Source organism: Prosopis cineraria, unplaced genomic scaffold, assembly GCF_029017545.1.
Source record: "Prosopis cineraria cultivar Desert tree isolate PC_DT_omini unplaced genomic scaffold, ASM2901754v1 PC11, whole genome shotgun sequence".
NCBI classification, from domain to species: domain Eukaryota; kingdom Viridiplantae; phylum Streptophyta; class Magnoliopsida; order Fabales; family Fabaceae; genus Prosopis; species Prosopis cineraria.
Window position 1 is genome coordinate 30,292,268 of NW_026555342.1, and position 72,089 is coordinate 30,364,356.

At 30.0% G+C, this 72,089-nt stretch overlaps 1 long non-coding RNA gene across 2 annotated transcripts; it reads left to right on the forward strand.

The window, feature by feature from the left end:
• Positions 1 to 35,968: 35,968 nt before the first annotated feature.
• LOC129287210 (uncharacterized) lies at positions 35,969 to 56,099 on the forward strand. Of its 2 annotated transcripts, none has more exons than XR_008587622.1 (3): positions 35,969 to 36,193; positions 36,303 to 36,406; positions 55,920 to 56,099. It is a non-coding gene; the product is annotated as an uncharacterized LOC129287210 (long non-coding RNA). The 2 variants fall into 2 exon arrangements; XR_008587623.1 differs by lacking the exon at positions 55,920 to 56,099 and adding an exon at positions 42,475 to 43,135.
• Positions 56,100 to 72,089: the final 15,990 nt, after the last annotated feature.

Here is a 72,089-nt window from a genome sequence, read left to right on the forward strand (position 1 = left end):
CACACATTCAACAAACTACCTCCTTCACTAATTTACACAACAACAAAAATTCAATTTCCTTTATTCTTCAACGAAACCCAGCTGGAATGCTTAAGAGAAATTTCAGTCACCATCTCCAATAGTTATGACAGCCGTCACTCGGACGAGATCAAAATTCGTTGACAGCAAAAGAGAAAATCACACTTACCATACACAAGCGTGCCACTTAGAGCAGCTAAGGGGGAAGGAGAGACAAACACCAAGCACACTTCACCAACACTGAGCAGAAATCGACGGCAACCAGAAATAGGGGAAACGAGAAGCTGTGCCGTTTCACGGCAGATCCTCAACGGAGGAGAAACAAGCAAGCTACAGCGAGTGCAGAGGGGGAAGGGTGACAAACGAAGAGCCTCAACCAACAGCTCCACTAAAATAGCGAACAAAGGAAGAGAAAAAGGAACAGACTCACCTCAGCGGCGGACGTACGACAGAAGAGAAGAGAGGATGACAAGCCGCCGGCGGTGAGGGGAGAAATGAAGAACGACGGCGAGGAGGAGACGAGCAGAGAATGAACGAAAGATCTCTCTGACTCTCTGGTTCTGGAGCTCGAATAGCAGAGGAGAAAGAAGAAATATTTTAACATTAGGAAACTGGGAAAACTACAACAAAGGGCACTGGGAAAATTATAAGAGAGAGCACAAGAAAATTACAGAAAAGGGCACAAATTTTCTTATAATTTAAAAAAAATAAAATCAAAAATTTGTTTGATAGAATTCGAACTCTTGTTCTTCAAAAATATTTACTAGTATAAATTTTACTAAACTATCACTTTTTATTTGCTATAAAACTTATTTAAATAAAATATTCATTAGAAGAAAAATTTGATTTAATTTAAAATTTAGAGTCATTATACAATCCTTATTTCCAACAACAGAATAGAAGGAGACAAATATATTTGAGATTAGGTTATAGAGAAGAAACAGAATAGAAGGAGACAAATATATTTGAGAAAGGTTGAAGTATAAAGGCAATGAATTTAAGTGTTTGATACCATGTTGTCTCATTTTCCACAAACTTAGCAGAGGGATGTTGAGAAAGGATGTGTTATTAAAGCGCACGCGCGCACGCACGCGTACACATATATATTAATAGGGATAAAGTTAATAAAATTGTTAAATTTTTAAATTGAGTTAATAAATTTTATGTTTTTTTAATTATGGTGAAACATGTTATAAGTAACTTATAAATAAGACTAAAATAACATATAAAATTATTTAACTATAAATACATGAGTTAGGAATCAATATTATCAATATTTAATGATGATGATGGAAGTGGAAGATGTGGTAGTTGGGAATACTCTATGCTAACAGCTTTGATTGAAAGTTCAGGTACCTATATGCATTGGTCATTTCTTCCTGTGATGGAACTTTTATTAATGAGTTAAATTAAATATAAATTTATCTCCAAAGGAAAATTAATTTTATTACAAAAGGATACATGTGAGCCAAATCTCGTTTTCCTCTTTAATATAAAAGGAACAACTTCTTTTTTAATTGGAATCAATTCTTTGCTGTTTTCTTGAAAAAAGATAAAGAAATGTAACGTTTGCATTTTAGATTGCAGTTCAACCATTTGGGTCGGTCCGAATATTAAAAACATCGGTTAAATGTTCGCAGAAAAAGTTATCAATGCTTAAGGAGTGATGAACTTCAATTTGAATTAAATTATTGCCACAGACAATAAACGTACGAACGTTATTTCTTTTGATATATACATATGATTATCAAAAATATATACATGACAATAAATTATTTTATATAACAAATTTAAGTAATTATAAGTGATATTATTACCACAACTACTTTTAAATTATGTACACATTATTATGAAATTAAAAAATAAAAACGCTAACATATAATTAAATAATACTTATTTTAATGGAAACATTTCATATCAATTTCTCTACCAAGTCAAATTGTGAAACTGCACATCTAGAATAGCAAAAACAAAAATCTTAGAAGCATTTATATTAGCATATATATGTAGAGTTGGTAATTTAGTCAAAACCAAGCCAGTTCAAATAAACATGAAAAAATTTTGAGTCAAATTTAATAAAATATTAATTTTTTTATGTTTGGATACTATTGAGACTGTCTTGTGTAGGCTCAAAAACACTCAAGCCAAGCCCAATTAAGTTTGAATTTGGCTTAAATACTTGAATAAAATTTTAATATTTTTAAACAATATAAAAATATATTAAATATGAATTAATCCTTTATATTTTAGTTCATTCTATACTACTAGAGCACATATTAATTTAATTATATTATTATAGATATTTTTTCAAAAATTTTAAAATAATTCATATTTTATATTTTATTATTTTTAATCTATAAAATTTCTTACAATAAGATTTAAAATATATTTTGATATTTATTTTTAAACTTTAAGACCCATAAATTATCTATTTTAAAAAATTGAGTCTTCTACAATTTTTAAATATTAAAAATAAATTTTATATTTTTATAAAATAAAAAAATTGATTTTAAATTAAAAATTAAAAATTGATTTTGAAAAAAACTAAAAAAATTAAACATTTTAAATATTTAGACTGACCTGAATAAGCTTGAAGAAATTCGAGTCAGAGTTAATTATTTGAGTTTTTAAAATAAGTTTGGGTTTAGCTCCTCCTGCCTAAATTATACATCAGCTCTACATAAATGCATCCGTATATATGAGACAAATTATTATAAAATATTAATATATTTACATGTCTTTGTGCTGGAGAAATAATTGTGCGCGCAAACAGATGGTTAAACACTGACACACCTAAAAGCAGCATTAAAAAAAAAAAAAAGATAATCCATACCAGTTGGAATAAAAAAATCAATTACGTACAGAATCATTTATAGATTTGACTCCACTACTGCACCGTTTCGCATGAGTAAAGACTTGAAAGGGAAAGACTTAGGTCTCAGTTAGTTACCGTAAAGGAATAAAATGAAATGAATTTAAAAAATTAAAATTAAAAAAAATTAAATCATTCTTTTCTTTCATGATAAACATAATAAAACCTATGAATATATATCATAAATAAGAATCACTATATCTTTTAAAAATCTCATAAATCATAATTCCCAATCTATAAACTAATTATCCATCTTCCTTGTGAATGTAGTTTACCTATTCTTTTTTATCATTTTATTTTTTCCATCCATTTCATTCTAATAATCAAGGTACTTTAATTGGCAAGCGAGACTTGGGGAAACAAACAAGTAGAAAGACTTGACTTGGAATTTGGATTTGGTGACTTCACCTAGTATAAGTATTGAGTATTTATATTATTTAAATCGTTGAAATTCAGATCAATGATTCTAAATTTATACTTCATTTGAAATGAATTAATAAGATGATAGTTTATAATATGATATGAACTGAGAAATAGTGCCAGGATATATAGCATTATTCTAGTAGTTATATATATTTGTTTATTTTGATACTTGTTGCATTATATTGTTGATCCGACTTGTACCTGGACTAGTTATTAATTTTCAATTCATTATTTCATTATGTAAGAGCCATTTATTAACAGGAGGAGATTGTATTGAAGTCTTGATTGTTAGTGTTGTCATTTGTTGCTAGCAATGCCATATTGTTGATTGCTATTTTTACTCGTATTGTGTTGTTGTATTCATTAGTTATGTTGTTGTGTTGTATTATTAATTTATTCTACTCTGGAAAATGGATTTTAGGTGTAACTTTTTAAAATAATTTTTCTTTGAATTTATTGCTAGCTTTAATTTTATTTTAATTACACACAAGCGGCTTTGAATATGTTTGATGATCGTTTGAACTCGGAAAAATAACTAGATTTTAGATGTAATCTTCGCAATAATTTTTATTTGGATTTATTACTAGCTCTAATTTTATTTTAATTACATGTTGGCTTTAAATAGGCTATCAAGTTGAAGGAAGAATTTGCTATCACATAATGGATGCAACCATTGATTTGATTCTCATAAGAGCGGCCATATCAATTTTCAAAGCCATCAAATTCATCTCTCCGCGTGATGATAACCAACCTGTTGCTAATGAAGATAGGTAACTTGCTTCTTCTAATGGATAACCCCACTCTTTATTTTCTCATTTCATTTGCAGCTGTGTAACCCAATATTTGTTATATTGACCATTTGTTTCTATTCGCAGTTCTAAAGATTCTGTTGTTTCAACTTCAACAATCTCTTCTCCTACTAACAATGAGTATAACTTTGTGTTTTTGAAGGACTTGTTGGCATTGCTCATCATATTAAGAATATAGAGAAACTTCTAAACGAGACCCCCATTGTTGGAATATGGGGTATGGGTGGTGCGGGTAAGACTGTTCTTGCCGGAGAACAATTTGAAACTTTCTACTTTGTTGATATTGTTGGAGAACAACTAAAATATAAGCATATCAACATGCTTTAGAAGAAAAAAGTTCTTATGATACTTGATGATGTGGACAAGTAGTTCAAAATTGATAACTTGATCAAAGAAAGTAATCAATTAGGGGAATGTAGTAGAATTATGATCACATCAAGAGACAAGCATGTGCTTAAGTCTGCTGGTGCTAAAATATATCAAGTTCCAAAATTGGATTTCGAGGATGCTCTTAAACTTTTTTCTTTAAAAGCTTTCGAGCAAAATGAGCCATCAAAAAGTTATTTAGAATTATCAAAATGTGTAGTGGATTTCAATCAAAGAAATCCCTTAGCTCTAAAAAGCTTAGGTTATTATTATTTGGTTGTGGTAGAGAAGAGTGGGAAGCTACTTTTGAAATAATAAGTCAAAATCTTGACCTTCTAATTTTCAATCCGTTGAAATTGAATTTTGATGGACTAAATCGCAACCAAAAGGAACTATTTATTGACCTCGCATTTTTGTTGAATGAGGGAAGGAGGATTTCTTCAATTGTATCAGATGCTTATATGGCTCTTCTACACAACTTTTTGTGGTGTTCTTGAAGATAGATCCCTCATTTCAATTGATAGATGTGGTTATATTGAGATGCATAATCTCATCATAATTATGGATCTTGAAATTTTTGGAGAACAATTTCTAGATAGAATACCTGCTCGACTACAGAAGAATGAGGATATTTGTTATTTTTTCGACCATCACAAGGTAATAATTTATTCTTTTATCTTTCTTTACACTCTTTGAATTTTTTTTAATTTCCTTGACATGTTTCAACATTTGCCTTAAGCTAAGTACATATTCATTTAATTTAAATCTTTGGTAAGTCTTAATATTCATATCTTGAATCTTGAAGTTACTCAATTTTGTATGTCTTAAAATTTTTAATTAGATTATATAAACAAAACAAATTAAATAAGGAGTCATCTAGATTTTTCCAAAAGCAATATATTTAATTAGTAGTTCTAATAGTTATTTGATCACATTTTACATATTAATCATTCCCTGCAAATGTTGCTCACTAGGATCCTAAGGCAATTCAACGCTTTATCATCAAACATGAACAAGATAAAAGTGATTAGATTTCCATGTCTTCTATTTTGTTTTATGTTTTTGATTTTTTTTAAAATTAGATTTACTTGTTTAAGAAAATGTTCTTAGACTTAGGGTGTGTTTGGTTCAAGGAGAAGAGAGGAGAAAGTTTTAATATTACCTTGTTTGGTTTTGTTGGAGGGGAGGGGTTTTTAATAATCCTTTGTTTGGTTTGAGAGGGGAGGGTAGGGAAGGTAATGACTAATTTATTATTATATCCCTATACATTAGTTTAAAAAAATTTTAATTATTCCTTGTAGAAAATAAGTTAATACCTAAATTTAAATTGCATGATTTCTTAAAAATTTACTCTCATCCTATCATATTGTCAATATGTGAATAAAAAAATTAAAAAATAGTTATAATGATAACAATTTTTTATAAAAAATAAACAACTCCATTAAATATATAATAAAATTTGATGAATTGTAATTTTTTTAACAAAAAATCCAATGAAGCCAATTGAGGTTTGGGAGTGAAGCACAATATGATATGAAGGAAAAAAATTTTTAGTTATAGGTATACTTAGAATATTAAAAATTAGATAAGGACAAAATAGTCACAAAAATTAACTTCCCTCCAAACAAAACCCCAATTTAGAGGGGAACATTATGAGGAGAGGGGGGACGCGTTATTTTGGCTCCCTTCCCCTCCAAAATTTTTTAACCAAATGAGGAGAGGGGAGCAATCCCCTCCCCTCCACTTCAAAACTCCCTAACCAAACACACATTTAAATAACTAATGCTGCATTGTGCGATTTAGGAATTTAATTATTATCAAAAAAATATGAATTAATGAAAGAATGTTTAAATAAATGGTACAATAGCATTATTGATTTGGATATAATTTAAAAGGCAAGTATGTTTGATTTTTTTTTGTGTGGTTTTATTCATTTTTTATGCAATAATTGTGTGTTTTTCCCTATTGATTTTTTTTTTAGGGGAATGAGGGTATTTGATGCATGTCATTGGACATAAGCAAGATAGAAGAGAGGACATTGAGGGCTATTAAATTACAAAATATGTATAATTTAATATACCTTAGTATTTACAAGTCTAATGGGAAGAAGCCTTTAGGGATGAATATTGGCAAAAATCTGGATTATCTTTTGAAGAAACTAAGGTTTCTAAATTGGCAAGAATGTCCTCTATCATATGTGCCATTAAAATTCTGTGTTGACAATCTTGTACAACTTCAAATGCCTGGCAGTCATCTCGAACAACTTTGGGATGAAGATCAAGTATGTATTATTGATTTTTTTCCTACAAATTAATAGCACTATTTTTTTGGTTTTAAGAATCTCATCAAACTTTTAGTTATCTCACGCATCCAATATTGAACAAATGATTCAAATTGCATCAATGTTTGTTTTATCATCTTCAAATAATTTCAAGATTACTTGACTTTTTCTAACTTATTTCCCTTACAAAATCTCATTTTTCTTTGTGAAAAGAGAATTAAGTTCATGATTAAATGATTTAGTTATTTGAAATGCCTAGCTAATAGTCACATGCAGTAATTTTGGAATAGAGATCATGTATGTGTCATTTTTCTTGCACTTATAGATAAGCTTTTTGTGTGATTCTAAGAACCTCTTTAATTTTAGGTATATATACCAAGCCTCATAAAGTGACCAAAGAATTATATAATGCACATGTTTGCTTTACTGCCTTTACATTGATGGTTAAACAATATAATTAGTTGTCTAAGTCCATATACAGTTATCTTATATTTTAAACTGTCATGTGAGAAATTCATGATCAAATTATTTAGTTATCTAATTTATTTAACATTTTTTCAGCATTTTCTAAATTTAAAAATGATCGATGTAAAGCACTCGAGATGTCTCAAGACACTCCCAAATCTATCTTAGGCCCCAAATATTGAACTTTTAGATGTTGAAGGCTATGTAAATTTGGATCAAGTCCATTCTTCAACTATCTTGGTCAAGCGTGTTCATTTACGATTAGGATGGAGTAGGTCAAAGCAGATAAACATGGGAGGTACAATCAATGGGAAAGGTGTAGGGTTAGTGTGTGTCCTCAATTATTTGGATCTTTGACATTTAGAATTCCACAAAGTGACAATGAAGGTTTTTGTATGTGACGACGATAGTATTATCACTGGCGTTAGATTTCAGATTAAGAGTGCGATTGGAGAATAATAGTGAGGGGTCTGAGTTAAAAATGAAGACACAAAGGTTAGTGTCTTTACTTCCATTTGTTGAAAGGTTCATTGGTCAGATGGTCTAATTGAGTCTGAGAATTCCAACCAACATCATATTTCTGTTGGCCATTACAATAGTTGTTATGGCTATAAAGTGGAGGTGAAGAAGAGGAGACATGGAAGAGAAAGGAGAGAGTTGTAGCCATTGAGATGACAAGGGATTAATCATGTTCCTAAGCATGAGGGCTCCACATTAATGGAAGTTGAAGAAGATGATGAGTGCATGCACAAAGTAACACTGACTCTGTGCTACTAACAAGATTTCACAATCACATTCCTCGTTGGTCACTGCTGACAAAATTGACATTAAAGGAAAATGAAGTTTCTGAGAATAACGCAGGAGGTAGCAGCACTCAAGTTTCAATTTTGAGATCGCTTTCATTGTCTCAATCTTGTCAAAGGACTCAACCCCTCTTGGATCTAAAAATCTCTCTTGACAATGATAGCCCTCTAATGTTTTGGATCTCTTATTTGATAACTCAAATTGATGATTCGTCTTTTAAATATTTCAACTTGTTTTCACAATACCAGGATGATTTTATTTTATTTCACCTCAAGATTAAAAATATTTTAAAATTTATTACTAATATCGTAAATTATTAAGCCATTTTAATATTTAATCTTAAAAGTTCAAAAAATTTTAATTTTTATAATTTTATTTTTTAAAATATAGGGATCAATATTTAAGAGGTTGAAATTTCAGGACTAAATTGCAAGAGGCAAAGTTCAAAACTGATTTACAACTGAGTCAAAACTTAGAGACTGAGTTATAATGAGTTAAAGTTCAGGGACTGAGTTACAATTTGGTCAAAACTATAGGACTAAATGATTAATTTTTCTAATAAATTGATAAATCAATAATCATTATTAATACAATTTAGTTTTCTTATATTTAAAAATTAAAAACTTGAGGTGGCTATTCCCTAGGGAAATGCCACCTGTAGGTTTTATTTTAAAAATAAAAATAAAAAGCCCCATGTGAGGGTTTCTTTTTGGTTTTTTGTTTTTGAGAAATCCCTAATCAGGTTTTCAATCCTACGCAAGAAGTCAAGCACGCTCTCGTTGTCTCCATTTCACCTTCAGCTCTTCTTCCTTCATCTAAGGGCTGAGGTTTTTAAATAATATAATTAAACTCATCTAACCACATCTTAATGATAATAATAATATATTATTATTATAAAAATAATAATAATTAAAATAATAAATTATTATAATGTTGAATTAACTCAGGTGGCTAATCACACTCATCTACTTCAACGATAGCTTTGACCCACCGACTGTCAAAGCAATGATGCACAATTTAGGATTCTATAGTGTTCAATGATGGGCTAGTATGAAGACCGAAGATTCATGGGCTTTCAAAGCAATTTCAAGTTTCAAGTTCTCGATGTGGCTTTCTCGACTCTTCAATTACTCGGAAATCCGATAATTAACCCTTTCGTAGAAATCGATTTTATGATTCTATCCATCGTCTTGAATTTTTTTGGGTTAATCCTTCATCTTGAATGTTGAATTTCTACTTTCTCATCGAATCATTCGGGTTAATCAAATTCGTTCTTAAACTTTTAATTTTAATCAAATTCTTTCCTTCTTATGTATTTTGCAACTTTGACTCCTTTTTGGGATTCGTTTGATTACATGGAAATAATTAAAATTAAAAGTTTAAGAAGAAAAACTGGAACTTTCAACCCAAAGTGAGATGATTATTGGGATGTGTAGTTCTTATTAAAGAATTAAGAAGCAAACACTAGACAGATTGGGAACACTGCCCCATGCTTTCTTGTACACCTTTTTTATTTTAGGGGTATTATGGTCTTTTAAAATATAAATATATTTATTAAATACCCATTTCATTATTAATTAAATTAACTTTATCTCCACAATAATATAAATGTGTGTGTGTGTGTGGAGGGACCACTCTAAGTAATCAATTGATACAAGTCGTATACAATTTAATCTCATGTCATCCTGCCTCATGCTGGTATCTTGTATTAGTTAAAGGTCAACCTGATCTTGGGGAGTGGCATTGCAATTTGCAATATTATCATTGAAAATATCTTAGATCTCATGGCAACTGAAGCTGGGTTCTCACTCGCCTTTGTATCACGCAAGGGTAACTATGCTGCTGAACTACTATTATGGAAATGGATCTGGTTGGATGGGTGAAAACACCAACACCTCCTTTGTCTCTTTTACTAGCTAACAGATGCTATGGATTCTAAGTTGGCTTTGTTTGCCTTATGAATTCTAAGGATAATATTGCATGTTGTACTGGTTTTTCTTTGGCTGTTTGCCGTTTTTAATAGAAGTTCCTTTGGTAAAAAAAAAAAAATTCACATGCCACCTACACAAAAATTAAAAAAAAAAATCAATACAGATGTATTTTAGGGAATTAAGTTAAAATTCAATAAATGTTGGAAAAATATGCAACAATTACTAAAAATTCCCTTAAAATATTTCTTAGCCCTAGAATCATAAATATATTCTAATTATTTCAAAACAGATAAAAACAATTGCTAAAAAAATCTAGTTCAAGGTGGTAAATGTCTATAAAAATCATGCAATATCAAGATGATAATATGTTAGGCCCTTTTCAACTTATAGTTCGGCCTGTTTATAAAGAGGCTAGGCCCAAAGAAACTACAAGCCTAGCCTGTTTTGGTAAAATTATATATTTTATTTAATTATTTTTAATTTTTAGTGTATGTTCTGCAGAAGCTATGGAGTTTTCTACTTTACTTTTATAATTACCATTTTTTCTTTATAAAATTTAATTATCTATCTTATTTTTCTGTTCGTTATCTATCAAAATTCTTGGGTGCATTAGTGCATGTATATAATAATTCTTTTAGAAAATATCTGGCACCCCACAATTATGAGTCTTGATTTCACTACTTAGTATATATTGTATTGTGAGATTTTAAATGAATGTAGCGTGATTAACGTGTTTTTTTTATTCCAACTATTTGAATCTAACATTTGATAATATTGTAATACCAGAAGTGTCGTCTAAGAGTGTCTATTTTCATAAAACAGCATTAGTTTTTTTTATAAAGAGATACTAAATCAGCATTAATTTGAGAAGGACTTGATTTTATAAAAATTTGCATGAACTGCACCATTTAAATTCATTTGGCCTTTTGTTTTATCACAAAATAATATATGATGTTCATTTTAAATTGATTTTTAGATATTTTTAAAATTATATTTATTAAAATAAGAATTATAAAAATTTAATATTAAATTTTAGACTATATTTGATGCTCACCACGTAGCCATCACCCATGATTGGATCTTAAATTAAAAGCTTTTTAATTTTATTTTTAAATTTTACAAATTGACTATCTGTATATATTTTGCATAGCAAATATATAATCTGAATGATCTAATTTAGTATTAAATTTTTTATAATTTTTACAAATTGACTATCTAGATATACTGTAAATAGTGTAGATTTAAAATTGACTTTTTTATAATTTTAATAAATATAATATTAAAAATAACTAAAAATCATTTTAAAATCAATGGCACAAATATTTGAAAATAAAAGAAATTTAAAATATTTTGTTTATTTTAAAATGAATGGCACAAATCTTTTTGAGATGAAATGAAGGGCCTATATCAGCCGTTTAAGCTGATGAATACGCAGTGTTGATGACCATTGAATGCCATCACATATATGAATAAAAGAAAAATAAACACTTTAATTTAAACTAAAAATTATTTTAAGAAATATTTTGGTCAAATTGTCAAACAAAAGCATTCCGAACAGACCATGAATGGAAGGACGTCAACAACCTTAAAAGGTGATAAATTGAATTGCATGATTTGGAGAGGCACATAAGACTGATTCTCCATATGTAACGTTATATTGATGAGTTCAACATCTCGACGCTTGTTTCATTTAACGACAACTGAAATAAGGTTTGACAGATTTTGAATAAAGATAGCATAAATTTTCACATGACCAAGGATCAACCTCTTCAAGATTTAACGATAACTAAAATGCCTGCACAATTGAATTCACAATTTTTCTCATTATTGATATTTTCTTAAAAAAATTAAAAATCTTCACATTATTATATTTTTAATCTATATATAAAATATCTCAAAATAATATTTAAAATATATTTTAATTTTGATTTTTGAACTTTGAGGCCCATAACTTTTTTATGAAATTTTTTGAGTGTTCTACATTTTTAAGTGGGTTAATGAGCAAATAAGATCTTAAATTATTGCTAAAAAATTGCTCTGGACCCTGAACTTTTAAAATATACAAAATAAATTCTAAAATTTTAAATTTATAGCAAAATAAACCCTAATTATTAACTTTTTTAACACCATCATTGTCCACATGAGTACTGTAACAGTCAGAGTTAAATTTGTAAAAAATAAACCCTAAACAGTTCTTATATAGATAGTAATAGTGTTAAAAAGTTAACGGCTATGGTTTATTTTGATATAAATTTAAAAGTTTAGGATTTATTTTGTATATTTTAAGAGTTCAGTGTCCATAACGATTTTTAAGCAAGAGTTCAGAGTTTTATTTGCTCATTAATCTTTTTTAAAAAATATATTTTATATTTTTTGCAATTATTTAAACTTTTTATAAGTTTGGACTTATTTGGAGTAGCCCAAATTGAGCTCAGCTCGTCCAAATTGCACTTTCTACAAGAAGCAACCAAGTGGAAACACATATTAATCACCTGATTACCCAATTGTACAAGTAATTAAAACTAATAATAATAATTAGTATCATGGCGTCACAAATCAAACTAGACTCGCATGTAAGTGGAGCTCTAATATGCTAAATCCTAAATGACAATGAATTCTTCGTTCTTTCTTTTTTGATCAAAAACGTTTTTTGATTAAAAATAAAAATTAGTTGTAAGCTTATATTATTTTTTTTTTAGGGAAGTCTATATTTTTTCATAAGTGAACCAGTTATATCTCGTACAAAAAAAAAAAGACTTTTACCGTTAATAACAATATTTTGTTTAAGGAATTCAAAGATTCTAGAAGCCAGACTAGACTAGGAGTTATTCTGTTTAACTGCTTGAAATTGTTTCACACACAAACTTCAATTATTATGTATGATTAGTGACAATGTAAAATTCTGAATAACTTCTATAATTAAATGGAAATGGAACAGGAAAAAGAAAAGCAATTAAATTTAATAGTACGTTTGATATGACTTAAAAATTTGGTAGAATTTTATAAGCTGAAAAATTAATTTTTAAATGTGAAAATACATTATTGTTCCTGTAAACTTTCATTGCATCCTTCTAACCCTTCCTTCTAACACTTCATGTAAACTAAATCGGCCCTAAGTTCGTGGAAAATTAATGAAATGAGAGGGAATCGCATCAAACACTTAATTCCCAAAATTAGAAATTGTTCTCTGTAAACAACAAAAGTACCAAGCATGCCAGTTTAAAAGATAACAAAGGATTCTCAGTGTCCCTTATCACAGTTTATTTGGATGTAAAGATGCAAAGAAGTTGGAATAAAAGTATTTGATGAATTAAATGTGCAAGATACAAGATTGTAAAGATTATAAAGTTAAAAATGATGCTAAAAGCTATCTGAAAATATAGAGTAAAAAGCTAAAAGTATAATGGGTGCTAGTCATTGATTGTCGTACAGAGACCCTTCTCTGTTACCTTCTCTTCCTTTTATAATGGTTCAGTTGAGATGGTTGCCCCCATGGAATCTAGAGCTCATTTGTAAAATATCAAGGATTCAATAGGCACACCTTATGAGATTCATGGCATGGTACACCATATCCCACTTGATGGCCTTATCTTGAGTGGCACATTCTTAACGTGCACAGGCCATCATTAGTTGCTAGCTCATGTCCCTGAAATATTCGTGGTTCATGGTCACGATTTTTTTAGATTCGTGGTTCATTTGAAATTACAGTCTAGTGTGAGGCAACAATCTTAATAGGAATTCTGAGTCTTAACTAAGGGATTCAAAGACTCGAGCTGACTTAATCAAGTCATTTTACCATGATATGGACTGGCCTTGTCATTGGATCTCTTGTTAAGCATGACACTTCATTCACTAGGCCCATTTTTTGCTATAGCCTTTTTGTCTTTGTGAATAAGCATCGTTTCAGCTTTAGCCTAAATAGAAGTATGGATATGTCCAAATGTGTACCCTCAAAATCTCTTTTGGAGTGTGTATGCAAGATAATAATATAATGTTTTCCATCAAACTTCATAAATTTTAATGGACTCAAATTTCAGGTCTTGTTCTTTGTTTAACATAAAAATTTTCAAACAAAAAATTATTTAATTTTACAAAAATGAAAAAAATCAAAATCCAATGCATGTCAAAAATGTCAATTTAATTTGTATGTATGTATGTTAATGAAGCATCAAATAATTTGTTTCATAAAATGTTGGCTAAAATACACAAAATTTTCCTGAACTTTGAATTTGAATTAGTTGCATGTTACCTCTTTAAACTTTAAAAGTTTCATATTTTAACCAATTCTCTTGCCATTTAAATTAATGTATGGTTTTTTTATTTTTATGTAATTTTAAGTATTTTATATTTTGATTTAAAAAGGGCGTGGACCATTTTGTCATTTCTCTATTAAAGGCTCCTTCCTAAATTTTTGTTCATTGCAGTAATCTCGTCTCTTAAACCCTTGAGTCGTCTTCTCTCTCAGTTTACACCGAGAGTAGCTTTCCTAATTCCTATGTCAATTATGATGGTTGTGGCAAACCACAAATTACCGTATCCACACCTAAAGATTGGGCCATTCTTATTTTTTATTTTTATTTATTAAAATAATATTTTATAAAATTTCTAATATATATCCTTTAAATTTTTTTATAATTTTTACAATTTTTATTTTTTAATTGAAATATTAAAAATAAAGATGATTTCTTTACTAGCTGTTCACAATTTTTTTTGTTTAAACTACAAGTTAAAAGTTTTGAATATGAGCAGTACAGAGTAAATCTATATAATCAATTAAAAATTAATATTAAATTTGGATTGATTCAAATTAAAAATGAATTGCATAGATGAGTAACTAACATATTTATTAAAAAAATTATAAATTTTATTTTAATAAAAATAAAAATAAAATATTTTAAATTTGGACCGAATTAAACGTGCTTCTCCCTTCCTTTCACAGGCCACCTGCTCTCCTCGTTACCTCTTTCTCCTCCTCCTTCCACATTTTTTTCTCTATAAATAATTCATTTCACTCCCACTTTCCTTCACCATTTCATATTTGTACTTGCAGTTGCATCTTGTCTACATTTACTATCTTGTTTCTTTTGGATATCAATTGTACTCTTTCATTTTCAATATCAATGCCTTTACCTCTTATATTCTTTTAGCTTACCCACAAAATGCACATGAAATCATATTGTAGCCTCTGGAATTTCATGACATTTGAGCACATTTTCCTTGAGTTTTTAATATATTTTGGCATACTTGTACATACTTTGAATACTCAAGTTAAGAAGCTATAATGTCTACCTTAACATTACTAATTTAATCACTACAATCCAGCACACATAGATAATTAGGAGTCGTTAAACCACAAAAAGCACACTTAGTTTGAAATTTATTATTTTTTCTCAAGTTATTTATATTGATTGTACACTTTTTAAATAATTTTTAATATAAATAATTAACAAGAATGGTATTTTAGAAAAATGAATCCACACTTTTTATAAATAACTAATTCAATAATATTTTAAAATTTATACAAATGAGTTTTCTATCTTTTAAATTAAAAAATATAGATTAAATGGATGATGTCCAACACTTCCATGTTTAAAACACCTTTTAATCTAAGCCAAAACTCAAACGTTTATAAAAACGCCACGTTTTTGCTGACCGGATTTAGAATGCCCTCAAAAGACATGAACTTTTTATCACTCCACCAAAAAAAAAAAAAAAACAGAGAAGAAGAGTTATTTCCAAACAGGCAAAAACCACACAAAGAGAGAGGGGTGCTCAGTGCTTGAACATCAACAATCTAACATCATCAATGAATGATCAATCTCTTGAAGTGTTTATGCCTTAGCCTCTGTTTGCATTTCAATCTCCATTGCTTTTCCTTTTTATCCTCTTCCTATTATTTACTATTCTTCTATTTGTGTGTCTTTTTATCAAGAATCTGTCTTCTTCTTCTTTTTCCCTTTGCGTGTGACAATTAACGAGTTAAATAACTTGTGTCGTATGCAATACAATGCACAGACTGAATGCCGTGGTTAGAATCCCCAGTTAATCATATTAATGAAACCAACTGTTAGTTGCCTCAAAATCAAAATTGAAGCAAGTGGGGCAGCCTGACGGCGATGGGTATTACTATTTACTATGACTTTCTTATATAGAGAGGATGAGGGGACCCCAAAAAAAGAGGTAGGAAATGACTTAATGAGGTAGGAAATTAAATGATCACGAGAATGACACTCACCAAACATGCATGTGAGCGTCTGATTACATGGAACATATGTTAGCCTAAGATGAACAATGAAAAGAAGAAAATATCATTATTAGAATATTAAAACTTCATTTAGAAATATGAAATGTATGAATTGGGAGTCGAAATGGACTGTGAGTCCTAAGTAAAAGTTAATTTTATTTTATTAATAATATAAAAGAATTCAATTATTCAAGTTAAATTCAATTATTCAAGTTAAGTTCATTCGGGTTTGAGCTTAGTCCTGATTTCTTTAAGTTTATTCAAGCCATTTGAATAAGCTTGGAGTAAAAAAATAATCTAAATTTCCAAGCCCAATTCTAAAATTTTTCAGATTTATTCGGGTTGGCTGGTCATGCTGAATTATCAATTATCATCTTGGTTATTACGCACATGTTCTTAATCATTCATGTACACACATTTTCACATTGCTTAATACTCTCTTGGTCCCAAATTATAAGATATTTTTATATAAAATTTAACATACCAATAAAGCTTATTAAATACACTTTACAACCTTACATTTTTAAAATAAAAATATAAACTTTTAAAAATAACCTTCATTTGATACTCCATTGATAAAAGAATATTGAAGAAAGAATATATGATAAGGGTAATATTGAAAAAATATCATTAATGAAATTTTATTTTTATCAAAGTATCTTATATTTTGAGATGCTAAATATTCTCTAAAAGTTTTTAATAATTTGGGACGGAGGAGTATTAATATTGACAGGTTTTAAGAAAAGTGCTTATATGGGGATCACGTGAAACCAAAGTTCCATATATTCAATTTGAAGATTCTCTAGACACGAAACAAGCTGGGACCACACCAGCGCCATTATTTTATGGAGACCATGCTTTGTCAATTAGTTTATGTGTTCCTCATTCATGAAATATATTTTATTTCATAATCACTTTGATTGAATACTGGCTTTTCTGAGTGGTGGGATGGGGTCTGAGGAGGGCTCATTCTTAGGTTTCCATTCTTGGCTATTGTTGTCATTTCCGAGGTTAAAACCATGTTGAATCTGTAGCTACAATGCGGCACAGATCATTCAGGACACCACCCAAAAAAAAAAAAAAAAATCAGTTTCCCTCTCATCATCTTAATGAGAGCTTGTACTCATCATAGTAATGAGATTGGACTATTTAAATTTCAATGTACAATCCAAATTTAAAGATTTTATTTTGGTATATATAATATTAAAATTAAAAATAATCTCCAAATTAGCACTTTCAACAAAAGTATTGTTTTAGAATAAAGTTGCATGTTAAAAATTTTAAATTTGGACCATATAGAGTGCATCTAAATAGTTAATTTATAAAATTCTAAAAAATTTTAATATTAAATTTCATCATTCGAATTAAATATGTATTGTTCAAATTGATGGTAAAATAAATGTACTAAAATTTGTAATAAAAATAAAATAAACATTAAAATTTTGTCCAGATTAAAATCTAAACAATCTAGATCTCATCACCTTGATGAGTGTCATGGTGCTCATCAGGATGCATGGAAACCCCCCCTCTCTCTCATACACACAAATATATTTAATGCACAGACACCTCATTAAATCTTAAACTTGATTGGTATAATCTCTACCAATTATATCCTCATTAAATATTATATATAATGTCTTAATAACTATAAGGTATTTTTAACTATATTTTATTTGAAAAATATTTAATATCATCAAAAATTACATATACTTTTTCACACATGTTATTTAATGTGATAACTTAATCATAAATAGATATAAAAGTCTTATTCACTTTAAATAACAGTCTGAATTGAAACTCATGCCGATCCTCTTTTCCCTCTCTCAAATCTCAAATCTCACACACAATTACTTGGTGATGTGCATTATTTATTTGATAAAGAGTGCACAAACAAAGACATGGAAATGAATTAGGATTATGAAAAATTGGTAGGAAGCACTAGTGCAAAAATCATTTTTCGCTACAGTTAAAATACATTTTTGGCGACGGAAGATGCTGTGTAGTAGAAAATTATGTGGTAGTAAATAGACACTTTTCACCATAGGTCAAAAGAAACTGTGGCGAAATATAATATTTTTTGCTACAGGTGCCATCTGACCTGTGGCGAAAAACAATATTTTTTGCCACTATGTTTTTCGCCACAGGTGGTCTGGGACCTGTGGCGAAAAATAATTTTAGAGCTCATTTATGGCCACAGTTCTATCAACAACTGTCGCCAGCCATTTACCACAGTTAGTGTAACAACTGTGGCCATAAATACAATATATTTTTTTTACTCGAACACTTATATCTATATACATTCTTTTACTTACAAAACCTGCATTAATTAAGAAATAGCAGCTCCAAAGACCAATACAAATATGTCTGGTACATGAACTAAACTTACATTTTCAATACAAAATATCTAGAAAGTTTTTACTCTAATCTTGTTAATTCTAAAAAAAACTAGACCACAAATTGCATATATGTCTCAACTCTTGCTTAGAATATGGCTCTAAACTTTGGAAGTGCTACAAATTCAATAACAATATATGTATGAATAATAACTAAAGTATATGAAAAACTTCATAATTATAAATCATTATTTATAAATTATTACCTGATCAAATGAGTGAACAATACATTGAGTGATGATTTCATACATAAAAATCATCACATAATAACCACATTCTACACTTCCTGATTGTTGAGGACACTATAAAGAAAATATAAATAATTAAATTTATTAAATCAATATTATAATCTTCATTCTAATTAAGGAATAAATTTGAAATACTTACTTGCATTGGTACAAACTTGATTTCATTTTTTTTTCTTATCAACCATTCCTACTAATTGCCAATATGTCGCTAAAGATCTATTTATCAAATATACACACTTAAAAAATATTAAATATATATTATTAATAACACAATGGAATTATTTAAAAACTTACAATTCAATCAAAGACTTCATGTCATCGCTTACTTTCCTTTTCAGTGAACAAAACCAGTATATAGTATTTTCATACGAGCAAATGACAAGAAACATCCAATGATGACTACAATATATTAATTTATATTAATATCACATTATTAAGCAAATATTTTTATAAATTAAACGACGAATTTAAAATTTGATACCTCTCAAAAATTGGTAAAAACCAGCATGTCTTCTTTTGCTTACACATCGTCTTTCCAATATAAGAAGCTCTTTGATTCACTTTGCCAATGGAGGTTAAAAGTGGAGATAAGAACCCATAATTCTCATCGACACCAAGTTCAGTGCATATCTTGTGAAGGTACCTTTGATAATTAGACATATGTTAGTAATAAAATAAAAATATCAAATATTAATTTAGAAATAAAAAAGAATACTTACATGATAAAAACTTGAATTATAGACAAGTCCAACCACTCAAAAATAATGAGGTCACTAATATCTTTTTTGGCAACTCTAAGAGTAATAGGCTTCCCAACAATCTTTTCAATTACATTAATTTCATTAGAAAAATCATTCATGTCAACCACCACTGAAGCCAATCGTTTCAAATCATCTTGCATTGGTTGGGGATTGGAACCCAAAAATTCTTTTGATTGTAAGAGTTTCTATAATTAACATATAATAAAAATTAGAAATACCTATGTTATTAATTAAAAAATAAAAAATTATAACATTTTCATACCTCTTCAGAACTTGTCGAACTAGCTTTTTCAACCAAATAATGAAATTATGTTAAGCTTCTCCTATTGTTTCCACCTCCTCAGTAAGAAATAGTACAGGAGCATTAGCATCCACAACCTCTTCAACCATCACCTTTACTTGATTATGTTGTATCTGTTGATGGTGGACTATAGTTGCATGGTTATATACCTTTCCATATGCAACTACTCATTTGCCATGATCCTTCACATAAAGTATGTACGCATTCCTTGATCTGATAAACTAAGATCACACACTGGCTCTGTACCACCACCATAATTCGATGTTTGTTGTGGCTGCATTTGCAAATTACTAATTATTGATTGCATTTCCATCATCATGCTTGACTCGCATTCCGCTATCATCATTTGCACTTGCTGGATTGGTACAAGATTAGAAGGTGTAGGTCCAAAATATTGTCTTATACCCATACCTTTAGGAACCCCCCTAACACGGCCGGAGTACTCTTCACTCCTTAAGGCTGTGGTCAATATGTCCTTTCTACCAGTAGACACAAAGGTCACCTTGGATGATGCTTCTGTAAGAGCATCCTGAAACATGCAAGCAAGTAGAAATTAATGTAAATAATAAATTTTAATTAGATGATTAAGAAATTAATTGTAAAAATACTTACAATTTTCTCAGCTACTTCTGTAGCCTTCGGGGAAATAAACTCTCTTTTTATTCATCCGTCCTCTCTTCCATGCTTGAGCACGATTAACAGGAGATGGAAGAGAAACGTCTTCAATATTATTAACTCCCGCCGCTTGTCTTTTAGCTTCCCACTTCTCTTGATTTATTATATCATAAATATATGCGTACCCTCCTCGAGACATAGTATGGTTGTATAGATTTTTCTTTCAATGCTCTTGACCTTTTTGACTTTTTTCCTATTAACAAATAATGAAAAGAATTTGTTAAAAATAAATCTTCACTAACATTAAATAAATTGTCATATTCTTCCTTTACTTACCAAAAACTTGGGATCGTGTCTACTGTGAACAAATTTTATCCACGTGTCATAATCAATAAATGGATATTTCCCTAAGGTTTTCTATGTTGGCATCATTTTCATTGCCATTCTTAGAAAAGACATATTTTCTAGTAAGCTTGGATTTAAAGTCCCTCCATTGGTCCTCAGCATACTTTAACCGCTTGTGTTTTAAAAATGGAGTTTCCTTGATGTCATAAGTAATCTACAAAATAATACATATCAATAATGAATTTAATAACAACATATATTTTAAGAAATAGATATAACATATAGCAATAGGAAATACCAGTATAGATTTCCAAACATTGTTTCTGTTACTTTCATTGATATCATCCCACTCTTCCTCCAAGATGTTGCTTTTTTGATGTGCCACCAAACCCATAAAACTTTTAAATATGTTTCCTTTTTTCTTATCAATTGGTTGGCTATTATCATCAAAATCAAGATGAATTCTTTCATGAATTTGAGCCAACTTAGTAAGTCGTATAGCCTCTCTTTTACCTCTTTTAGAATTTTTTTTAGTGACTAGATTCTTCATAATTTTTCTAAAACAAATAAGATAAATAAAGTCAGTGGCAAGAAATATAATAAATTTAAATTAATGTAAAAATAAAAGTATAAAAAATAAAATCAAATAAATCAAAAAAGTCCTATTATATTCTATTACCATTATAAAAATGTTTTAGTTTTCCCATAAACCTTCGTCATGATCAGTTCTAACATCATATATGTCATCTTCATCTTCCACATCCAATAGGGGCGGGGTTGGCATAAAAGGAGGAATCTCTTCAATATCAAAACTCGTTTCATCATTCTCAACATAACAACTTTTAAATTGAGATTTTTCTGGGCACTAAACCCTCAATTTGATCAATTTAAGCAAACCACGATTGATATTTTGATAATTATCAACTTTAATTAATAATCAATATTATAATTTATGATAATGGGGTTCACAATTCATCCCAACAAACAAACTTAAAAAGAAATTAATTATACTAAACATAAAGAAATTAATATCATGAAAATTTAAAAAAAAATCGGCAGCATAACAATTTGTAAATTGAGATTTCCCGGGCACTAAACCCTCAATTTGATCAATTTAAGTAAACCACGATTGATATTTTGATAATTATCAACTCAAATGAATAATCAATATTATAATATGATAATGGGGTTCACAATTCATCCCAACAAACAAACTTAAAAAGAAATTAATTATACTAAACATAAAGAAATTAATATAATGAAAAGTTTTAAAAAAAATTAGCAGCATAATAACTTATAAATTGAGATTTTTTCGGGCACTAAACCCTCAATTTGATCAATTTAAGTAAACCATGATTGATATTTTGATAATTATCAACTCTAATCAATAATCAATAGTATAATTTCTGATAATGGGGTTCACAATTCATCCCAACAAATGAACTTAAAAAGAAATTAATTATACTAAACATAAAGAAATTAATATAATGAAAATTAAAAAAAATTGACAGCATAACAACTTATAAATTGAGATTTTCCAAGCACCAAACTCTCAATTTGATTAATTTAAGTAAATTTTAATTGAAATTTTAATAATTATCAACTCTAATCAACAATCAATAGTATAATTATTTGAAAAAAAAATTAAAAAAACTTAAAAAATAACAAGAGGCAAGCTGTAATAAAAAATAAACTAATTAAGTAATAAATAATAATTAGTAACAATGAAAATTTAACCCAACAAATAAACTTAAAAAGAAAAAAAATAGTAGGAAAAGAAAATAAAAAAATAGTAAAAAAATTAGAAGCTAAAAATAATTAAGTACAAAAAAGTAGCTAAAAAATTGCCCAAAAAAAAACTTATAGACGAAATCCAGAAGAGATAGCAGCTGGCAGTGGTGGCGACAGCGACGTCGGCTGGAGAGGCGGAGAGACGAGCTATGGAAAATGTAGTTGGAGGCGAGCTGTGGGAAAGACAGCTAGATGGCACAGCTAGAACCTATGGCAGAGCTAGAGAAAGGACGAGCTAAGGGAAAATGAGCTGAGGGGAAAAGCTAAGGGATGACTGTAGCGACGGCAGCTGAGGGAAACGAGCTAAGGGAGACAAGCTGAGGGAAATGGAGATCTGGACAAAATGCACGGCGCTGTGGCTGTCTGATGAAGATGTCTGAATTCAGACATCTTCATCAGACAGCCACAGCGCTATGCGTTTCGTCCAGATCTATCTAAATTCAGACATATTAACCTAAAATAAGATAAATTAATTTCAAAAATACTTAATTAATTAATTTATTTAAGAAAAATTAATTTACCTAAAATAAGAAATACTTAATGAACATAATTTATTAGAATTATATTATTAATTACTAAATTTTATTTTAATTTATTAAAATTAAATTTTTAAATAAATAATTTACTTATTTATGTCTTAATTAATTTAATTTATTATAGTTATTTTTAAAATTAATTATATTTAGGTAATAAATAATTGAGTAATAATTTAATTTAACTAATTAATTAAATTAAATGATTTAATTTTTTAAAATTAATTAAATTAATTTTCTTTAACTAATTTCATTTATGGCAATAGTTAATCTTAGGACTGTGGCTATAAATAGAATACATAAGCATTTAATTATGAAAAAGTCACTTGCGCATATATTGTCACAGGTTTTTGAGAAACTATGGTGAAAAATGTGTCATTAAAATTCTATTTTGTACTAGTGAAGGAGCATCATGGAAAGATATTTAGAGAAATGAACTAAGGTCTTTCAAAGGAATTAAAGTTATAACGTTAATTAACTTGTTTTTAATTCACATGAAGGACCCTATATAACTAGCCTTTTTTTTCAAAATTTTTTATTACATGGTCCTATTCACTAACAGGATTTAAATTATCTGAAGTTAGTATCTATAGATTTATGTGAAGTTTATCTTTTCAAAGAAACAAGATAATTTTTTATATTTTACAAAAAATAATAAAATGAGAAAAAAAATACTAAAAACAAAAAATTTTGTTGATCAGGCTTCACCCCTCCAGTAATGAAACATCGCCACATTGATGTAAAGGAGGAAAGAAATCCTTTTGGTGTTCCAATATTTAATTAATGCCAAATTGATGTAAAGAAGGTGTCATTCATTCTCCCTGAGCCAAGTTTGCGGAAAATGAGGGGGAATCGTATCAATTGTCAAACACTTCAATTCCCAAATTAGAAAGATGGATATATCACTCTTTTCTAAAAATGTTTAAAAAAAATAACACAAGGTTATTTCATATATTTTCATTTTTATTCTTTGAATACTTGCTCATACATTAGTAAACATAGAAAAAATAAAGATGTGTTGTAGAGTTATATTGCTTGAGTTAGCAAAAAAAAAAATTGCTTGAATATTTTTACTTTAAAATAAAAATTTAAATTCAATAAAAAATAAAATAAAAAATTTGGGTCAAATTCAATGGGCCAATCTGAATGATCTTAAAGCCAAACTTGAGAGCTTAAAAAAATTTTATACTTTGAGCTTATTTGAATCATTCGAATAAACTCGAGCCAAACCTAAACTTGAATAAGCTTAGATTAAATACTTGAATTCTTTTTATCACTAATAAAATGAAATTAATATTCACTTCATCTTTTATTTAACACTCAAAAATCCTCTCCTCACAAGAATTTGAGTTTGGACATTTAACACTCTTAAATAAAATTTTAATATTCTAATATCTTTTTTAAATATTTTTTGAACATATTAAGAAAAACAAATATAAGAGTGGTACTTCACATGCTTTCATTTTTATTCTTTCAATGCTTATTCTTACTTCAATAATGATAAGAAAAAAAACATGTTTTGTAGTGTTATATTGCTTGAAAAAAAATTGTTTTTGAAGATAAAAATTGAAATTGGATTAAAAAAATTAAATAATACTCTATTGAACAATTCTAGTATTTTATTTTTTTATCATTTACATATTTTAGGTGTATTTTTTTATCATTTTCCCTATTTGAAAAATAATTTTAGCATAGTAGTCTATTTGGTGCCTTATAATAATAAGAAATCAAAGTGATGAGTATAATTATATTAGTAGTACAAGGGAGGAAAGAATAATGCCTAGTTTGATAGCAATGAATTGGAGAGACAAAAGTGAAAATGGAAGTGAAACTCATAATTTGGTGTATTTGGTTTTCATGAATTGGATTCTTTAGGAAAGTGAGTTTCAGAAAATATGATAGAATTGGGTTCCTTAGCCAGACCAAAAGAACTCAGTTCCTCCCTCACTTCCTCTCCCATTTTCCCTCCGTACTCTCAATCTCTCTCTTGCCATGTTCATGCCTTCGACAGAGTCCTCCCTCTTCATAGAATGACAGCGATGCTCCGGTGCCCACCTGTGACCCCACTACCTCCGTCACCGAGCTCTAAGCTTGACCACTCTGGTCATGATATCGTCAACCCATTCCCCACTTCCATTATCTCCTCCCTCATTCCATTAGATTAGGTTGGCGCCGCTGCCCCTTCTCCTCTATCTCACTCAATCGCCAGTGCCATTGCTCTCTCCCTCTCTCCCACTCCACCATGGCCAGCACCTCCATTATCTCCTTCCCTGTCCAATTTATTGGTTCCCTGATTCAAAGATTCATGGGTTTTATCTTCGATTCTCTTCTTGATTGATTGTGCCTGGATTATTGTTTTCAATTAATTGGGGGCTTTGATTATCAATTGGTTATTGTTGTCATGCCTCCTGGTTCATGGAAGAGATAATGGAAGAGGCAGAATAATGGATTTTTTTCCCCAGATTTGGGGCTTTTAATAGAAGTGAAGAGACAATGGATGATTGTTTTGTATTATTGTTTCAATTTGGGGCCTTGATTTTACTGCCACTATAGTTTTGATTCACCGCCATCTCATTTCAACATGGCGGTTCTTTCTTTGTCCGACGGTTGTTCATGATGGCAATGAATGCTTCTACGGTGGAAGAGATTTTTTTTTTTTTGGTTGAAGCGTATTTTGGTATTTTAATATGATAAATACATATTTTAATTAAAAATTTCCACCTCACTTCCTCCTCCATTTTACTTCCCTTTTCACTTCCACTTCCATTATCAAACGAGACGTAAGGGAATTGGAAAAGAGTAATTGAGGTTGGTGGGAACATAATGATGAAAATTAAAAGAGAGAATTCACAATTAAGTTTGTCGGGTATGATGCCCCATTTTTCACAATAGTACAAAATACAATTCCAAGACACAGTTTTCGCGACAATTATAAAAATAACTGTTGTGATAATAGATTTAATGGCAAATATATAAATATGTAAAAGAAGAGAGTCATTATCGCCACAGTTATAATTTATAATTGTCCCAATAATATATTTTGTATTTATTATTTTTGATTAAATATTATTTTGTAATTAACATTAATAAATTTAGAATTCTTTTTCAATTTTCATATTATTTCTTATTTTATATCCAAAACATTTAAATATTTATTCTAATCAAGATTTTATATTACATGTATTAAAATTTATATTAAATAATAAATAATTTATATAATTTTTTCTAATGAATTGATATTATAAAACAATTTTAAATTTTCTATTTTTTTATAATTGATTATTACGACAAGTCTTTAAAAACCTATCGACATAATGCCCATAATATTTATAACGACAGGTCCCAATGATAATACTTATTAGATAACGACAGGTCCCAATTAAGCCTGTCATGATATTACTTATTAGAATTGTCTCATCTTCACAGAGAGCTGCTTGTCAGTTTTGTTTTCTTAAAACCCTATTAACCTTAAGGGGAGGCCAGAGCAACCAGGGCGTTATTCATAGTTGCCGACTGAAATCCCTTAGGAACCTCTCAAAACCCTTGACTTCTTGAGTGCTTGATGAGTTGGAGGTAGGATCAAGCTGATGGGGGAGACCATCCTGGGGCCTTTAGTGGAAGTAGGACCTTGGAGTTCAAGCTCCAACTCACCACTCGAGGTTACGGTGAAAGCCCCTCCCTAGTTGATTTTAGCCTTGATGTCTTCTGGATTGGCAATACCACTTGGGGTTACAGTTGACATAGTAGCCCCCAAAGCTTCAACATGTTCCGTCATCTCTTGAGTCACTTCCTGAGAAACTTCAGGATTGGCAGAGGTAGGGGAAGTAACCACTCGAGGATCTGAGAGTTAGGTCTCCTCTCCCCATGTTGAAGAGGACTTACTCTACCATTATCAGAATCTACTAACAAGATCATTGTCTGTTGGCACTTGTGTGTGCACTTTCCTTTCTAAGGAGTGGGGCCGGTCAAGAGCGGAGTAGAGGAAGGTTGGTCGAGTAGAAGAGGTGTTGTCTTCTTCCTCCTCTTAGCATTAGGTGAAGGAGATGGAGCCTGCTTCCTCTTATCAGGACCATCTCCTTTGTCTGGACAACTTAAGGAGATATTCTTAGCCCCAGGCTTCCTAGAGGCTGAAGGGGCAGATACTTAGGATGAGGCGTCATCTTGCTTCATCCCTTAGATCACAATCCTTAGCGAGGGGGCCGTTTGGGTCTCAAAAGCAATGGAGGCATCGATGTTTTCCCTCAGGAACGTCATCTGCATGTGAAATTATGTCCAATCACAGCCTCTAAGAATAAAAACAGGATTAGACTTGAGTATAAGGTAAAAGAAAGAAAACTAAGACAAACATGAGAGGTGATACTTACTGGTGTAGCTTTTTATTATGTGCCTAAAATAGTAGGGCCACCATTTATTAAAGCAAAGGCAGACATCTTTATCTACAAGTTTCACCTTACACTGCCTCTAAGCTGTATATGGAATAGCTATCTAGTCAATAGCCTCCCTATCAAGCAGCTCCACATTGATTTAGGGGGAGAAGCCCTGAGGGATGCACTAGCTCAGTCCAAACTAGCCCACCACTGGTTGAGGATGATAAGACTCCAAGTAGACCCTTAAAGACTTGGAGGAAGAGCCAGTGTATGGTAGCCACATCTTCCTGAGAGTAGTGGCCAAGAAGAAAACCTCATCCATGAGTAGCTTGGCGGGCTTGTTCTTCTATTCTACCATGTGCTTATACTAGGTGGGGAGGCAGCGGTCTGAAATGTTAAAGGCCTTCAAGGTCCTCCCCAAGGACTGGCTTTGCTGACTAAAGAACTGGAAGAAGTTCTTTGAGTTAGTCAGCAGATGACCACCCAGAGATAAGTGAAAGCGTGGTTGGCGCAGGAATCATCTAGGAAAGGCTCCTGCCGTAGAAGTGGAAAGTAGGCCATCCATAACTTTAAAAACTAGACAAGCCTATAGAAGTTGCTGAAAGGTTTCTTTGTCAGTAACTCCCTTATGCCGTCATAGAGACAGCACAGAAACATCATCCCCAAGGCTATTTGATTGTCGCAGAGCAGGGACTGGGTGATCCTTAAGTGTAGCTGCACGAGCTTTCTCCCTCGGGGGCCAGGATTTATTGGCTCAGTAAGATCCATATGAAGACTAGATGCTCCATGGTAATGACAGGCTTCATGGCAGTGACGATCTCAATGGCTAGCTTCTCGAAGAATAACTCCATAATCTTCGTGTAGGAGCTTGCACTCCTGATCTTGCTCTCTAAATTGGGGGGAGGCCGGTATATGAATCATGCTTCTCAAGGATCACGTAGAAGTTCTCCTCCTCGGTGATGGGTAGCCCCAAGAACATGAAGATGTCCCATAGCATGAGAGACATAGAGCTGAGCTCGAAGAAGAAGGTATTGTAGCTTGGAGCCCAAAAGCTTAGGAGGGCCATTAGAAGCTCGATGAGGACATCAACATCAACCAAAGATAGCTGGATTAGATCGTACAAACTCATCTCCTTCCACTAAGGGGCATACTCCAACTTCAAGCAGCTGAACCAAGTGTGAGGAGACCAGGGCTAGTTCCTGAGTTTTCTACAGGATGACTAGAGGAAGGGTGAAGTTCGAGCCAAGACTAAGTTGCAAATAGAGGTCAGTGGCCATAGATTTGGCTGAGTAGGGGCTGTGACTTCGAACAGGTCAGGAGAGATGGTTAGGTACCCGACGTCACTTTTATTAGAGATTTGGAAGCTCCAAGGAGAAGTGCTGGAAAAGAAAAACAAAGCACAGTTAACATACTTCTCTAATAAAATAGAAGGGCTAAACATGAGAAGCGAGAAACTTACCAAAAATCCACCAATTCGTGGAATGATGAATCCTCTTGTAAAGAAATGAATGACTATTAGAATGGGGAACCAATCTAAAAGGAAAAAGGGTTTTCAAACCACTAAATGCATATTGTCATAAACTCGTCGAGTGGGGTAACGGGATTTTAGATAGTCACCAGAGAATCAGGTAGACACCTAGTGGAGGTAGAAGATGGAGCAAAAACAAAAGAAGTAGCAGTAGTAGAGGAAGCCATTTGAGAGCAAAGGTAAGAGGAATACGAAAGAGTGAATGCTTGAAGTTCAAGAAACAGCGGAAAGGGCAAGAGAAGTGACCAAAAAAAGAAATGAGTTTATATCAACAAAAGGGCAATTAGAAACGAAGCAATGTTTTAGTTTTTTCAAACGTGCCACGTGGCTTACGTTACCAAACATTGGCACGCGAAGGGCATTGTTTGGGCTAAATATGAAATGCCGCTCAAATAAGTCACAGGGCTTGTTGGGCTAAGTAATTGAAGTGTTAGGCCCAATATAAACGAAAAGGGCCGGCCCCGAGGCTCAATAAAGGCTACAATAAGTAAACATGTTGAAATCTCATCAGCTACAAATATTAGACTGTTGGCACGAAGACACGATCTTAAGTAATGCTAAAATCTACACCCAAGTATCTCAATGAAATGGGTTGGTTACCAAAATGGAGAGCATGGAATAAAGATCGGGCCATGAGTTTTGCAAGATCCTTGATTCTTCGGCAAAACGTGTTAGGTTTCAAGGAAGAGGTTACCGCTACTCTGACACTATAAATAAAAAAACAAAATATAGAAAAAAATAGTCAACACTCAATCAAATACTCACAATTTGACATTTTTAGCCCCTTTTTAGCTGTCAGTTTTAGGTCTGTAATCTTTTCACATTTTAATAAAAATCAAACACTTATTCTACCAAAGCCTTGTATTTTTTTACATGAAAGTAAACTGTGGTAAGGGAGCTCAGGAACCTTTTGTTATCAATTGAGACTCAGCGTCTTTGGCACGGCCGGTATTTGTTGTTCATCAAGAACAAATTCAAAAGAAAGTTGAATTAGAACCCCAAAATTTGTAGAAAATATTTGGAAGGAAAATTTTATGCCCATCAAATGTGATAATGGTTACATATTAAAATAAGACAATGCATATATCATATAGACAAAGAATGACAAAATAAAGCTCAAGAGATAATTAACATATAAATTAGAGAAAAAGAATAAGTGAAATGTATGATAGGGAGTTGTTGAAAATCAATAGAATATTTTTCACCATATATAATGCACATGGGCTAGTAAAATAATTGCATCACTGATGCAAAAAAAGAATCTATAGGCATCAAGGCCTCTTAAGAGGCACATCTTCCTGCAATATATTGATATGAAGGAAAATAAATTCTCAGTACTCCTTGTCAATGCACTCAAAAAGAAGAAATTTACAAATAGAATGAATAATATAAAAATTTTAAAATAACACTGTATAATTTAGAAATGCCGTAGGAGATCTTTGCACATATCCACAACTTCATCAAGAATTTTAATATGTCTTTCACAAGTTGATAGTGTATGACTTATATCTCTAATAATGCAGAGGGATTTATAGCAAAACTTGAACAAAATATAGGGACTCAAAATTATATTTTCCTTGAAAATTCTTTTTAACAATTGTAGAATCATGGCCCTTCATGATTTTTTATTTGGGGCAACATGGTAGGTAGAGAGATATTGTTCTGGTATAATAATATAGTCTTTCATGTATGCCTCACAAAGTGGATCTGATTTGGTTCTGGCCAGTAGCCTTGGGTTGGAAGGCACTGCTCTAAACATGGAAAGATTCCTCTGCTGCCGTGCCCTACTCTTCCCAACCAATTCATTCAGTTTTAGGAAACGCCTATCACCGACCTCCTTAAATGTCTATTTTTTCATTTTTGATAAAAGGCAAAGTTGTATTAGAAATTAAGGAAAAAAAAAACCTAGAGTAAGATTACATACAGTATAGTTGCCTATATGACCTCGCCCGCAATAACTCAAGATTAATAATTATATTCAAGTCTGTGTATCTTTGTTGCAGTGGTGAGGGGCTTTCTGTTTCGGGATATAATCTTTAATGGACATTTTGAATTTTGAGGGCACATTTATTCACTTGGTTTCCATTTTTGGGTGTGAACACAGAACAAGCAACATGCACGGCTCTGCTGTATTTTCAATTACGTCAGTGTTCTTTCTCCTCAGCGACAAGATTCATTTCATTTTATTTTTCACTTGAACAACTAGAAGCAGGTGGGGTCTATATTTGTTTCTAATCGTAAATAAGCATTCATTATTGCTTCTCTTTGATGGTACCACTTCCCAGAAAGAGAAGCAAAAATAAGGGCAGAAATTGGAGAAGCATTGTTTATTATAATCACGACCAAGTCCTTTATCATGTGATTAATTATGGTATGTTTAATTTTCATTGATCACGAAATTTAGGCTTTACCTTGACTCTTATTATTTCCCAGGTTATTCACCGTGTAATAGTTATACAAAACTAAACTATTATCTCATGCAATTTATTTTTTAAAAAAATTTAGAAAGCAGGGTCAGATTCCTAAATAAACAACAAAAATTTACAAACAACACTGGAAGTGTGGATGATGGGCTCCAGAGTTATTAAAGTTGGGAGTGAAAGAGAAGGCATGTTTGTGTTGGTCAACAGATAATTAAGAACTGTAAGAGCATTCATTATTTGCTTCTTTTAATTATTTCCTTTACTCATGCTCGGCCAGGAGGCAGGTGTCCAGATTAGAAATCTTCCTGTCAGTGCAAAATCAAATCAAATTCATCCATGTGATATCTTTCATTAGATGCTCTTTTCTCCTGGTTCCAGAACTCTTCTTGCCAACCCCTTCCTTTTTTCCCTACTTTTGGAATTTTGCAGGGACTGATCGTAGGAAATTAGTGAGGTTCTCAAGTTTGCATGTGATGACTTCTAGAGTACCACTTGGTGGGCCTGGTTTGGTTAATTATTAGTATGGGAAAGAATGGATTAGGGGCCTCTCCATTTCTCTCTCCTTTCCTTTCCATTTCCCCAATCCTCACCTTTAATTAATTCTATAATTAAAAAATTATTTAATAAAATGATATGGATAGTGAAGATTGGGAAAGTGGAGGGAAAATGAGAAAAAGAAGTGGAGAGGCCCTGGTCCAGGCAAGAATGGCCAGAAAAAGTTCAAAACTTTGATGAATGTCTTCCTATTTTTGATTGGTGTGTTGGAGCGAGTATCCACATAACAGGGTTCAAAAACTTGAATCATTCTAATGGTCCGTGAACGCAGCCTAAAATATTAATTGATTAGCTTATGACACTATACTGACAGAGAGAAAGCAAAAACATGACCAAAAATAGTAAAAGTGACCACATGAATTAAATGAAAAGCAATTGCATGTCTACATAAAAATGGTACACCTTCACGATGGCTGATAGGGCTTTGAATTCTCGCAAAGGGACCATTAAAACCTAATTACTGTGAATGTGGGTCATATCTTAATTGGAATCAAGCAAGAATTATGGGAAAAACCGAGAAAAGGCCCAATCTTGTTTTCTTTTTTAATATAACAGGAACAACTTTTTTTTTAATTGGAATCAATTCTTTTCTCTCTTTTTTCCCGAAAAAGATAAAAGAAGTATAACAAATGCAAATGAAAAGCAGACTACTAATCGATTACCAAAAAAAAAAAAAGCTAACTACTCATCGTGGGAGGAACTTTAAGATAAAACCATATGTCAAGTTACTAATACAACAATACCACAAATCCATATTATGTTCCATTACATCACAATAATTAAGATTGAATGGTTTAGGATATTATAAGGCGCGAATTTTTCCCCCGCTCAAGACCTGCCTAATGGCTAATTCAACCAAGCCAGTTGTCAAACCCGTCCGATTCGTAATAAGCCAATATGCATAAGTTAAGACTCAAATCGAGAAACTTTTGCATATAGATTGTAGTCTAATCATTTGGGCTGGTCTGAATATTTAAAAAAATTGGTTAAAAGTTTTCAGACAAAGTCAAATCAAATCAAGTCAAATTCTGCGCTCTCTTCTTTTAAATACTTTTTTCTTGGCCCCACAGCTTTTCTTGCCCAAACCTTTCCATTTTTTGACAAATATTCCTCTTGAAACTTTAAAATGATTAGGTTTTCATCTTTCTACTTTTGGTATTTTGTAGGGACTGATCATAGGAAATCAATGAGATTCTGAAGTTCGCATGTGACTTTTAAAGTACCTCTCTTTAATGAATTTCGTCCTTTTTTCTCGGTGTGTGTTGGAACGAGTGCCACATAGAAGGGTGCAAAAACTTGAATTTGATCCATGAACTTAATAAAAAATATTTCCAAAATATTAATTGATTAACTCTTGACACTTTACTGGCAGAGAGAAAACAGGACCAAAAATAGTAAAAATGACCTTAAATGATAAGCAGTTGCATGTCTATATAAAAATAGTATACCGTCACGATGTGGCTTTGAATTCTCGCATAGGGGCGCCATTAAAACCTGATTACTATGAACGTGGGTCATATCTTAATATTTACGACACCGTTTTGAGCGCTCTGCGGATTCAAAGATGACTTGGGAGTTGGAAGTCAATGTTTACATGTGAAAGTGGGAGTGTGACAGACGCAATTTTCTTTTGGAAAATGGAACCTAATGCCTCCAAATCAAAGAAATTTGCACCTAATACCCAATACATTCTGAATTGATTTTGTAAGCTTAAATATGTACATATGTTTGCTAGTAAAAAGACTCATTTGCTTCTTGTTTGAAATGTACAAGTTTTTTAGGTATATGTATAATAAAATGTTCGTATGTAATGTGAAAAGGTCCATACATTTAAAACACAATGTCTATTGATCACTATATAGTCCATGCAATTTAGTTTAACAATAATGAAAATTTCCTCATGTGTATGGACAATAGAATGTTCGTATATAACATGAAAAGATTCATACATCAACAACACAATATCCATTCATTATATATAGTCCATGTGATTTAGTTGAACAATAATGTCTAAGTTTTTTAGGTGTATGAACAATAGAATGTTCGTATATATCCTGACAAGATCTATACATTAATAACACAATATCTGTTCATATACATAGCATGCGTGGTTTAGTTAAATAGTAATTTTTAAATTTTCTAGGTGTATGACTAACAGAATGTCCATATATAACATGATTCATGCATTAACAACATAATGTTCTACGCACGATGTTATTTTTTCAAACCAGATGAGAATGAATCTTTATATATTTGCATGTAAGGCCTTTGGGCCTACAAAATAGATTCAAAATGTATTAGGCCTTAGGTGCTAATTTTTCTTATATGAGGGACTTAGGTGCCATTCTCTGTTTTCTTTTACATAAGTCTCGTAAAAGTTGTTAAATAGAGGATAAACTTTTTCACTTATTGAAATTTTCGTAAATGTTATTCTAAAATGTATATTAACATACTTAAATTGTTTATAATAAAAAAATATGCATATATTCTAAATCAAAAGGACATAGAATAATGATGAATTTTGAAACTTAATTAGGAGTAATTTTCCCAAAACCAAAAGAATAAATCAGCATCTTCATTACAATGTGGTCAGAAAAATCATCTCCGTAAAAGGACATCGAATAAACTTTGAAAAATTTGGTTGTATTATAAATATAGGTGAACAAAACATGGTAGACGCGTTCATCACTTTTTCTATTGATATCCTATTGACTGAGACATGATGATATCAATAATCACAAGCATATATTGTTTACATGTGTACATGATTCTGCAATTACATTGCATTTAAACTTCATTATGCCTCATTCAACAAGGGTAGCTTGGAGAAGAACCGGATTCAGTATTCTTAAAAAAATAGAGGAATTAGAATGAAGTCAAGATGATACAGATCAACCCCTCTATTTGTGCCAAAGATCTCACCATTTTTGAAGTAATTGGAATTATATCTATTTCTATTTTAATTTAAGAGTTCTTATATGTTTTCACGCCCCTTCAAAATCCTGAAAAATGAATAAATTCCTTTTCTTAAAAATACATTTAAGTAGTGGATATTTATTAACGCACGATAAATATCTTAAGAATTAAACTTAACGATGCTTGATCCCCATTAGTAAATAGTAACCTTATCGCATCCTCAAATTTACATGTGGACATATTTAATTAGAGTTATTTCAAGTTAAAATATTCTTTCGTTCATTCATTAAATTGAGTGAATGTAATATGAATCAACTACCTGGCACAAGGCTACAGGACAGGACACCCAAATTAAGTACATTACAATACCTAGAAGATTTTTTATTCATATAAAAGGGGCAGTTTCGAAAGAGAGTAGAAGGAGAATTATATTGGAGAAAGGTTGAAGTACAACGGCAGTGAATTGAAATGTTTGATACGATACCGTTTCATTATCCATAAACTTAGCTTATGGTTCCTGATGAGAGAAGAGATATGTTATTAAAATGTGTGTGTGTGTTTATATATATATATATATATATATCTATTTAATAGATATAAAATTATTAAAATTATTAAAATTTTAGACAGAATTAATGTGTTTTAATATTTTTTTAATTGTGGTGAAATATGTTAGGAATGATTTATAAATAAGACCAAAATAATATATAAAAATGTTTAACTATAAATACATGAGTTAGGAATCAATATTTAATAATGATGATGGAAATGGGAGATGTTGTGGTTGGGAATACTCTATATAAATGGCCCTGATTGCAAGTTGAGGCACATTGCTATATATACACATTGGTCATTTCTTTTTCTTCTTCTTTTTGATAAGAAGTCAATAATACGAAAGGAAATTATAGCAATGTAAAAGAAAAGATAATAAAAGAAATAAAAGTTTTTTGAGCTAATAGCTGGACACCAACAAAGTAGGTATCTGCAGTTTCAAGGTGAGAGTTTATTATCATGTTGACTTCCTTAAAACCGCCCATGATTTTGCAAATATCTTCCTTGATAACACATCTCAAGTCCCTGCAAAGCGCAAAGTGATTCACCAGCTTCCCCACGGTGTTCAGCGTCCCGCTATTACAGATTCCATTTGATTCTACCGTTTTAATCCAGAGAAGCGCAGATCTGATGCATTCAAATATGAATGAAGGTCTGGCCACAGCTTTTCCCCTTCCTCCATTCTAGATTGATGAGAGATTCTAAGGCAAGGAAAATTTTGATCTGGAAAATAATTGAAGTCCTTGTTTTCTTTTTCTCAGATAAAATAATCCAGCCTTCCATCTGATGAAGATTACCAAGATTATCCAGATGATGATTGGCACGTATCGGATCTGAGAAAGGAACCAGATCTTGGAAATTCCAGGTACAGATTTTGTCCAGAAAAATTTTTGCATGTTGAAATTCTTTAATAATGACTGCAATTTTTGGTTTCCTTCCTTCATGCACTGCTTTATTACTTGAATCCCAGATTAGATTTAGAACGATGATGAAGTCTCCCACCGAATCTTCCTCAGAGCGATCAATGAGATCCTTAACAAAGTACTTAATTGATTATATAATATTAGGAGAAATGAGGCTATCTATTCTCAAGTTAAGACCCCACCAAACCAAATAGCTTTAGAAACAGGGCAGGAAAAGAAAAGATGAGGTATCGTTTCTCCTTCCTGGCATCCAAAGGCGCATCCATTTGTAGAAGACAAATGATGCTTGAATAGTACATCAGAGATTGGAATTGCTTCGTGTAGAAACTTCCAAAACAGCAAGCAATATTAATGTGGGAGTTTGAGCTTCCAAATACTTACCCAAGGGAACGTACAAGGGGGATGAGTGATCAAAGAGTCTTGCATGAGGTTCCTAAACCCGAATTTGGCTAGATAGGTGCCTGAGTTATGTCCAATCCAAATTAGCTTATCATTATAATTAACCTGGGAGATGTTGAGAGAGCTTATCGTAGATACTAGATTATGCAGGAAGTAAGCTCTTAAATTAGCCAAATTCCAAGAGATTGGTGCCCAGGGATTAGAAGAAACCTGTAGAAAATCTGAGACTCTCAAGTCTTCTTGAAAACCCGTACAATTAAAATCCCTTGGTTTTAATTCCCAGAAAGGACTGTTAATAGGAATATCATTCCCTCAACCAATTTGCCATCTCAGATTAGAAGGAATAATGTTTGCACAACTTAGAATTCCTTTCCAAATCCAAGCTAAGAGGTATTATAGGGCTGCCTGATTGCACATCTGGAGTTTAGATCAATGTATTTCCTTTTGAATGTAGAACTTGCCAATGAATCTGATGAGTTAACCAATCTCCATATCTGTTTTGCCAATAAACTATGATTAACAAGAAACATTTGCCTGAGACCAAGGCGCACCTGATTTGTTGGAACTTTTTCTTAATGAGTTAAATTATATACTTCCAAATTATAATATATTTTTTAAGGAGATTCAACATCTCCAAATATAAAACATTTTAACAAGAATAGAATTTTATTAATAATATTTTTTTAATATTATCATTTTCATATATTCTCTTTTCTTAATATTTTTTAACAAATGAAGTATTAAATGAAAAATATTTTTAAAAGTTTGTATTTATGTTTTGAAAAAGTATAATTATAAAGTATATTTAATACATTTTATTAATATGTATAATTTTATTTAAAAATGTTTTATAATTTAAGCAAAGGAAATATAAATTTGTCCCAAAAAAATTAATTTAATTATAAAATGATGCAAATGACTATAAGCAAGTAAGAATCTTTCGAAATGGTAAATGACAAATTGGTTTACTGCTGAGTAACAGTTTCCTCAACAGTACTTACATTAAATGCTTTCTAATTTAAGGTAAAAAATGATACTAACACCAACACAGCCTTACCTTAAACCCATGCACACTGGGCCCACGCAAATTGTTATTTCTTGTCGCCTCCTCCCTCAGTTACATTTTAAATTATATTTTTAAATTTGCTATGTCAATTAGAGGAGATTGAAATCACCTTCACTGGTCATGGGTCAGTCTCTTGTGCTGATCAGTTAGCAAAGTATGTACTTTTCCAAGGTTTGGCTTGCCTTTTTGTACTAAAAAAATTATATTTTTATAATTTAACTTGTTTAAGATTTATCTTTTTATTTTTAAATTTTATAATATTATGTCGACATATTTTTTATCTATTATATTATAAAATTAGTTATCATTTTTTATTTTAATTAAGAGAGACCAGCATTAATGATTTGAGATTATAAATGAAATCAAACTTGCTGGAGAGTTTTCACTCAACCACAAGACATTTAACAACAATCAATTCTAATTTTTTAAATAATTTATATATACACCGGTAACAAATTAAATATGATAATAAATTATGAAATAAAATATGTTGTTTAAGTTTTGATATGCACAAGTAACAAGTTATCATTTTTTTTGGCATATTCTTATCTAAAATTTAAGGGCAAAGATTACTTTCCTCGCTTTACTAAGAGCTAAGGGTGAACAAGCACTTCCAGACTTCCTTAAATAATAAGAGTCACTACCACTCATGTAAATTTTAATTACTTTTGAAATAATTTAAATAAAATAAATTGTTGGTCATATTTTTAGTATATACGGGCCGGGTAGCATATTCAAAAATAACTTATGTGAAAATAAAGGAAATTTTTATTTTTATTTTTAATATGTAATGATAACAGATAACAAAATTTAAAGTAAAACACATTGCTTATATAGTGTCGAAGAAAGGAACTCAATCAAAACATGTCTAAAAATTTTAATTTGCATAGATCTAATATATAGACTAAAATAAATATTGTATATATTTTAGCATAACTGATATAAAATTTTAAAATAAATTATTTTATATTTTCAGTTTTTGTTTAAATTAACTGGAATCACTAAAAAAATTAAAGTATATATAGTTGTTTTTCCTTGTCTTTTTTTAAAAAGAATTAATTAAAAATTTAACGTCCCCTCTTTTCCCCTCCATTATTCTTGAACAGTAAAATAATAATTTTAATTATCTTATCTAACCCTATCATCTTAGGGAAGGGGCACACACGTGCATCACTCACCCAACCAATACTTAACACACAACCCATATCTAGTTATGAAAAAAGAAAGAGTAAAGAGAAAAACCCCAGTCTTGTTTTCTTTTTTAATATAAGAGGAATAACTTCTTCTTTAATAATCAATTTCCTTGCTGTGTTTTTTTTTTTTGGTAAAAAGATAAAGAAATATAACCAATGCAAATGTAAAGCAAACTACTCATCAATTACCGGGAAACAGACAAACTACTCATCGTGGGAGGAATTTTAAGATAAAACCATATGTCAATTTGTCAATACAACAATGCCACAAATCCATAATATGCTCCAGTTGCCAATACAATAATATCACAATATGTAAGATTTAATGCTTTAAGATATTTTTAGACGCCAATTTTTATAACGAGTTAATGACTCAAATCGAGCCACTCTTTCATCTAGATTGTAGTCTAACCATTCGTTCCAAATATTAAAAGCATTGGTTAAAAGCTCGCAGAAAATTATCAATGCTTAAGCAGTGATGAACTTTGAATTAAACTGCCGTACATAATAAAATTACGAACGTTACTTCTTTTGATATATAAATATGATTAGCCAAAAAATATATGATAATACATTATTTTAGTTATAAGATGTTTAAGTGATATTACAATGCCTATTTGTAAATTATATACACATTATCATAAAATTTAAAAATAAAAACACGTATATATATATGATATAAATTATTATAAAATATTAATATATTTCCATGTCTTGTGCTGGGGAAATAATTGTGCACACAAACAGATGGTTAAACACAGACTCACCTAAAAGCAGCATTATAAAATATCAAAAAAAGATAGTCCAAACCTGTTAGAATGAAAAAATCAATTACGCACAAAAATCATTTAATAGAATTGACTCCACTAGCGTTTCGCATAAGTAAAGACTTGAAAAGGGAGAGACTTTGTGTGTGTTTGGATAACATTCCAACCTAAGTTGGGATGGTTTAACCTTAATTAGGATGTTAAAAGCCTAAAAATTCTTGTTTGAATTTAAAAAAAAAAAATAGTAGCTAAGGTTTGGGTCTGAACGGCCGATTTTAACAAAGCTGGCAACCTTGGCTTTTGTAACACTGCGTTGAGTCAAGTGGAAGATGTTGGGAAGCATTTCATGACTTCCCTCTTTTCATTATCTCCTACCCGATCCTCTCCTTGCTCTGCTTAACCTTCGAACCCTCAGGCTTCATTGTAATACCTTGACCTTGTTCTCCTTTGCTCTGCCTGATCTGACAAGAAATCGCTGCCGCTGCCACCCGATTTCGACCGTGTGTGTTGCTCGCGTTGTTTCTTGCTTGCCATCGTCCCTTCTTCCTACGTCGAGGGTGTCCTTGCTTTGAGAGTGTGGTCGCTGTCGTCCATTCTTCTGCTTAGTTAGGATGGTCCAAACCTTAGTTAGGATGTTAAAAGCCCAAAAATTCTATTTGGCAAGCGAAGGCTTGGGGAAACAAACAAGTAGAAAGGCTTGACATGATGGGTATTTATTCATTTCACAAGCAAAGATTTTTTTTCCAAGCTCCTTCTCCTTCCAAGTTCCAACTTTAGCTTCTTCGAGTTCGAACTTAGTCGCTGCTCTGTCTCATTGTCAAAGTTGTCTGGGTGGGCCGCCTGGTGTTGTTCTCTTGGTTGTTGAGGTCTACTTTTTTGCTGTTCTTCATCGTGGTGGTCTGTTTCTTTATCTTGGCCGTTGAGGTCTGCTGTTCTTTCTCGTTGTTCTGTTGTTCTCTGTTATGAATGGTTTCTCATTTTATGGTTTCTTTAATGTTGTTCTGTTGTTCTCGCTATCTACGGAATCACTCACTTTTTCTGTTAAAATCTTTGCTTGAGGTCGTGCTCTCAGTCCTCCCTCAGTTACTCGCGATCGTGCTCAGGTTCGCCCGGCCCCCTTATTTCTAGTATATTGTTCCTTACACTCTGCCTTGGTTAATTGATTTTTACTCTTGCTTCTTTTGTCTTCTATGTTCGTCCCCTTGATCTCCAGTATATTGTTCCTTTTTCTCCATTATGTTCTGGTTCATCTTCTAGACTTAGGACTTGACATCAGACTGACTCTACCTTACCTCTCTCTCTCTCTCTCTCTCTCTCTCTCTCCCCCCGCTTCCAACCAAAAACTTGTGGGCCCTCAATTTTCCACCCTTTACTCCCACTGCCTCTGACGGTGTGCGCGTTTGAGTCCGGTTTCGGTGCTGATCATAAAAAAAAAAAAAAAAAATCTGAACTATTTAAATTTTAATTTAAGTGGTTCAAATTTTTTTTAATTTTAATTTTAATTTTATAAAAATAAAATTAATAATTTTTTGATAAATATATTCATCATCAATTTGGATAGTACTAATTCAATTTAAAATTTTAAGTGATTTAATTTAATATTATAATTTTCATAAACTGATTATCTAGATGTACTTCAGACAAGACAAATTTAACATTAATTTTTTTAATAATTTTTTATTTTAATAAATATAAAATAAAAATAAAAACTTTAAATTTAGGCCTTGCAGATAAAAATTTAATGATGAATCTAAACTGTTTAGAGTACATCCAAATAGTTAATTTATAAAAATTATAACATTAAATTAAACCATCCAAATTTAATCAGTACTATCCAGAATGATGATGAATATATCCAAATTGATAATAAATATATTTATTAAAAAAATTTATAGATTTTATTTTTATAAAATTAAAATTAAAATTAAAATTAGAAAAATCTGGACTATCTAAATTAAAATCTGAATGGTCCAAATTTTTTTTTATGATGAGCACTGAAACGGGACTCGTGTTTACACTCCCCCTTTTCTCTGCTAATTAGGCTAGCCACATGAGAGAAGGTAAAGTAAAATCAAAACCCTATGGCCCAAACTTTAGAAAATCCTTACATCCATCAGTCAATTTCCTTAGGTGTTTCTCTTTAGCTCCAAAGGCGTAGAATTCACCAAGCCGAGAATGACTTGTTGATTGTTATTTTTAGTCATGTTGTGTAAATGTTTTCATTAGTTATGTTGTGTTATATTATTCATTTATTCTATAGAATATTATTTGTTTGTTTAATGATCTTCTGGACTCGGGAAAATGGATTTTAGAGGTAATTTTTTTAAAATAATTTTTGTTTGAATTTATTGCTAGCTTTAATTTCATTTTAATTACATATAGGCTTTTAAATAAGCTTGATATTCGTCTGGACTTTGGACTATAGAAAATAGATTTTAAATCTGAATCTTTAAAATAATTTTTATTAGGATTTACTTCTAACTTTAATTTTAATTTAATTGCATGTAGCCTATTTAGAGCCTACAATATATGAAGCTATTCAAATAAAAGCCCACACTCTTAACGCCGTTTCCCCCTACCCTTAGTTTTAGGTTGAAGCAAGAATTCGCTATCACATAATGGATGCAACCATTGCTTTGATACTCATATATGGGAGTGGCCATATCAATTTCCAAAGCCATCAGATTCATCTCTCCTTTGCGTGATGATTACCAACCTGCTGCTCGCGAAGATAGGCAGCTTGCTTCCTCTAATAAATAACCCCACTCTCTTTATTTTCTCGTTTAATTTGCGGTTGTGTTAGTCTGAAATCAAGCTTATTTTCTGCATTACAACAACAAAGTCTGTTGATAAACGTATTACGCTAACTACATATAAGAATTGTTTTTTTTTTTTGGTCTATTAATAGGACTACACAACATTTTAGACAACCATCACATTTGGACACCCAACAAGGGCAAGTTGTGTCAGTTATATGAATTTATTTTAATATTTATACACTACCAATATGACTGGCTAAATCTCTAATATTGGTTAAACGAATATGGTCATCTTAGTATTGTAAAAACAAGTTGAAATATTTAGAAGATGGATCATCAATTTGAGTTATCAAATAAGAGATCCAAAAAATTAGAGGGCTATCATTGTCAAGGGACAGTGTTAGATCCAAGAAGGGTTCAATGCTTTAGCGAGATTGAGACAATGGAAGTTATCTTAAAATTGAAACCTGAGTGCTGCTACCCCCTACATTATTCCCAGTAACTTCACTTTCCTTCAATGTCAGTTTTGTCAACAGTGACTAGCAAGGAGTGTGATTGGGAAATCTTGTTTGTATCATATAATCAATGTTACTTTGTGGCATGCACTCATCATCTTCTTCAACTTCCATTAATGTGGAGCCCTCATGCTTATGAATATGATTAACCCCTTGTCTTTTCAATAGCCACAACTCTCTCCTTTTTATTCCATGTCTCCTCTTCTTCACCTCCACCTCATGGCCATAACAACTATTGTAATGGCCAATAGAAGTATGGTGTTGGTTGAAATTCCAAACTTAATTGGACCATTTGACTAATGAACTTTTTTAACAAATGGAAGTAAAGACGCTAACCTTCGTGTCTCCATTTAACTCAGCCCCCTTACTATTATTCTCTAATCACACTCCCTTAACCTAAAATCTAACACCAGTCATAATACTATCACCCTCACATATGAAGATCTTCATTGTCACTTTGTGGAATTCTAAATGGCAAAGATCCAAATAACTGAGAACACACACTAGCCCAGCACTTTTCCCATTGATTGTGCCTTCCATGTTTATTTGCTTTGGCCTACTCCATCCTAATCATAATTGAAAAAGCTTGACTAGGATAGTTGAATGGATTTAATCCAAATTTACACAACCTTCAACATCTAAAAGTTCAATATTTGGGGCTTGAGACAAATTTGGTAATGTCTTCAGGCATCTTGATTACTTTACATTGATCAGCTTTAAATTTGGAAAATGCTGAAAAAAGGTTAGATAAATTAGATAACTAAATAATTTGATCATGAATTCCTCCCATGGCAGTTTAAAATATGAGATAACCATATATGGATTAGATAACTAATTATACTGTTTAACCATCTATGTAAAGATAGTGAAGCTAAAGATGTACATTATAAAATTCTTTGGTCACTTTTTGAGGCTTTATAGATATACCTAAAATTAAAGAGATTGTTAGAATCACACAAAAAACTTATCTGTAAATATAGGAAAAATGACACTTGATCTCCATTCCAAAATTGTTGGATATGACTACTAGCTAGGCATTTCAAATAACTAAGTCATTTAATCATGAAGTTAATTCTCTCGTCACAAAGAAAAATGAGATTTTGTAAGGGAAATCAATTAGAAAAAGTCCTGTAATCTTAAAATTATTTGAATATGATAAAGCAAACATTCATGCAATTTGAATTTGTTGAATATTTGATGTGTGAGATATCCAAAAGTTTTATGACGTTCTCAAAATCACAAAACACAGTGCTATTAATTTGTAGAAAAAACAAGTGATAATACATACCTATTCTCCATCCCAAAGTTGTTCGAGATGTCTGCTAGGCATTTGAAGTTGTACAAGTTTTTCAGCACATAATCTTAATGGCACATATGATAGAGGACATTCTTGCCAACTTAAAAACCATAGTTCCTTTTGAAAAATAATCCATATTTTCACCAATATTCATCTCTAAAGGTTTCTTCCCATCAAACTTGTAGATATTAAGGCATATTAAATTATACATCTTTTGTAATTCAATAGCCCTCAATGTCCTCTCTTCTATCTTGCTCATGTCTAATTACATGCATCGAATGCCCTTATTCCCCTGAAAAACAAAGTCAACAGGCAAAAATACACAATTATTGCATAAAAAATGAATAAAACCACAAAAAACAATCAAATATACTTGCCTTTTAAATTATATCCAAATCAATAATGCTATTGTACCATTTATTTAAACATTCTTTCATTAATTCATGTTTTCTTGATAATAAATGAATTCCTAAATTACACAATGTATCATTAGTTATTTAAATCTAGAAAGTTTTTATTATAGAAGTAAATCTAATTAAAAAATAAAAACATAAAGACAAAATAGAAGACATGAAAATCTAATCATTTTTATCTAATTCATGTATGATTATAAGCATTGAATTGCCTCGGGACCTTAGTGAGCAAATCATGGAAGGAAATGATTAATATGTAAAAAGTGATCAAATAACTATTAGAACAATTAATTAAATATCTTACTTTTGGTAAAATCTAAATGAATCCTCATTTAATTTTTTTTGTTTATGTAATCTAATTAAAAAATTTAAGACATACAAAATTAAGTAACTTCAAGATTCAAGATAAGAATATTAAGACCAGAGATTTAAATTAAATGAATATGTACATAACTTAAGGCAAATACCGAAACATGTCAAGAAAATAAAAAAAAAATTCTAAGAGCATAAAGAAAGATAAAAGAATAAATTATTACCTTATGATGGTCAAAAAAAATAACAACTATCCTCTTCCCTCCACAGTCAAGCTAGCATTCTATCTAGAAATTGTTCTCTAAAAATTTCAAGACCCATTATCATGATGAGATTATGCATCTCAATACAACCACATCTATCAACTGAAATGAGGGATCTATCTTCAAGAACACCAACCAAAAGTTGTGCAAAAGATTTGTATAAGCATCTGATGCAATCAAGAGATATCCTCCTTCCCTCATTCAACAAAAATGTGAGGTCAAGAAATAGTTCCTTTTGGTTGTGGTTTACTCCATAAAAACTCAATTTCAACAGATTGAAAATATGAATGTCAAGTTTTGACTTAGCATTTCAAAAGCAGCTGCTCACTCTTCTCTTCTAGAACCAAAGAAATAATAACCCAAGCTTTTTAGAGCTAAAGGATTTCCTTGACAGAAATCCACTACACATTTTGATAATTCTAAATAGCTTTTTGATGGCTTATTTTACTTGAAATCTTTCAAAGCAAAGAGTTTAAGAGCATCCTGAGAATCCAATTTTGAAACTTGATATATTTTAGTACCAGCAGACTTAAGCACATTCTTGTCTCTTGATGTGATCATAATTCTACTACCTTCCCCTAATTGACTACTTACTTTAATCAAATTATTAATTTTGAACTAGTTGTCCATGTCATCAAGTATCATAAGAACTTTTTTCTACTGGAGCATGTTGATATGCTTATATTTTAGCTATTCTCTGGCAATATCCATAGAGGAAAAAGCATCAAAATTTTCTTCCAGATGGAGAGACACAACTTCAGTTACTAAAGATTTTATTGTTTCAACTTCAACAATCTCTTCTCTTGCTAATAATGAATATGACTCATTGAGTGTTTCTAAAGGACTTGTTGGCATTGCTCATCATATTAAGAATATAGAGAAACTTCTAAATAAGGCCCCATTGTTGGAATATGGGGTATGGGTGGTGTGTAGGAAAGATTGCTCTTGCCAAAGTTGTGTCTCTCCATTTCGAATAAAAATTTAAAACTTTTTGCTTTGTTGATATTGCTAGAGAACAACTAAAATATAAGCATATCAACATGATCTAACATAGAAAAGTTCTTATGATTCTTGATGATTCATGGACAACTGGTTCAAAATTGATAATTTGATCAAAGTAAGTAATCGATTAGGGATAGGTAATAGAATTATGATCACATCAAGAGACGAGCATGTCCTTAAGTTTGTTGGTGTCAAAATATATCAAGTTCCAAAATTGGATTCCCGTGATGCTCTTAAACTATTTGCTTTAAAAGCTTTCAAGCAAAATGAGCCATCAAAAAGCTATTTAGAGTTATTAAAACATGTAGTGGATGTTTGTCAAGGAAATCCCTTAGCTCTAAAAAGCTTGCATTATTATTTTTATTTTTGGTTCTAGAAGAGAAGAGTGGGAAGCTACTTTTGAAATGCTAAGTCAAAATCATGACATTGATATTTTCAATTCGTTGAAATTGAGTTTTGACGAACTAAAGCACAACCAAAAGGAACTATTTCTTGACCTCACATTTTTGTTGAGTGAGGGAATGAGGATTTCTCTCAATTGTATCAGATGCTTATATGGCTCTTCTACATAGGTTTTGGTTAGTGTTCTTGAAGATAAGTCCCTCATTTTAGTTGATAGATGTAGTTGTATTGAGATGCATAATCTCATCATGATAATGGGTCTTGAAATTTTTGGAGAATAATTTCTAAATAGAATACCAACTCGACTATGGAGGGATGAGGATATTTGTTATTTTTTTCAACCATCACAAGGTAATATTTATTCTTTTATCTTTCTTTACGCTCTTAAATTTTATTATTTCCTGGAAATGTTTTCGCATTTGCCTTAAGTTATATACATATTCATTTAATTTAATCCTTTGGTAAGTCTTAATATTCTTATATTGAATCGTGAAGTTACTCAATTTTATATGTCTTAAATTTTTTAATTAAATTACATAAACAAAACAAATTAAATAAGGATTTATTTAGATTTATCCAAAAGTAATATATTTAATTAATTGTCCTAATAGTTATTTGATCACTTTTTACATATTAATCATTTCCTTGCATGATTTGCTCACTACAGTACTAAGGCATTTCAATGCCTATCATCAGACATGAACTAGATAAAAATGATTAGATTTTCATGTCTTCTATTTTGTCATTATGTTTTGATTTTTTTAATTAGATTTACTTCTTTGAGAAAACCTTTCTAGATTTAAATAACTAATGCTACCTTGTGCGATTTAGGAATTCATTTATTATCAAAAAAACATGAATTGATGAAAGAATGTTTAAGTAAATGATACAATAGGATTATTGGTTTGGACATAATTTAAAAGACAAGTATATTTGATTTTTTTTTTGTGGTTCTATTCATTTTTTATGCAATAATTGTGTGTTTTTCCCTATTAGTTTTTTTTAAGGGGAATGTGGGCATTCGATGCATGTCATTGGACATGAGCAAGATAGAAGAGAAGACATTGAGCGTTATTAAATTACAAAAGATGTATACTTTAATACGCCTTAATATTTACAAGTCTAATGCGAAGAAACCTCTAGAGATGAATATTGGTGAAAATATGGATTATCTTTTGAAGGAACTCAGGTTTTTAAGTTGGCAAGAATGTCCTCTATCATATGTTCCATTAAAATTCTGTGCTGACAACTTTGGGATGGAGATCAAGTATGTATTATCAATTTTTTTTTCTACAAATTAATAGCACTATGTTTTGTAATTTTTGGAACTCATCAAACTTTTAGATATCTCACGCATCAAATATTCAACAAATTCAAATTGCATGAATGTTTTCTTTATCATCTTCAAATAATTTTAATATTACAAGACTTTTTCTAACTAATTTCCCTTACAAAATATCATTTTTCTTTGTGACGAGGGAATTAACGTCATGATTAAATGACTTAGTTATTTGAAATGCCTAGCTAATAGTCATATCTAACAATTTTGGAATGGAGATCATGTATCATTTTTTCTATATTTACATATAAGTTTTTTATGTAATTGTACCAACCTCTTTAATTTTAGGTATATATATCAAGCCTCAAAAAGTGACAAAAGAATTTTATAATGTACATCTTCACTTCACTGTCTTTACATAGATGGTTAAATATCATAATTAATTATCCAAATCTATATATAATTATCTCAAATTTTAAACTATCATGGATGGAATTCATGATAAAATTATTTAATTATCTAATTTATCTAACATTTTTTTCAGCATTTTTCAAATTTAAAGCTAACCAATATAAAGCACTCAAGATGTCTCAAGACACTTCCAAATCTATCTCAAGCCCCAAATATTGAACTTTTAGATGTTGAAGGCTGTGTAAATTTGGATCAAATCCATTTTTCAATTTTCCTTATAATGACCCTAAAAATAAAAAAATAAAAATACTATTTAATTAGTAACATATTTCAAATTTTTTTATAAATTTTGGAATAAATTTAAAAAGAGATTGGTGGTCTAGTGGTTTAATGACTCTGAAATCAAAGTAAATTAAAATTTATAATTAGATATTTATATGTTTATTTTTTTTATTTTGCATTGATTGATAAGGTGGATTGATAGCTCAATAGTAATTATTGTTAATTTGTATCTTAAGATTCGGTGTTTGATTTCCTCTAAAATACATCTTTATTTTCTTTTTTGCCCCCAAGACCATCATAATATTTTTCCCCTTTTCAATTCAATTTGTGTTTTTTTGGGGGTTCCGGGGGGAAGAGAGCAAGAGAGGTTAGGAGAATCTAGAAGATTCGACCCCTTTGTCTGTTGTCATCTTCCTCCCTCTGTTGTCCTATTCACCGGCACCAGCGCGTGCATCTGCCATGATTTGTCATGACTGGAGGTTTGAATTGTGAGTTCCTTCTCTTCCTGCCTTGCCATTGCCTTATTCGTCCTGCTCTGCATTGTCAAAACCACTTCACCTCTTTGGATGGTCGTTGCTGATCTAGTTTGAGAGAGCTTGAGACCCATCTCTTTGTTTCGTGCTTCATGATGTCTTCCCTTTTTCCTCCCCTGCATATTCTGCATTATTAGGTTCATTTTCTCCTTACTTTATTGTGATTGGTTTAGTGCAAGGAGTTTTAAATCCTCCTCTTCAGTGTTGGATTTATGTGTGTTTAAGTCGATGAGATTGTCAAATTTTCCTTTATTCTTTTTTCTGTTGCCGTAAGTGTGTTTAAGTTGAGAGGGGAGTTAAATAACTTTTTACAGTAGAGGAAAGGATTTTATGCTATGTTTGTATATACATGGATTTGGATTTGAATTTGGATTTGGGCCAAATTCATTATTTGAGTAATTAAAAATGTATGGATTTGGAAACCCTAAACCCTAAATCCAAATCTAAATTCAAGTTCTACTTCAATCTTTTTGTTGTTTGAAATCCTTTCGAAATCCATATTATTTCAAATCTTAACTTAATCTCTTTTTTAATTTGACCTAAATTTACAAAAGCTTGATCAACTTGCTAACAGTAACTAGACTAAATTGCCAAAGTTAACAGAAACAAGCTACCACTGTTGACCAGTACAAGACAGCCGATTTTCACTAAGACTAACCTGAGGGCAATGATGGTGACTGGACGATCAAATTCTACTGGGACCAGACCGACAGCAACGATAGGGATTGGACCAGTCCCTATCGTCATCATCGGTTCGATCCTAGTAGAAGTTAGCTGTCTGGTCCTTAAGGAAGTCAAGCATCCCATCTCGGTCATCACTAGTACCACAATCCTAATCGGCTTTGACTGTCTGATTCCGGTGGAAGTTGACCTTTTGGATTGTTGACTTTGACTAGTCTTCCAAATTTCTTTTAAATTCAAATAAATAATTTAATTTTTGAATTTTTAGATCTAAACAAAAGATTTTAATATTGCAATTTGAATTTTTTTTAAATAATGTAAACAAAGAATTTAGAATCTATGAATTTCAAATATGAGATTTCAAATATGAAATTTTAAACTCAAATTCTCAATTTAAATCCATTCATCCAAACGCAACCTTACATAAGCTACTGGGTTAGATAAATGTCGAGTATGCTAGCTGATGAAAGGCTTGAGTTTTATTTAAAAAGAAAAGAAAAGAAAAGAGAATATGATTATATATAGTATAAATTGCAAATTGTATTGTGATTGGAAGCCATATTGTGAGATGTTAAAAGGACAAATGACATGACAACTATGGATGATTAATGACAGGCGTACATGCAGCAAAGAAGTATATGTAGAATTAAGATAAATATTATTTTAATAGATGTTAGTGAAATTTAGAATATCCCAAATGCAATTAAACATTGAGTACAGTTCTGAAATTTTATCTTTATTTTATCTCTATTGATAATTATTTATTTTATTTTCTTAAATTTTATTTTTGGGATGTTATTCACTAGGAACCATGTTTTTGGTCTCAAATGATACAACTCAATCTATATCTCAAGGTGTTCATTGAGGCGATTTATCGCTGAAATAAGATGCAAGAATTATTTCAAGAAAAATCTCAACTCGATGTAAATTTAGACTTATGTATTTTTCTATAGCCTGGTCCTAAATGCTTCACATAGACTATGGCAAGAACTATATTTTCTATAAGATTGTATATTTGTTGGTGAGGAGCGGAGTTTCCTTTATTGAATTATTGCCATTCTTTGTTGTTGAAAAATTTTGAGAAGCCTTAATCATAGAAGAGCATATGTTGAAATTCTTCTTCACAAGAAATTTAATGCTTGGCTTATACGAAAAAATATTAAAGACATTATATTTTATTTTGCAATATCAATGTCCAATGCAAAAGGAATATGAGTTTTGTACATATATTCCATGCCGGTCATGTCTTATTTTTGGGGGGTGATAGTCCTTGTCAAGCTTGTTCATTTATAACTAGAATAGAGTGGGCCAAAGTAGATAAACAGAGGAGGCACAATCAATGGGAAAAGTTAAGGGCCAGTGTGTGTTCTCAATTATTTGGATCTTTGCCATTTAAAACTCCACAAAGTGACAATGAAAATATTTATATGTGAGGACGATAGCATTATCATCGGTGTTAGATTTCAGGTTAAGGGAGTGGGATTGGAGAATAATAGTGAGAGGGTTGAGTTAAAAATGGAGACACAAAGGTTAGCGTCTTTACTTCCATTTGTTGAAAAAGTTTGTTGGTCAAATGGTCCAATTGAGTTTGGAAATTTCAACCAACACCATACTACTATAGGCCGTTACAATAGTCATTATGGCTATGAGATGGAGGTGAAGAAGAGGAGACATGGAATAAAAAGGAGAGAGTTGTGGCCATTGAGAAGACAAGGGGTTAATCATGTTCATAAGCACGAGGGCTCCACATTAATGGAAGTTGAAGAAGATGATGAGTGCATGCCACAAAGTAACATTGATTATATGATACAAACAAGATTTCCCAATCACAGTCCTTGCTAGTCACTGTTGACAAAACTGACATTGAAGGAAAGTGAAGTTACTGGGAATAATGTAAGGGGTAGCAGCACTCAGGTTTCAATTTTGACATCACTTTCATTGTCTCAATCTTGCCAAAGGACTCAACCCCTCTTGGGTCTAACACTCTCTCTTGACAATGATAGCCCTTTAATTCTTTGGATCTCTTATTTGATAACTCAAATTGATGATCCATCTTTTAAATATTTCAACTTGTTTTTACAGTACTGAAATGATTATATTTGTTTAACCAATATTAGAGATATCCTACAAACAGACCAAAAAAACAATTCTTATATGTAGTTAGCATAATACGTTTATCAACATACTTTGTTGTTGTAATGCAGAAAATAAGCTTGCATACAAATAAGTGTCAAATAAGCTTATTTGATGGCTAAATAACCATCAAATAAAGGGTACCTCTATAAATGATGGCTCCATATATGAACTTTAATAACCATCATATATGGGGTAAAATAATTGTCAAATATTCTCATTTTTATAGTAATGTCCCAAGCTCAGCATGGTTTCTCCCAAAAATGCGAACATATGTATATGTTGGTATAACAGCTATTTTGTTTCAAGAACCATATATTGTGAAGAGGAGTTGAGATATATGACTTCCTTTCGAGATTGTACAGTGTAGGGTTGAAATTGTACCCGCCCTATTTATACATGTATATGTTGGGTTGAGCTAAAGGTGCTCTCCTATGTGTCAGGGAATTGGAATGATATTCTCTCCAAATGTGCTGGGATGATGAGAAGGTGATGATCTCTCCCACAATTTGGATTGAGAAGTCATGCCTATCCTGGATGCAATAGACGTGGTGTTTGAGGAACTTGTGTCTCCCCAATGTATGCCTTGTATGGATTGCGGTAGTGAGATTTCCTTACACATGGATGGTGCAAAAATTTTTATAAATTAATTATTCAGATATACCTTAAACAATGTAAATTTTAATATATGCATTTTTAAATTTTTTTGAAAAAAAGTTATAATATAAAATTTTTAAATATGCACTGCTTAGAATAATTGGGTTAGTTTTCACTTTAAAAATTATATTACCCATTAAAATATTTTTTAATATACTTGATTAATTTTTATTTGAATTTTTTGATAAAAATAATTACTCTTATATTTATTTTTATAATTATTTCACAATATAGAATATCGGTAATGATAACTAATTCATGGGCCTAAAAAATGTAAAACTTTAATCTCTTAAAAAAATTATTAATTATATACCCTCATTATATATCATATACAATTTCCAAGTAATATTTTTCTTTCTAATATTTGTTCAGTTTATTTTCTTGCATGTGACTCTGAGGCTCTTATCCGCTTCCCTTTTTCTCCAGGACATTGTGGACCCTCCTGTACCGGTTTTATTTCCTTTTATTTTTTTATCCATGAAATTGTCTTTTCTTTCAAAACCAATTCTTTAGTGTCTTGTGAGAAGCATGTCTCTCTTATCTTAAAATAGACGCCCACATGTCATGTTGTCATTGCACATGGTTCACATCTCTAAATATTGTTGTGAATGTAGTATTATAATAATAACAGACACCTAGGAAGAAAAGCATGAGAAAGTGGAAAGTAGTGTTTTTTTTTTGAAAAATTATATCTAAGTCCCACTTTAGAGAATTTATTATTAAAAAATCTTATAAAATTCACAAAAAACTTTTAAATTTAAAATTTTGTACATTTACAATTGAACAATAGGCATTTACAATTGGACAATGACAAAGAAAAATTACAACTTGTAGTAGTGAGTTATAAATGCATGTTACCTAATTAAATGCCATTTGTTTAGCTATAAATGTACAGAATTTAAAGCTTGAGAGTATTTTGTGAATTTTGTGAAATTTTTTAATAATAAATTCTCTTTTAAGAGACTTAAGTGTAATTTTTCTTTTTTTTTTTCCTTTTAACCTTGAGAAAGTAGTAGCTTAGAGATGAGAATATAATTTAACTTAATTTGTTGGGAAACAATAAATGCCCACTCTGAAATACTGGTGTAGATGGCTCACTTCATGCTTTTAGGGTGAATGGCTTTTGTGGTCTCACAGGGGAAATCTTTCATCCATCTCGTAAATTGGAGCTATTCTCATTTTCAACTTTTCAGAAATCATCTCCATATTTTTGCTCAAAAAAAAAAAAATAAGAAATCATCTCCATATATTCATCTCCAAATCCAACATTTTCTACTAAAGCTCACAACCTTCACTCTTCCCTCTCACATGCCAAACGTCTAGTATGATTCTCGGTATTTTGTAGGGACAGATCATATAGGAAATTAATGGTGGTTCATCTTTTTCAGTGGTCAATTTTTGGCCTAATGGCAACTTAATGTGGATCAGATATGTGGGAAGAGCAATAAGCTTCAGGGTTCATTAATGTTTTCATGCATTTGGAAATATTTTCCTTTCAAAAAAATCAAAATGTCAATGGTATGTTTACACCATGTCTTGTATTATTATTATTATTATTATTATTATTATTATTACTAAATACTGATATATATGTGCCAATTAATCTTGCGTGTAGGTGTATATATAAATATTTATATTAATTGTAGAATTTGTTTGCTTACCATGTCACATGGGGTGGTTGCTGAGGTTGGCTGGGAGTTTTAAATTTTTGTCACTTCCCTTCTCTCCCATCTCGTGCCTGATTGCCAAAACTAGGGTTTAGCCTCACACATGATTAACGACGGCTTGTGTGTAGAACAAAGGGATAGTATATTTATTGCACTACTTTATAAACCTGTAATTATTTTGACTAATTAAAGGGCTACTTTGACGGGAGAATGACATAGAGGTACTAAGTCTCAAGTGCCAATTTATAAGAATTTACAAGTTCGGCTTTCAATTTTACAATTTCATTATAATGAATTTACAACTTGCATTCTAAATTTTAAAAGAGAAAAAATTTGTTTATTTTTCAACCATCTTAAAATTTAAAAAATAAGTTATAAATTTATTACAATAAAATTGCAAAATTAAGAGCCGAACTTGCAAATTCTTGAAAGTTGGTACTTGAGATCTAAGTATAATTAATTAATTCTTTTGAAACCTCTCTATCATTCTCCCCACTTTAACTACAACTTGGTCCGAAGAAAAACCATGGGATACGTACATCATATAATATCGTTGGTCAAAAAAATGTACGTCATATAATATCTAAATCTGATAAGACACTACTGTGTATATATAATACCCCTTATATTACTACAACAGAACTAACATATTTTTCTCAAAATTATTCTGAGAGAAAATATAAAAAATCATGAGAGAAAAGAGATTTCTCTCAAATTTTTTATCGAAAGTTAAATAAGTAAAAATTTGAAAAATAAAGCTTTCTCTTGAAATTTTCTAAGAGAAATAATTTATTAAATTTTATTTTCTCACATCCCTTCTCTCAAAATTATTCCGTGAGAAAATAATAAAAAAATCATATTTATGTCATTGGTTCCACTTTTAATGCCTGCCTTATAATCAGTTGATGAGTTACAATCAATTTGATGTTTTAAATTAATAAATTAAATATATATTATTAAAATATACACTTTTATAAAGTTTATATTATTTTATTTTAAAAACTTAATTTTCATAGTATATTTTTAAATGATTTTAATTTATTTTGAGCTTAAAAAATAATTGACAAAGTTTTATTTTTAATATTTTAATTGATAATTTTATATTATTCAATTTAACATGACTTTAAATTATATTATATTAATAATGTTTTCTATCATACTACTTCATAAGGGAAAAAAAAAAACTACTACAAAAGCATTCTGAACAAACCATAGATGGAAGGACGTAAGTAACCTTAAAAGGTAATAAATTGAATTGCATGATTTGGAGAGGCACATGTAACCTCAAAAGGTAATTATTTTGACTAATTATATTATATGCGAGTCTAGCTTGATTTGTGACTTTGTCATACTAATTATTGGTTTTAGGTTCTTGTACTTGTGTCGATGATTACTATGTGCATCCACTTGGTTGTTTCATGTAGATCTAAGCTGACCAGGTTCAATTTGGAGCAACCTGAACCATGGCAAGGGATGGTAGGTAACATAATATGAACTGACCCACATGTGACTTGTGATAAGGCACTGATGATGTGGACATTAGATAATTATTTTTAAATATATATATATTTAGTGAGGAATTGATCCCTCACTATTTCATTGTTAAATTTAGCAAGGTTGTTTTTTGCTAATGAAATTAGCGAGGGACCAAATTCCTCGCTAAATTTCATTTAGCAAGGGATATATGAGTCCCTCACAAAATCAATTTTTTCTAGAAGTAAAAGATGTTATTTCTTGACATAGCAAAACATTTACCGATGTTAGAATAATACTTTTTAATTAAATAAAATTTATTTCTCTTCTGTATATGATCAAAAAGGTTTTTGTTTAACATTATAATACATAGATATGATTTGGATCGGATAAATATTTTTTTTTAGTGAGGACAAGTGAAATTATTTATAATCTTAAGGCCCAACTTAAATTTCCTCAACAGACGTGTGGTAGTCGATCATTGATGCTCATATATGCTGCTTGCCACCAAAAACTTTTTATTATTGAAAAAAATTAATCTATATGTCCTTTTATTTTTTCTTAAAATTTTGAATTGGAATTAATCAGGCCCTTATAATTAGATCAATTAAATATGTTAGTTCTTGAAAAGTTAAAACTATTAATAAATGATTAACTAATTTTCAAAAAAAAAATACTTTTAAAATATATAGAAAAATTAATTTAATACTTTTAACCAAAAAAGCAGGAAAAAATTAATTTAATACACTATTTACATTTTTATTACTTTTTATAAAATTTCTATGCATATAAAAGTTATTTAGAAAGCATAATCTAAGTATATAAATTTTGAGTTATAAAAATCATGCAATTAATTCTTAATTTATGTAATCTTTTAATAAAAATATAAAAGTTCTTAAATTTATTTTTTGAAAGAAAAAATTCAAGAATTTTAATATTTAGGAACTAACATATTTAATTGATTAAATTATACTCCCTCCGTGTCTATATATAAGGGTTTTTTAACTAAATTTTGCATACCAATGAAAATTTACTATTTAGTTAAAAACTCATAAAATCATAGTATCTTTCTCATTTTACCTCTAATAAATGTCACAATTAATATCATGGTGGTGGGTAAAACACACAATTAATCTCTTTCCCTTTCAAGATAAGGGTAAAATTATCTACTTACTCAAAATTATTATGACATCACTTCACTAGAACAGAAAAAGCTTTTTTACAATAGTTAAAAATTACTTTTTATATCGGCTTCAAAGGCAAAGTTGATTCATGGGGTGTAGAAAGTCAATAACTTTTTATATCATTTGTACAACCGGTCGAGTCTACAACCGATGTAGAAAGTCCAATGTAAATTTAAAAAAAACAATTGACACTCAAAACATTAATTGATGTAAAAAGTAACTGATGTTGGTTAATGTCATAACTGATGTAAAAAAAATTTTTTTTAAACAATGTCATCTACTTTTACTATTACCCATCCCTGTACACGAAAAATGCCACAGCCAAATAGCAAAATTCATATACAACAATAAAAATTCCAGTCAAAATGTAGTTTAATTATCTAAAACAAACAACTATCTAATATGATTCATTTAAAGGCATCCAAAACTTTCTAAAAACCATCAACACTACCTAAACTACAACAATCAAAATTTTCACAATCAACTATCAACAGTGTTAAAAAAAGTATTCAAAACTTGTCTAAAAGCTAACAAATTTATTAAATTGTGTACAATTGTATACAAAAGAACTCTTCACAAAATGAGTTGCCCAACGTATGTGGATGCATCCTTAATTTCATCTTCGGGAAATGGATCCGCATTGTTGAACATCTAAAATATAATTTGTAAAAGTAGTTATTTACTAATCTCAAATAACAAAATAAAATAAAACTTTCAAAAATACATTACCTCTACTGTAAATTCGATCATACCCAATGTGATGATACTAAGCATGTGTTTCATCACATATAGGTCGCACAAATTTGTTTTTAATGGTTGTCTATGACTCTGTGAAAAGAAAAATCATAAGAAATCATAGTAATTGAACATGTTCACAAAGTATAGACTCACTTACCTTTGGCTCAATCCACATGGGATTCTTGAGCTCATGTCCATGCTTTTTCAGGACCACATTTTGATATGCTTTTATTGTCCTATGATCAAAATAAGCAAGTTATAACTAATATATTTTGAAAAAATTAAATTGAATAGTTTTGCACATAAGTATACTTATGAATCTATCATTTTCTTCATTTCCTTCCCAACTTTGTAACAAAGGAAGCATAAGAAAATGACAATGTTACTCTTCATTGAAAGAATAAACAACTGCCAATGATCCTTACAAAAATATGATGAATTAGAGTGAATCCACATTGACAAAAGCTATTATTTACAAATTGATCCTTACGAATGCACATATAAAGCCATGAAAATGTCCTTCTTGACTTTGCATATTTTTTTGCTGGAGGTACTTGGCCCTTAACTCCGGAGTATTTCCTTTCTCTATCATGTAATGTGGGCAATGAAATCTGAATTTATCACCTTTGTCTGATGTGACACACAAATGATGGAGATACTTACAATAATACAATCATGTTAGTTTACCAAAATTGACAATTAAGTTAATTATATTAAAGAAAAAGATACATCATAAATAGCTCAATGTTTAGTGTAATAAGCTGACTTCCCGACAGAAGTTGAAGAAAATCTTCCTATTCAATCATCATATTTTGTTCTTCTTACCTATAACTTTCGAATCCATTTCTAAAACTTTATCTTGGTATGATTTATCATATGTTATTAAGATCATTCATTGGAGCGAAATCAAGAAGGGTTTTGGAAGTTTGGGCAAGGGAAGTTTCAGGAGATTCGACGAAGGACCAAAAAATTATGGAAAAAGGACTTCAAAAATTACAACAAAAGACCAAATAAATTTCAGAAAAGGACCAAAAAAATGTTCTGATTATTTTAAAATATTCAAATGAGATTTTAAAATTGAGGTATTTTAAAATAACAATAATTCGTAATTTTCTGTGTTATTTCTGTCATCCAAGTTGTTATATTAAACAATATTCCAAGTTAATTAAACTAGTAGTATTTCATAACCTCCAAAGATTAAACCAAGAGTTGTGGCATTCGGAAGCTGTGAAAGTGAAACTAATTTCTTGAAATCTATATATATATATAATTTGAAGGAATATACAGAAGATGGTGATGTGAAACAAGGGCTTCCACATGTCAACCAAATACATGCATGTAACACAAACAGAGGCCATATAAGTCTGAATAAGTAGCACACCAAAGCGACATGACTGGAGGTTTCCAATCAATTGGTGTTTGGAAATCAAGTTGACAACAGCTCACATTTTCACAGCCACACATCAAGTGAAACTGTGAAATCCCCCTCTCTAGATTCTAGATTCCCAAACCACACCCACAAATTGGGGTAGTAGGGGTTTTAATTAATCTTGGTACCAAACAAGACAATAGGAAGAAGCCGGCAACATTTTTTTTAAAAAAGAAAATGTGACAGCGAAACAGACAATCAAATGAAGTAGGAGGAGCCTCTCTATACATATCTCAAGTGCATTGAACGCAGCAGCGGCTTGCGTCGTCCATCTTTGATTCTTTGCTTTTTCCGAGTCTCGCAACTCTTGTTTTGAATAAAATTAATACTCCCAATGCCAGGGTGAAAGAAAGCTAACCTTGATGTTGATCTCATATGTATAAGTTGAAACAAAATGATGAAAATAAAAAAGGAAAAGTCGTGGTGATCAAGAGATAAAAAAGGGTCAAGCATTAGAAGTGCAAAGCATTGAATTCATGTATTTAATAAAAAGTGTATCATGACATGCTTTATAATTCTAAGTGCTGGGTGGTGGCTTTTGCCGTTAATGGAAGAACAAGATTTGGAAAGCTTTGATAAAGGCAGCCACAAATGAGGAGATTGAGAATAAAGTAATGGCAGAGAGGAGTGTGAAGGAACGTGAATGTTTGTTTGTTAGCATTAGGAAGGGAAGACCATTGATTTTTTTTTTTTTTTTTGGGGTGGGTGTTTACATGCCATTCAATAATACTGAGATCGGGAGGAGCATCAATGCTGGTCAGCCCCACGCACCATGGTGCTCATCGATGCTGGTATCAGAATGTTAAAATTACATTTAGGAATATGAAATGTGCGAATTGGAAGTCAATGAGTGCTAGGTGAAAGTTCATTTTATTAATAATAAACAAGAATTCAATTATTCAGGCTAAGACCATTTGAGTTCAGGTTTGGCCAGAATTTCTTCTAACTTATAAAGGCAGTTTGAATGGGTCCAGAGTAAAAAAAAATAAAAAATTAAATTAAATTCTCAGATGCCCAGAATTTTTTGAGTTTATTCAAATCCGTTCCTCGAGTTTACTCTGAATTATCATCTCCAGTTATAACCCATATGTTCTTCCTCATTCCCACATGTGTCTACATTGGTTAATATTGATATTAATAGGTGTAAAAAAGTTCTTATATGTGGGAAACCACGGGATATCAAAGTTCCATATATACAGTTTGAAAATTCTCTCGACACAAAACAAGCTGGGACCACACCATCACCATTATTATTTAGATTTGTCAATTAGTTTAGGCATTCCTCGTTCATGAAATAGATTAGGGGTCATTCTTGGGATTCCATTCTCGGTTATGGCAGGTTGTCACGTACGAGGTTAAGACAATAGATTGTAATGTATTGAATATTAATATTAATAACAAGAATTTGTTATAAAATAAATAATCTATAAAATATTTATATATATTGATTTAATTAAAACAAATACCTTAAATATTATAACGTTAAATATATAATTTTTTTCATTTTGGTATAATCAGGTTTTTATGCCTGGCCACTTAAAATATGAAAAAATAGGCTCAAGCTTTATCTGGCCATCCTTTTAGTCCCGTAATTCATTTTACCATTAAAAAATGAGATATTTTCAATTTGTAAGTTAAAGTTAGGTTTTAAAATATGTGTTTATATTTTAAAATTAGAATATTTTTTAATCTTTGAACATTATAATTTTCATTTTAAAAAATAAATATGTAATATTATAACATAAAAATTTAAAAATTAAATTTTAAAAAATTCAAGTAAACAAAAATGAGCTTACAAATCTGACCGTGAATCCTATCAACAAGGGTAGGGCATGAAAAAATGACCTGTTTTAAGATAACAACATTTTTTCTTTGACAAAGAAATAACAAGGATTTTGGGTTTGAACCCAAAGAGCCAAACCTGCCCATTTACGGCCACTGCATGCATGGTATTTATTTTGAATTTAGTCAGATTTTAAATTTAATTTCCTTTTGATGATATTTATTTTTCTTGATCTTTTTCTCTCATAAAGTAAGATTTACATTTGAAATTATTTAATTTTTTGGAGAAACTCTTTTCTATATCTATAAACCTGCGTACTATAAAGAAAAGTTATCAAAATAAAATGATAAAGACAAATGTAAAAGGAAGAAGTAGTACGTTGTTGTTGTGCCTTATTGTGGTAACTGGTAACGGTGTTATGGCCTTACTAATAACAGTGAGTTCCTTGCAACTTGCAAGTGCTGAGTATCTTCTTCTCAACATCAATCCCCAAGTTCCCTGTTTTCCCTCTCTCCTTTTCTCTTTACATCAATAAACATGACAAGAATTTGGGAATAAAATTAGGCTCTAAATGTAGGTATTTTTAAGAGGAATTCAAATTTTGCTTTATCATATTGTGAGGAAATAGCTCCTTCTACTAGACCCAATTCTCAATATATAATGTCACCACAATTTATGGTCTCTGTAGACTTGTAAAAGACTAATTAAATTATTTGAATATTTTTTGAAATTTACAAAAGTTTCCCCCTTTATATGAATAAAAATAAAACATTTAGGGCTTGCTTGTTTTCAGTTTCTAAAAACTGTTTTATTTTTGAAAATAAGAAAATTTAAACATTTGTTTGGATAAGTGTTTTTCATTTAATTGTTTTTCAAAATTGTTTTTATTTTTTTTAAAAAAAAAAAAAATAGAAACAACTTTAAGTGATTTTTGTTTTATTTTTTCTATTTTTAAAATACACTACATTCAGATTATTAAAAATTATAATTACCTTAACCAATTTTTATTACTAATTACCCCCATTAACTACTTTTAACCATCACCATCAATCTATTTTTTAAATCTAAAACTTTTTTTAATTGACATAACCAAACAAATTTTTATTTTATTTTGTTTTAAAAATAATTTTAAAATTATATTATAAAAAGTTTTTAAAAATAAAAAATGAGAACCGAAACCAAACCGACCCTTAAATTCCTTGTTTTCAGTTTTTGAAAATCATTCCGAACCTTTCTTCTATGCATTTTCTTTTTTGACTGGAAAAGGTGTGGAAGCAGAGTTCTCTTTCCAAAAATAGGTTATGTGAAAAATAAATGCATGAAGATGTGAAAACCGTGCGTGTCCCTCGGACGAAAAAAAGGATTTGGATTCTATGCCTGGGGCAAATCCACGCATCCAATGCATGGCGACATGCGGCATATTTATAAGCATAAGGTTGAATTAATGGTCAGAGGTAAGCGCACATGAGAGGAGTGAGAGAACTAGTGGGTATTTTCACGTATTGGGCTTATTTTCTTCTTTCTGGAATCACCCCTAATCAAGATGATGAAGATGAAGCGATTAATCTAAAGTGAAGCAGTTAATAGCAAGACAAAGCAATATGGATTTCAGTTTTGGATCCATGCTTCAATTCTGAAGCGTTATTATTAGGCTTCGAACTCTTTTTGTTCCCCTCGCAATTTCTATCTCTCAAAAATTCGGAGTTGTGTTTTCATGTTGTTCAATAATGCACCTTATTTCTTGGATTGCATAAAAATAATGAGAAATCAAGTATTTTAAATTATAATAGCATAGTATTTTCAAGAATGCGCCCCATTCTGTAGAGTTTGTATTATAGCAGAAGTTATGTAGGTTTCAATTTGAAAATCACAAAATTCAAAGCATATGCATTAATAAATCACGCAACCGAAATCATCAGCTTTCTCATTCTCATGGAATCTCTCAAAAATTTAAAGAATAAGGAAGTAGGATCCAAATTTCAATTTGTTGTGGAATCAGATCTTTCAAGCTCATAAATGAAAATGAGTGAAAATGAGAGTGCCAACTCCCTCTCATGTGCATTTGCCTCTGTCAGTTAACTAAATCACACGCTTATAAATTTTCCACGTGTCACCATGCATTGGGTGCGTGGATTTGCTCCGGGCATGGAATCCAAATCCGGAAAAAAGTGGTAGTGGCATTCTACTTTTTCCCCCCACAACTCATTCATTATACTCTCTTCAGTTCTTGTCGTGATCGGACCATAATTTCCCGAGAAAGGAAATCTATAAATGAAAAAGTTACTATCAAAATTTTAAAAATGATAATTTTGAAAATCTTATAAAAAATGATTTACAATAACCGGAATTGGATTCAAAAGTCAATTGTGTTTAAGGTGTTAGGGATCGCATATCATTCATCCATGAAATGGTTAACTAAGTTGACTAAACAAAAACTAATATGACCTTAAATAAAATTTAATTACCTTAATAAAAAACAACAATAAAAATAAAATAATAAAAAAAATAAATTTAAAAAATATTATTTATTACAAATTGGACTTGATCGAAGATAAAATTCTAGAACCTACATGCCCTTTAAAGGATCAAAGCTCACATAGTTTAGGAATAAAAATGCATGTTAGTTTGTTAGCTTCTTTTAGAAAAGAAATTTTTTAATTTTTGAAATTAGTTTTTGTATTGGGTTTGTGTCTTTTAATTTATGAAAGAGACTTTTTTTGTTATTGGGAAAGGATTTTGGAGAAAATTAAATTAAATTCTTGTGAAGATTCTAAAGATCTCACACAAAATTAATTTATTTTATATCTACAAAAGATTTCAAAATCATATATGGCATAGAATTATTTTCTAATCTATTTATTTATAACAAAAAGAATCTTTCCTTTTTAAAAAAAAAGTTTTCAAACAAATCAATTAAGTATCATGATTAGTGTGCCTGCAATAGTCTATTGCCGCACGTGACATTCTAATCAACTAGTTACAAAATTCTAAAAATCTCATATGATATGATTAGGAAAAACACACATCTCAAATCAAATATTGATGAAGCATGTTAGAGGAGGGTACAATGATAAAACGTGATTCATAAAAAGAAAGCAAAGGATCAAAACTTTGAAGCTCTACCACTTGCAATATTTTAGATGATTATTCCAACTTCATCTCATACCCAACAAGGAAAAAGAGAATAAAAATTTAAAACATAAGCAGAACTGCGCATATGTTTCTGAGTCTTCCACTCGTACAAATGAAGAGACACTCTTAGGGCTTAGGGAAAGAAAAAATGTTATCCAAAAAAATGTGGTTGCATCCAAAAAAAGCGGTAAAAGGTGAGAAAGAAATTAAAGGAAGCAAAAGATATGGGACCCAAAGAAGAGAGAAATGAAAAAGGGGTGGGGGGGGGACCAAGAGGCACTCGTAGACATATGCACATACAAGCACACACGTGGAAGAATGCGCATATGAGACACCAAGGCATTTTCGAAAAGGGAATGGGAGAAAGAATAAAAACAAAAAAGAACGGAAATTTCGGAATCATTATCGATCATACCATTCAGCCTTTAGCCTTTTTTGAAAATCACACATGTGATTCACAAGCATGAGGGCACCGGCCTTCCTTCGAGCACTATAGAAACAATAAAGAGAGATGTGAAACAACGAAACAATTGATATCACCCTAATACATATCTATCCATTCATAATCCCCTATTATTATGAGTGGGGATGATGAAATAAACATCCTCTATCTTTTTAACAATTCTCTTCTCAAGCTACTCCTCATCTTTTTGCCTTCCTTCTCCTATCTTTTATAGATGAAAATTAGGCTTTCATCTTCATGGTTGAATCTCATCAAATTAAAATTTATAATTAATTTTATTTACTTTCACTATTTCAAATTAAGATATAAATTTGGAAATTAATTTTTTATTTAACTTTTTACATTAAGACTTATATTAAAGCATAAATTTGGAGATTGTAAATTTACAATCGATCTCCCCAATTGAAGACTTAGATCGAGGCATGATTGTGGGGATTTTTTCCATTTAATCTTTTTTTATTAATTATCATTTTTTATTATTTTATTAAGAAAAGCTTTTTCTATTTTTTTATTTATTTTTTGCTGGGCCCAAAGAATGGGGTGTTCACAGTTCTATTTACAGAGCAGTAAAAAAAAATAATTTTGTTTGCTAAAAAGATTATTTTATTTTATTTATTTGTCACATCATCCAAATTTTTGTTTTTGGTAACTAGCTTCAGAGCAGGAATAATGAGCCAAGCCATTTGATTGACGGTGATTTTTATTTTTATTTTTTTGGGTAATAACTGACCGCGATATTCACCCGCTGAAGGATTGGGACTCCGCTCTTCAATTAAATGACAACAAGATTTTTCAATGAACTCCATCGTTTTCTACACGTTGTCCAATGTATGATTCTTCAATTCTTCTTCAATGTATGATTGAAATTTACAAAAGTGTCCACCTTTGTATGAATAAAAATATTTAAATTCCTTGTTTTAGTTTTTGAAAATCTTTCCAAACCTCTCGCGTCCGTGCATTTTCATTGTTGACTGGAAAAGGTGTGAAAGCAGGTCTTTTTTTTTTTTTCCAAAAAAATGGTTACGTGAAAAAAAAAATTGAATGAAGATGTGAAACCCGTGCGTGCCTCAGCTCGGAGGAAAAATATGGTAGTTGCATTCTATTTTTGTTCCCACGACTCATATATTATACTCTCCCTAATCCTATTTATAGATAAAAAAATTTTTTATTCTCTTTATAAGTCACGGCATTAAATGTCTGTTTGGTTTTTGTTAATCAAATTTAGTTTATTAAAATTTAATTTAACAAAAAATTGAAAGTCAATTGTTGTAATAAAATTTATATTTGAATATATTTTTTTAAAAGTCAATTTAATAAATTAAAATTTTTTTGAATTATATGTAGTGAAATATGTTTTCCAATGTACAATTATAAAAAATGACATTGATTGATGATGATTTGTAATTTTTGTTATAGAAATATAGTATTAGAAATGTTTAAAAATGTGATGAAAATTTAAATAACATAAAATTTGATATTTTAAATAATAAGAATGAAAAAATATAAAGTTTGATATGTTGGAAAAATATAAAGTCCAACATTGAAAATTATATAATAAATAGTTTAAATATTATATATATACAAAAAATAAATTCATAACCATTCACTGTAATATATCGTTATTTTAATCGTTAAAATACTCGAATAGATATGAATGCAAGCTTCAATATTCTCAATTTCTCATGTTATTTAATTAATAAATATACATGGAGGACTCTAACAATTCAGAGAGAATTGGCAAGCTAAACATGATAAGGGGCGAAAAAGATTGGTCATCCTTTGTGGCGTGTAATTTTCAAAGGGGTAACATAAGAAAAATAATAGGACCATCAAATCTCATTTGCAAAGTCAATTTAAAAAGCTAGGCAAAGTTAAGTTGGCTGAATGTAAATTGAGTAACATTCTCAAAGAACTTCCAATATTTACTTTCATTCCATGATTTTTTCTGAAAAAAATTTAACTTTTGGTAAGTGCTAAAAGTATTTTTCAAAATTAAAAGCTAGTTACTTAAACATACCCTAAATTTTTACTATAAATTTTTTTTACCTTTTATTAATATAGGAGAGAGAAAAAATATTATTAAATTACGTATATTTAATAAAAAATTAAGACTTATTAAATTTTTATATGAACTTATTGAGTTTTAAATGCTTTTAATTTTGATAAAATATATTAGGAACGATTTATAAAAATCAAATTAAATCGAGGAGTAATCTCTTTCTCTGTACTTAACTTATTTTGCGAGTCCTCACGTCCTATAACCTTGTGCCACATAATTGATAGTACACTATTCATTTAATGCAGGGACAATCTCACCCAGGGCCCTCAATGGAGAAAAATGGCAATTAGGGCATAATACATTATGAAATTATTATGCGGGTTCAAGGGTCCTTTTTGTAAATATATTTTAAGGAGAAAAGATAAAATTACCTTTTGTGAGAAAAAGTAACAAGTATAAGTTCATATTTTTACAACTACATGTGTACAAATTCATAGCCCTTAATTCACATATTAGTATTTGTTCATTGAAAGTAAAATTTTTGTTTAGAGTTGAACGTTCGTTTTAGCCAACTTAATAAATTTATAATTTAAAGTTTAAATATTCACAAATACATGTTCATTTATTCACAAGTCAAAATTTATAATTTATAACTTTAAATTTATATTTTTACAACTATATTTTCACAAAATTCACAACTTTGGGTTTGCATATTAGCAAGTAGTTATTCATTAATAATGAATTTTTTTCATCATGGCAAGTTCATATTTTTACAATTAAATATTCACAAATTCTCAACTTCTAGGTTCACATATAATAAGTAATTATTCATTAATAATGAACTTAAAGTTTTTTCTTTATTACTGAGGGCAATTGTGTCTTCTTTTCTCTAAAACTTATTTGCACAAAAGGCATTTGGGTTTGCAGAATAATTTTAAAATATATTGAGCCCTAAGTGTAATTGTTTCTTCCTTGAGGGTCCTAGATGAGATTCTCCCTTTAATGAATGAATAATGAACCAAGTCATTTAATATATTGACCGCGATATTTACCCACTGAAGCGTCAGGATTCTGTTCTTCACTTGAATGATAACATTCTTTATTTGGTGTCATCTCATCTACTTTTCTCTGTCTCAACATGCTTTATTTGTTTGGTAGAAGATTTTTCAATGAACTCCATCGTTTTCTACGCGTTGTCCAATAAATGATTCTTCAAATTTTCCTCCCTTTTTTTGATAAATTTTCTCACCAGGACTTTAAATGACTAGGTCTTCATTTTTCTACTTTTTGGTACTTTGTAGGAACTGAGCATAGGAAACTAATGAGATTATAAAGTTTGCATGTGAGGGCACGGAACCTCTGGGTTATTGCGACCTTTTTATATTGCAGTTCCCGGTCATTTATGTTATTAAATATGATCCAATGATTAATGTTTTTTTGTCAGAATTACTTTAATGTCCCACATAAAATAATTAATTATTTTTAAATTTATTGATAATTAAGTTTAAGAGAATTATAACACATGTTTTTTTGCTGGTGGACGCCGAGTAGAGTGGTAAGGAGCAAAGCTAGGAAGAATTCATCTTCAGTGCTTATTAATATAAGATTTGAATTGCCCAGAGTTAATATTTTAAATTTATATTTTATTCATATTAATTAAAATAAAAAATTGTAAATATTATTTAAAATTTTTATACGTCTTCATTAACTAAGACTATATAAATTTAACTTGGATTGTTTAAATTTAAGAAAAAATTAATTATTTAGTCCTTATAATTTTGACCCAATTATAATTTAGTCCCTCAACTTTAACTCATTATAACTTAATTTTTAAAGTTTTGATTTGGTTATAAATTAGTTCCTAAATTTTGGCTCTTACAATTCAATCCCTAAAATTTCAACCTCTTAAATATTTGTCCATATATTTTAAAAAATAAAATTATAAAAATTAAAAATATATTAAACTTTAAATATTTATAAATATTAAAAGGATTTAATAATTTAAAATATTAGTAATAAATTTGAAAATATTTTTAATATTTTTAATTTTATTTTTTTAAAATATAAAGATTAATATTTAAGAAGTTAAAATTTCAGGGACTAAATTGCAAGAAGTAAAGTTCAGGAATTGATTTACAATTGAGTAAAAACTTCAGGGACTGAGTTATAATAAGTAAAAATTCAGGGATTGAGTTATAACTAAGTTAAAACTATAAGGATCAAATAGTTAATTTTTTTAAACTTAATACTAAAATTTTTTATAAATTAACTATCTAAATTTATCATGAACAGCCTAGATTTAAAATTTTTAACTTACATTTTTAAAATAAATATTTTCTAAAAGTGCCAATTATGATATTATATTTATTTTTAATATTTTATTTATAAAAAATTAATATTAAATGTTAATTATCTAGGATACATTTGGATAGTCTATTTATAAATTATAAAAATTAAAAAATTTGAATATTAAAATAAAATCATTCGAATTATATCTATACCTGTAGATTCGTGATAAAAATTTTTATAAAAAATTTTTATAAATTTATATTTTAAAAAATATAAATATAAATAATATTAAATCTTGGACGGTCCAGAATTTATCAAGATAATTAGCACCACGGTACGCATCAATCTGATAAGTGCGAATGCGGAAATTTCATATTGGTTGCTGACACGTCATGCCACTTTCATTTTTTTTGGTGTCCCTGACTCTTCTTCTTCTTCTTGTTTTTTTTTTTTTGGCCAATGATGGCTAGGAATATTTTTCTTATGACCAACATCAATTACCTTGTATGACACCCATAATATATTATATTTAAACTTAAATTGTATATTGACATATTAAATAAATGCAATTTTTATATGATTATATTTGACATAAAACTCAAAGATTACCAACAAAAGTTGGTCCAAGTTCCTATTTTTTTAATATATTTTGATGTTAATTTCTATATTTTTTTTGTTGCTCTCAGTTCCTTGTATGAACTGTTATTCTAAGTATTGTACATATCAATCACATAAAGTCAAGTCTAATAGTATTTGTAGGTTTTCTTTTATAAAAAAAATTAAATGAGTTGTGTTCGGAGGATTTATTAGGACTAAGGCATGCCTAAGCAAATGACTAGAGTGTCCTTAATAGAAATGAAGAAAGAGAATACAAATTATTCATTAACATGACTTGTTAAATGCATAACATAATTTATTAAATCCCTTACATTACTTGCTAGATGCATAATAAGTTTTACAAGTTAGGTTAATAATTTAATATGTCATGTTATATCCCTTACGACAAGTAGCATAACAAATTTTATAAGTTAATAATTTAACAAATAATGAATTAAACCCAGGTTAGATAATTAACAAACAACATAATAAACTTATCAAGTAATGTAAAGAAATGAATAAATAATGTAACATTTTTAACTTATAAATTAAAAATCAATATTACTTAAAAGAAAAAAGTAAAAATATCAACAAAAATTAATCTAATTGATAAATATTTGACATATAATTTATAAAGTCGTGACATCAAATATTGTTGTCAATATGATGATATTGTTAATTAATATACGATCTATAAGTTTTTTGTAAATATTTTTAAAATCTGAAATTATGTTCTATGTAACATCGTATTTTTTTTTAAAAAAAAGCTGGATTTAAATGAAAAAATATTAATTAAATTATCGGGTAATTTAGTAATTTGGAATTTAGTTAACCTAATATTAATTTGGGATGAGTTTGTGGGTTTTTAAACCCTAGAATAATTTGGTAAAGGTTTGGGTTAGATTAGGACTAGACTGAGAATTAAAGACCGGACCAAATGCCCTTGGGGTCCATTTTGAAAAATGGCACTCAAGTGATCAAATTTTGATATAAGAGTTTTTTATATTATTTCAATGTTCAATCAGGTACTCCTAATCCTATTCAATGTGTCCAAAGTATTTCAACATGTTTGTGACCATTAAAACAAAATTTGGACAATTTTAAAAATAATTTTTACTAAAAACTGTACTTTTGCATCTAGGTATCTAAATCTTAATTTGACAATTATATTTCTCTTAAATTTGAGATGCAAGTAAAACTTTTTATAAACTTTGTGTAGGCTTTAGAATCACCTCTATCGGATAACAGATAAAGAAAAGGTGAATTTTAAAAGTTAGTTCGAAAGTACTATCATGACAGCTAAATAAAGCCATCATGATAGTAGTGCTGTCTGATTTTGTAACAGTCCTAACTTTCATTTTGATCATAGAATTGTTTTTTAAAATTTAAAATACTACTAATACTTATTAAAATTAATGTGTGAGCTTTGAAATTACTTCGATTGAAGGCCAAATGGTGAAATGGTGCTCCTAGAATGCTGTCATAACGCAACTAATTACCCCTGTTTTGCCTAGTTTTTTTTCAGTGCATTATATATTAAACCTTTAAACTTTTTTAAAAAACTTTAAATGTTTATTTTTGTCAAGGTAAATTTGTTTAGTTATTTTTGGGTGACATTCGGGTAGCTGTAACATTTTAATTCTGTTGAGACGCTGAATTCACGTCAACTTTTATTTTAAAAAAGAGTTGAAATCTGAAATGATGAAGTGACATGAAGACGTGTCGGAGAAGGAAAAGCTGATGGTGGAAAACTCAACCATTGAGTTCTTGTGAAAATGTTGGGAGAAGAAAATGCATAGTGTGAAGAAAATTTTTGGTGCTCAGTTTTAATGCTTATCACTTGATAAAAATTTAAACCATCTAGATTTATAAATTTTATTTTTATTTTATATTTTATATTTATTATAAAAAATTATAAAATTTTAATAAATATATTTATTATTAATCTGGACAACGTTAATTTAATTTAGATGATCTAGTTTAATATTAATTTTTTTAATATTTAGAAATTGTCCAGCCAGATGTATTTTAAACAGTCTAAATTTAAAATTAAATATTTTTATAATTCTTTATAAATTTTATTTTGGTAAAAATATTACTAAAAATAAAAATAAAAAATAATCTTCAAACTAGCATGTTAAAAAATTAAGAAAAATTTGCAACTTAAAAATTTTAAATATAGAGTATCTAGAGTACATATAGATTTAATTTATAAAAATTACAAAAACTTTTAATATTAAATTAAACCATCTAAATTAAACATGCATTATTAAAGTTGATGATAAGGTAGACTTATTAAAATTTTTATATTTTTTATCTTATTACATATAAAATAAAATTTGTAAGTCTAGACCATCTAAATTAAAATCCTAGATGGTTCAAATTGCTCATTGAAACCAGATGCAACATTTTTTAGGCTTCCTTTTTTTTTTTGGTCCTATGTAAATTTCTTCTCTCATTCAATAACATACTTATTATTCTCTCTTTTTAAAAAAATAATATTTTTA